The sequence below is a fragment of the Rhinolophus sinicus genome, linkage group LG01 (genome assembly GCF_036562045.2).
Source record: "Rhinolophus sinicus isolate RSC01 linkage group LG01, ASM3656204v1, whole genome shotgun sequence".
In the NCBI taxonomy this organism is placed as follows: Eukaryota; Metazoa; Chordata; class Mammalia; order Chiroptera; family Rhinolophidae; genus Rhinolophus; species Rhinolophus sinicus.
Genome location: NC_133751.1, coordinates 14,782,231 through 14,854,319, shown reverse-complemented (window position 1 = coordinate 14,854,319; position 72,089 = coordinate 14,782,231).

Genomic DNA, 72,089 nt, shown 5'->3' with positions numbered 1-72,089 from the left:
TATGTCTTAAATTTTAACAACTATCCCTCATTTGGAGACCCATCCCCTCCACCCCCCATTATCTTATAGCAAACTCAAGAACCATAGCTTAAATCAAAAGAATTCTTTGGAACTAAACTAAATATCACAAGGTCATACACAAAAATTCACAAACTTTAGCCCTAACAAGACCTTCTTAGATTCTTGCTTTTCTGTATATATTTTTACATCAATGAAAAAAAAATTGTGTAAGTTTAATCATTTGCTTGTTCAGCCCACTGCAGATTAGAAGCATGAAGTTGTAAAAATAGTGGCAGCAAAACTAGAGGAAGACAATCAATATTAGAGTTATACTTGATAGTACAAAATGTGTCTTGAATATCAAAAAAGAGCACAGAAAGTAGAACTATGCATTTAGCATCTTGGCAAATGGTCTTATGTACCTCCTTCATGTGGCGTAATTATGGTTATTGAAAAAAAGGTAAATTTACACTAAGTATCTCTGATTAAAAGACATACTTTTTTGTGTGTTTTAGATTTTTTTTCCCCCCTGAAAATGAGTTTAGTTTTAGACAGAGGGGAGATTTTACACACACACACACACACACACACACACACACACACACACTCAGATTCAACTCTGCTGTCAGGTACTGTGAGGGATTTTCACAAATATTTCATTTACCTTAATGACTAGACTGTAATTGGAACCAGGTCTGTTACTTTTTCTTTATGTGATGCAATATAGAGCAGTGGCTAAGACCACTATCGGGTCAGAGGTCCCTGTGTTTGAATCTCAGGTTTGACATTAGACATTTCGCCATAAGAAATGATGCAGTCTTTCTGAGACAGAATTTCCTCATGTGTAAAATGGAAGTAACAATGCCCAAGTCCAATAGTCATGAGGATTTGATGAGATAACATATATAAAGTTCTTAGCTAGTGCTTAGCACTTCTAATCACTCAATAAACAGCTATTTGATGTCTCTTAATTCGAGACACTTCTGTCATTGGAGGATGCAAAGTTTAAAAAATAGCTTAGTCCCTCAGAATTCAGAATAAATTCTCATTGTATTTAGATTAGATATAACACATGACAAGTGGTAATGCTGGTTTTGTTATTGTAATAGTTGACCAATGAATGTACTTCAGATATATTTGAGAGTCATCTGCTTTCCCATTCTTTAACTGTCTAATCCTTCTATCTTCAAACCTTGGAAACCATTTTTCAAGGTCTTGCTATTCAGCATCAACAGAAGTAGTTAAATGTGCATTAAGACATTAGTATAAAGCCATCTCAGATAGTTGGAAGGGAAAAATCAAATCATACATTGTAAGTAGCATCAAATAAATAACAGCTTATATGCTGATTAGAAATAATACATTCTATAATACTGGGATTCATATAAAATTTACATAATAATTTTTGTTCAAAGTAGACAACCACAAGACAAACTGACTTTCCAAACAACTGATGTGAAAACAAATTTTTAACATGCTTCTTTTGTTCCATGCTGTTTTCTAGTCTCCATAAAGACTCTAGAGTGATCTTTTAATGTCTACATCAGTTTACATGACTTCCTATTTAAAACCCTCGGATGACTTTACATTGAGTGTGCAATAAAGACAACATTTTATGGCCTACATTTTACCATATGATCTGGTTCTTGTCTCTCTATGAATTCTTCTCCTTCCTTCTTTTCTTTTCTGTGCTGATTCCATAGAAAACACAATGCTTATCTTAATGATCCTTGAATGTGCCCAGCTCATCTCACACTCAGGATCCTTTCACCGAGAGCATCCTTCCATATATTGCTGGCTTGTTCTCATTATTGGCACATTATTTAAGTTTCCATTCAAATGCCCCATAATCCTCCATGACTCTTGTTTAACTACTTTCTGTCCCATCATTTTCAGGTACAGTTTTTGTTATCTCCCATTTCTGTCTAAAAATATTCTCTGTAGTCTGTTCACCATCTTTGATAGTATCTTGAGGATGGTCTTTATCTTTTTTGGTCACTTCCAAGTGTTAGTTCCATAATTATCATTCTCAACTTCGTTTTTCACTATTCCCTTCTACTGACATTCCTATTAAGCCAATATCAACTTTTGATATATACTGTCCATAGCATTTCCAGACCACCAAATCTTGCTTCCTCTATAACCATTATTTTATTCAACCCATTTGTCAAGTTTTTCCCAATAGTTATATTTATCTCCAATATCTCTAATTAACTCTTTTTTTAATGGCAACTTGTTTTTGTTTGTTGATGCAACATTAATTACACTTTTTTTAAAAGTCTTTTTCTGATTGCTTTAGTACTACTATTTTATTACGTTTAGTATTTTGGTTTGTTATTTGATCTTATGGACCCCATGATTTTTAGACAGTTTGGGGTCTTTGATTGGTTTTCTTCATTCACAATTTCTTAACAATTGCCTGTTGCTTCTTCTTGTAATGTCCACCTAGGTGAGAGGGAAGGAAATTAAAGAGTTTGAGTTCTTTACTTTTTCAGTAAGATGAGAAAATAATGAGATGATAGGTTTGCATCTGGCCTTCTTAATCATCTCTCAGCTTTGACTGTTTTGGAGTTTTCATTGTGGTTTTTGTCAGTGGCTTCCCTCTTATTCCCCAGATTCTACCACCTCTAGGTACAGATATCCTTATGATTGTTCCTACTTTATTTGGTGTCCTCATCCACTGGTTCTCACAAGTGTCCTAAAATGTCATTTTACTCTTAGTTTGAATCTCATCTTCTTTAAGTTCTCCAAATATTTTTTAAAGTAACTTCTCTTTTTGTTTCTGAGAGAATACATGCATTCATCTTATATTTAAATAGATTTCCTGCTATTTCTGTGACATGATCAGAGAAAAGAGATTGTAGAATTTGCTCACAATATGACTGGAAAGCAGAATTAAAAGAAAATTGTTACTTTAGAATAACAATTTTCATTAAATGTAAAAGTGATTGCAGCTTTTCTTTAAAGAATCCAGAAATGTCTCGGTAAGCATTTGTGTATATGTGTTTTCTAATAGAATTCCAGAAGTATTCTTGAAAGACTCAATCTTAGCCTAGTATCTGTTTGCATCAAGGTAAATCTGCATTTGCATGGTGTTTTTATACTTTGCAAATATGTCATTGTTAGCTAGTCATGGTACTAATAGGTTTTATATCTATTATATTATTTAATACTCATATTTCATCAATATTTCTAATATACTGTGACAAACTCATAGAATGTTAAGAATCTATATTTACATTTCACGGATAAGAAAAATAAAATTGAGAAATTAAAATACTTAGCCAGAACTATACAGATGTCTGAGCTAGAAAGATGATGTTGATGCTTTTAAGACAGAAAATGTCTTGTCTGTGAAAAAGTGTGATATAGCAACATGGGTGCATGTGGGACATACTCCCTGCTTCCTAAAGTACGTATAAGTCAATCAGTGTTTATTGGAAGTCTATTTTTATCAGAATATAGTTGTACCAGGAAAGAAAAAAAATATCCCTTATCTGAAATTAACTTACAGCTTAAGAACATTGGCTATGTAAAGAACTGGTTTAAGCACGTTCCTTATGGGGGAAAAAAAGTCATCAATATTTTTAACCTACAGTGGTTAACCTCAATCCCAACTTCATATGACTGCAGGGAATAGATGATGACAAAAGTGAAAGAGGGTATTCCTTAGGTTCATCAACAACAGCTGATGAAAAAGATTTAAGTAAACAGGAAGTTATTTGACTGTTAGCATAATTGTACTTTCAATAGAACTTAGTTTTAGAGACCACTAAATAGCAAAATGTACTTTTATAATTTATAAATTCTTTGCCTTTCCTATGGAAAAATAGAAAGCTCACCTTGGTCCCTAAATTTCAGTACTTAGCATAGTTAATAAAATAATGACTTTCTCCACCCTTAATTTTGTGTTTATGAACCCAACCAGTGAAGAAGTTTCCATTGAAATTAGATTTTTTTTTTTTCAGTTCTTTGGATATGATTTTTGGCCTGGTTTTGATATTACTCATTTGTTTTTGGATCAGCTTTTACCATGTGGCTGGGATTTTTTTGTGTTGTAATATTAAGTTGCACCATTGCTGTTCTAAAAAGTGGAATTAAATGGAAGTTAAACCTCAAAAAAACACCATATTGGAGCAATGTTAAACATCTATCTTGAACTGACAAGGGTATGGCATTGCAGTACATTTCTTATTGTATCTAATTCTTTGTGTGAGAAACACTGAGTTAGGAAGTAGTGAGTTTTCCTACACATATACTCAGACTAAAAAATGTAACAGAAGCCCTGAGTCAATGTGGTCTTCAAATAAATATCAGCTCTAAAATGAAAACTTATTTTATAAATGCAGTTTATTTTAATTTATGACTAGAATTAAAAAAAATAATTAATTAAAACTTTAAGTAAATAATTAAGATTTTTAACTTTATGGGGGACATGTTAGAGTTCAGTATAATATTGAATTTTTCTGTTCAAATATTCTGTCTTTAGTTAGCCTCTGGAAAAATCGTGTTATAATTTTCCTTGAAAATACTTAACTCTATAAGGCACTCATATTTAAAAATGCAAATGACTAACTAGCATACAGTTGACACTTTGCTTTATATGAAAAGTCTGACTGAAAATTTAAGAGTATTGGCACAAAATGGGTATTAATATTGCAAAAATGGAGTTTGCCATAACATAAATATGAAATCTGTTTTCTCTCCCTTCTCCCCAAAGAGTGGAAAGTTGTTCGTTTGCTAACACTATATACATTTAATCAGTACCCTGTTAGTACTAAATGGAATTCACATAAAAAAATAACCTGATATTTTATTATAGCTTAAAAATTCTTTTCTTCACATTAAAGCAAAATGATCATTTTCAACTTAAGAGTGTATGGAAAGTGCTCTGTTATTTGTCTATAATAAAAACAATTTTCTTTTAGAATCTCTTATTGATGCCTACTAGGTAACATATAATATGGAACTAAAAAGGAAATTAAAAACAAATACCGTGCTCTAGAGAACCTCAAAACCAAAGGAAATTTTAAATTAGTAATACAGATCTCTTTTCAGTAAAAATATCAATAGTTTTATGGCCTTACAAAAAGACATAATTGCTCAGGAGGCCACAATATTTAGTGAAAATATCATTGAATTTTGAAACCAACAAAAAAATGACCTGTGAAATTAACCAAGCCAAAATTTTTTGATGTTGAAGTAGTTTTCTCATGGTTCACACCCATGAAATAGCTTTGTCATGATTTTACATTGGCAAGCATTTCATCAGGATCATAATGAAGTAAGAAGATAGACATTGCGAGAAATCCCAACCTCATTAACCAATTCTTTTGTTGTTGTTGTTGTTAGTGGTCTAGGTTCAGAAAACATTATCAGACAACAAACAAATACTCACTTTAAAATTCTTAGTAAATATTTGGCATTTACAGAATTTTACTTAGGGAAAAGACTTGAAAGTGTTTGGGTTTATTTATGTGGACATATTACTGTTTTTCAGAAAATAAAATTGAGACATGATTAAATAGCTCTCCTTAGTGCTTTGCGTGCATTATGTCATCTAGTTCTCATGACAACCCTCAGAGATAGGCAATTTTATCATCTGCATTTTACAGTTTCAGAAGCTAACACTTAGAAAAGTTGAACAACTTGCCCAAAATCATGCAGTGGTGAGGGTGAAGTGTGGATATGAACTGAGTAACCTATCTTCAGAGTCAGTCCTGTCTACTATATCTGTACTGCCTTCCTGTGACTGGGTTCTTGGCAGTGACTAGAGGTGGGGGGCAGAGATTATTGGTGCTGAGTGTGTATGGGAGGGCTGTTTTATCTAGGAACACACAAACAAGGGTTGGCATGGAGGGAGTAGAATGCCCACGGCAAGAATTTTGAATCTAATTTTGTAAGCAAGGAAAAGGAAGGCTTAGGCTATCTACGAGCAGATAGAGTGACTTTATTCTAGATTTGGGACTAAGTCTCTGGTACTTGAGAGTGAATTAACATGGGCCAGTATAGACTTTAGGCAGAAATATGCCATTATTTGTTTATTCAACAGATATTCACTGAGCACCTTTGTATGCCAGCCATTGTTCTAAGTGCTGGAGATATAGTAATGGACAAGAACATCAAAGACACTAAACACGTAGAACTCACTTTATAGTAGAAGAAAGCAACAATGAACTGTCAGATCAAGAAATAAATAATATAATTTCAGGTAGAGGTAAGGTATAAGAAAGTAAAACAGGATAAAGGAATGGAGAATAAAGGGGAGAAAGTATATTTTTACAAAAGAATATTTTACAGATTTAAAGAGAAAAAAGGCCTTTTAATAATATGACAATTGTACTGAGACCTAAATATTAAGACCGATCCATTCATGTGAAGAGATGCAGTAATAGTTTTCCAGGAAGAGAAATACACAAATATAGGGTCCTGTTTTAAACAAAGTGATGTGTTCCAGAAACAATCAGAAGCTCTGTGTGATTGAAGAAACAATTGGTGAGGGTAAGAGTGGTATTAATAGAATGCAAAATCAACTAAGTAAAAGAGTCTAGATCAGGGGTGTCCAAACTGCTGCCAACTGCAGCCCATGATACATTGTTAATTGGCCCACAGCAAATTCCAAAAATATATTTAGTTTATTTAAATAAACCAGGTGAGGCAATGCGTACTTCACCTCGAGTGAGTGGCCCGGCTGTTTGTGTATTTTACCGCATATGGCCCTTGGTGAAAAACGTTGAAAAAAGTTTGGACACCCCTGGTCTAGATCATGTAGGGTTTTGTGCATCCAAATAAAGAGTTTAAAGTTTAATTTAAGCAAAATGGAATATTTTGCAAAGATTTAAGTAGAGATGCTCTGTGGACAATGGACTGGGGTGGGGAGACAGAAGTTCACATAGGAAGTCCAGTTAATATTTGTTGAAGTTCAGCCAACAAGAGATAATGGTAGTTTGGACTGGATCTTAGAGGTTTGGAGAGAGTTTTTATTTTATTTTATTTTTTTGAGGTGAGCAAGTATTAACTCTATTGACATTTTGAACACACTGAGTTTGATAAGCCTGTTAATAGCCACGTGGAGAAGTAGAATAGACAGTTGGCTACTTGAAAGTAGAATTCAACTTGATGTTGAGGATGCTGATATATTTCTATAGATGGTAATAGACATTTACCAGGGGAGAATAGACCAGAGCCCAAGGGCAACAACGTCTAGAGGTAGAAAGAGGAGATACACATATTTAGTTACTATAGAAGCGGAAAAATAAGAATACTGAGGTGCTCTTAAAGTCAAGTGAAGTTGTAGGATGGTAAGTGCCAAGTGTATATGAGTTACATAGATGAAAACTTAGATAATGTGCACAACATTCTTTTACAGGAACTTAGACATTTAAAAAAAAAAATATACCCCCTCCCCCCAAAAAAGAAAAGATTTCAATGTATAACAGAGCTGACAAAAATAAATAAAAACCACCATCTTAGAATGGTTGGTAGTAAAGGAAGTTGAATCAGTGTAGATTGGAAATAGCTCCAAGATTTTAAAGAAATCTGAGAAATAGAGTGAAATTGTGGTAGATGGATTATTTATATAAGAATGGAACACCCTCCTCCCCCCTCCCCACGTTTTGAAATAATTTAGTTGAAACCAATGATGTAGAGAAAGAGGGACTAACCAAGGGGATTTAAAGAGGTGATCTTGATAGAAAGTGGTTGTATTGAATGGAGGAGGAACCCTTGGTACATAATGTGAGCAACGATGATAAGATGAGTACAGATATTACTAGGTTTGTAGATTCCAAGGTGGAAAAAATGAAGGGATTTCCATGTAAGGGAGATTTTATTCAAAATCTCTGCTAAATCTTTTTCCAGGCAGGTTAATCATGAGAGACAGAACTACAATTCTTCCTAGAAATCAAAGAATCTGAATTCTTTCCTAAGGGGCCATGATGCATATCAATATATATCCCAACTACAAATGGTTCCAGTGAAAATACATAAACCAATGGTTCTAAAATGGTGAGCTTTACTTCACAAAGCCATATATCCTTGAAGCCTGTATACATGTATTAATTTTTATTTAAATTTGTCAAAATTAAAGATGATATACCTAATTAAAAAATTATCAGCTGCCATTTTTGTTTCAAAATAACACATTAAAATGCAAATTAAAATTCTTTCTTGTATGCAAACCTCTCATGTAGGATACTACACAAAATAAACTTAAAACATCAAGTGAATAAAGGATTCATCAAATAGCAATTGAGGAACATATGGTATTTTAAAAATGTTCTAAAACTTATGTTGTAGGTAAAAGTGACATAAATTAGAAATTAGAAATATGAAAATATAGAAAATAGAATGGTATATAGGAAGCAAAGGAAGGACATAAGATTTTTTTTTCCTCCTACATTTATGGTTCTTTTTAAACAAACAAGTTCATTAGCCTTTGTTACTTTGGATGACTATATATTTCAAAATCTTCAATGTAAAATAGTTATATTTAATATTAGATAACACTTTTTCTCCAAAACATTTAAACTTGTTCATCTCCCAAATTGGATGTAAAATAACTTATAAAATGTAGTTTGATCAAGTAACAGCTGGAAAATAAGGGAAATGATGTAAAAATATACCTAAAGTCTTTAGTATTAATATGCGTGTTGCAGTCATACGATTGCAAGTATTTATGTGAATGTTAGAATGAGAAAACAGATGAAATTGCCTTCTTGTCCACATGCCAATATCAAGTTATTTTTTCAACTTCTTCACACTTACTAGAGTTATTAAATATGTAAAAATAAAAATATCTTCATTATATTACTATAAAATAATACACAGTCATAAACAATATTCAATAATATTAAAAAAGTACAAAATGATAGAAAAAATTACCTAACTTTTTCATACTCATAGTTGAGCACTCTTGGTATTTTGGTTAAAAAAATCCTGACATCTTTTTCTGAGTACATAAAGAGAAATGAAGACATATATATATATATATATATATATATATATATATATATATATATAATTTATATCAATGGAGTCACTCAATGTATCTTTTTAACTATTTCTTTATTCAGCATGGTTATGTCTTCATAATATCTTACTTTATTTCAACAATCTTGTGTTGATAGACATTTATTAAATTTCCATAATTTTGATAATATAAACAATGCTAAAATGAGTTTAACCATTCTTTAATGCACTAGTTCAATAATCTGTTAATATAAATACCCAAGATGTATTTGCTTGGTCAAACAGTATACACACTTTAAATTTGAATTGTGATGTATTTAACATTTATAGATGTGCAAAGTACTTATATACCAAACCGTAGGTTTTAAAAGCTGTTGCATTTGTTCATTTTTGCAATCTCAAACACAATTCAGTTAAAATAGTCTAACAAGCACTTAGAAAGGGGGTGTTTGAAATTAATGAATAATTCTGTATGTATTTTTAGAAATTATCTTTGGTTAAGTTGTAATTCACCTATTTGCCTTGCTATTTTTTCCTATTGCTTATTTTTCATTATAATTCCAGTAATAAAAGACCTAAATAACCCGTGATTATATCTATGTGCTCTCTGAGTGTGAAAACAATCCAAAATTATTTAAGAAATTCCAGAACTCTTCAAGTGAAAGTCATGTTCACAGACTGCTTAAAATTTGACAAATTTGTTTCAAAAATGAAAAGAATTTTGAGTATTCTTTGGGGTGATTTTGCCACAGATATATTTCATAATACTGTACTAAGTTCAAAATGCTAGTCATCAGATTTCAGTATTTCGAAGTCTCACTTTGCAGCTGCAAAAGATAACTTCTCAGCTGCTCTGATGAACTTAATGGGAATTTTACTTGATGAGGTGGCCTGCCAGCTGGTCTGATAAATCCCTGTTCAGTCTGGATAAAAACAAGAGCTGAACAATTCATTTGTAAGGATTCTGAAAAACAACTAAAATGGGCTAAATTCTTGATTATTCCTAATACCTCCTTTGTCTGTTCTTTTTTTCTGATTATGTCTCCCAGACCAGCCAAGTACTCCCATTTACAACATGGTGAAGGAGACAGAGCTCCAACTGTAACACACTAAACAAGATTCATCAGTCAGTAGGCGTATGTATACCCTTGAAAGGTTTATCCTAACTTACCTCAGTTTCTTCATCCACAAAAGGCAGATCTTAGCTGCTTCCTAATATTACAATAGTGTACATTTACTTACCACTTAATTGTTTGAATTTGAGCATAATGATTTTACTGGAATTAGTTATTGTCATACAAAATACTCTCCCCAAAACATTTATATTCTTTAAAATTACTGAGGACTCCATAGTGTTTTTGTTTATATGAATTCTATTTATCAATATTTGCCACCTTAGAAATTAAAAATGAGAAGTTTAAAAATGTCTATTCTTTTGCTGTGCAGAAGATTTTCAGTTGTATATAGCCCCATTTATTTATTTTAGCTTTCACCTCCCTTGCCTTTGGAGTCAAATTCATAAAATGCTCTTTGAACCCAAGGTCCATAAGTTTATACAGATAATGAATTACAAAATTGTACACCTGAAATCTATGTATCTTTACTAACAATTGTCACACCAATAAACCTTAATTAAAAATTCTATTCATTCATTTACTTAAAAATAGTAATTATAATGAACCTAATATATGTTAATTAAGTATATATTTTCATGAAAATAACTATTATTAAAAAAATGAGAAGACTGGCATTGTATTACATATTTGCAACTCTAATGTGTTTAATGGAAGAGGACTGAAATCTCCCATGTACTTTTGTACTATTTGTCATCATGTTGCTTTTATTTCTGTATATGAAGAAAATCTAGCCTCACACAGATATGTAGTTAGGAAAGGAAGCAATATTTTAATTGTATTTTCTGATAATTGTGAATGTTCTCTTGCTATTACAAAAGCTAGATAAATGGCAGTTGCATGAAGGTTACTTGCAATGTGGAATGTAAAACCACATCAGTGGACATGTATATTCTGTTAACTTAAAATCCATTGGTCCACCTTACACTTTGAATGGATCCTTTGAATGGATGCACAACTTTCTAACATCATGTATTGGTCATTTGAGGACTATCACTTCACTGAGTTAGGCAAACTTTCCACATGTTGACACATTTCACTTTACATATCAAAAACAATAATCTTTAATATCACCACTGATCTCACTTGAAAAGTCATTAAGTATTGGGAAGGTGCCAAGCTCACAGCGACAAGATACAAATTTCTCAAACTTCTAATTTTCACTTGAATTTTAGCAAATACTGTCTGTTGTTTTTATTTAAGTGACAGGTTCACTTTGTTTTTGAGAAAATATTTGCCAAATATTCCAGTTTAAAAAACCATAGTTCATCAGTCATTATTTCAAATGTAAATAGGTTATAGGAAGACAGCAGACTTCCTGCAGTCGATTCAACTAACAAATCAAATGTAATTCATTTTCCTTTAGATAACCGTGATACAGGAGTATGCGAAGTGAATTTCGTATTCTGTCACACAGAATATAAAAAGACATGTGCATGATTTAATAAAATGCATAATTACTTTACCACAGACAGTTTTAAGTGAAGAAAATATTTTACATATATACCTTGTTTCATATTTAATCTTTTATATGTATGCCCCATTATAGATTAATCATATAACATATAAGAGCAGAATCTAATCTTCCAATTTAGTCAGATTAATTCTAGCTCTCCATCTTTCTAGTTGTGTGAATTTATGTTTTTTTTTAAATTACTCAGTTTTGTCAGAGATGATTATGTATTATATGAATATAATATAAATAGCGCATAACAGTAATTAAATATATGACCTTCATCGTACAGTTACTGTGGGGATTAAATAAATATTTAAAAGTCTTAGCACAGAAAGCACTCAATATATGGTATTAAAATAATAACACTAAAAGTTATTTGCCCAGAGGCCAAACCCTTGTCTTCCCAAAGTGGTAGGCTACCTAATTCTAGATGGATGGCATCAAAAATGCAGAAAAGTGATTCCTTATTTCAGGTTGATTCATGGTTTTCTCTCTACTAGTTTTTAAAATAAATTGTAGTTCCTAATATAAGACGTTTTTGAAGTTAGAGCTCTCCTCATCAGTTTGATAATTCTGCATTTTGGATAGGAAAGATAAACACTTTTATATGTCTTTTTAAGCATAATTGAACATTATTTTGAATCCATTAGACATGACACCTGTCTGCTAAGATTTTAGCAAATAGCTCATTTAAATCACCTGTAAAATAATCTCCCAGGTGAGATACTCATTCCTGGCATTTTCCCCCTCCATATTCTCTATGAGTTGCTCCTATAGTTATTATTTTAAAGTGACAAAAAGTTAATTATCCTTTTATAATTTTTTGATACCCAAAAATCACTTCAAAGTGTATATATTTGGGAAAGTATAGACTTTTTAGATTGAGTTTTCCAACAGATCTGATTATAGTAGACAATTTTATTTTTGTTCTATATAGTATAAATGTATTTTAATTGACCTAGTACTTATCATAATAGAATTAAACTGATAATGACAACAGTAACAATAACAACAATAGTAATTTTAAAAATATTTCCCTAGATTTGTCTCTTTTGTCTGTGACTTTTCTCTTTACTTTTGCTGTGCTATTACTTAGAATGCTTAAACATAGAATTGTATAGAAAAAAGGATTCATGCACACATGTGTTATTGCCAAATTATGTTCATTTTAAATTGATGAATATGTTTAAGACAGGTATTTGAAATTGCTATCCATTTTGGCCTTTATCACTACAAACTGTGCACCAAAACATTCTTTTTTGTTTTGTTTTGTTTTGGAGGTTGTTATTGCTTTATTTATTTATTTTTTTAAAAATAGGTAATGTCAGTGTGCCATGAACTAAGGATAATAAAACTAATTTTGTGCAACTGAAGCTTCCCCCCCCACCGCGCCCCACCAAATGTTTAAGTAAGGAGTGGAATAGATTACGTTAACAAAGGTAAATGAAAAAAGACATATGGAATGGCAGAATATAAAAAATTGGGAAATAGAATTCATGACAAAAATCATTAAACTGGACAAAGAAGACAATTACATGGCAGTCATCACCACTCACCATGACAATGGAATCAAAAACACTAAACACCGTACATACGAAAAGCAAACTACGTAAGGAAAGTTATATTAGAGATTGAGAGAATTTTACTATAATATCATAGAGGAAGATGCAGAGTTTTTCTTTATGAATAAACAGATTAAAAAATGTAAGGACACTAAAGATTTACATAAATATTATAAATAGTAGTTTGTCTGTGCTGATTAATGAAGGTACAATTCAGCATAGGCCCCTTCTTATTCATCACAATAATTATATTTAATTTTCACATAGAAAATATAAAATGCATTGTGAATAATTTTTATGAATATCTGCAATGAAAGACAGGTAATAGTAGTAGTAGTTAATTTTATTCTAGTTGGAGTTTGGTACATTTTATGCATTAAATTGTAATTTTTAAGTTTTAAGAATAGTGTCTTACTTCAGTTTGAATAAAATGAAGGGTATATTTCATTTAAATTTAATTGAAACATAAATTTATTGTAATAGTGACAAGGCATTAATAAGACCTTTTAATTTCTTTTTCCATTGGTATTAACATAAAGCCTCATCATTTCCCCCACAAAACAGAAGAATTTGTTTCTCCTGACTAAAGGAACATCATACTATTACAGGCATTTCTAAGGAATTTCTAACGTGGATGGAAAATGTTTTGAAATTGTTTAAATACAATATCTCTATAATGAGTGGCAATAATTTTCTTGACCATTTCTTTAATATTCAGAAGACCATGAATGAAATAGTGAATGATGTGTTTTTTAATGAGCTTAATTTAAACCATCATTAAAACATTGATGGGAGAGCTGAAGGAGAGTCCCTGAGGTGTAATTTGATCCCCACAGAACAGGAGACCACAACTTTTCCACCCAGACTGTTTCTGGGGGAAGGTGGACTTCTGTGTGAAATGGGAATGGAATGGAGAAAAAAGGCATTTTCCTGATTATGAAGGAAATTTTTCTTCCTAAGTAATGAAAGACAATTTCTCCATGATATATTACAAGTTATTTTGTGTTGAAAAAAATTTGAAAATCTTTATATCATTAAATCAAAAAAACTTTTTTGAATCCTATTTAAAAAATGATGATGACATAGGAAAACACTTAGAATATGGGTTTCTATATTGATTGCATCCCCAGTGAAATTTACTTACACATCTGTGAAGAACACAATGAAAGCCACTACTTCAACCAGAGAATCATATCAATATTTAAATAAATAAAGGATGTTGCTAAACATAAGAAGAGCATAGAACTACCCAAATACAATGTATCAAATGTATGCAAGATTTGGTAAAAATGGAAGCTGAATTTAATATAATTACCCTGGTGTTATGAAAAATTGAACAGATTTATACTGGGATTTTCTGTTTTAGTGATGTTTATAAACATCTGGCATTACTGAAAATATAAAATATGGAAAAAAAATTGAGACATCCAGTTTCTGGTTGTATATGTAAGCAGCATGGAACTCACCACTCCACCCCAACAACAAGGAAAAAGTTGGACACACTGAAAAATTAACAATGCTTTTTGGATCCATAAGAGAAGGCAGACACAAGGCAAACCACTTCCTCCAAGACTGGAGGAACAGACAGGGGAATAGAAGGAGTCATGGCTTCCCAGAGCAGAGACTCATGATCAGAAACTACCTGGGGAAGATAATCCTGAACTGTAATTGACAAATTGTTGGAGGCTTAGTATGGACCACTTGGAAAGTTAAAAATTCCAGAGGATCCCAGTTATAGGGAAACCCCCATAATATTGCCAGGTATACCTACTGGAGCTGAACCAGGTTCCAACAGTAAATATTGGAGAAAAATTCTCTCCTGCATCTGGCAGGAAGAGGGGAAAAAGGAACAATTTTGGAATTCTCCAGAGCACCCAATTCTTCTTAACAAAGCCTGCCCTCAAAGAAAACTAGTTAACCAGAGCCTAACTGACCTGCGGAAAGGCAATATTCAACTCCAGCCCACTCTCGCCATCATGTCCCACTTATGGGGGTGGAGATTGAGAAATGCCTGTGAAGTCCCAGTGCAAGAAAGTATGTAAGTGAAGAGGAATTTGTTTGGATGCCACTCTGCCACTAAAAGTTTGAGAAATGTTGGGCATATCACTTAACCTTTCTGAGCTACATTTTCTTCATTTGTTAGGGGAGATATTTCTATTTGATATCATTGAGATCTTTCTGGCTATGAAATTTCATTTGTCATAATATGGACTCTATCTCTTAAATGCCTTCCTGTACAGGGGAAACTCAACTATTGTTAGTATCCACTTATCGTCTCTGTGTGCTGATGAAAAGTACAAATTCAAGATTAAAATGACAGACCTCACAATTTTTTAACCAATGAGGTTAAATACATTGGTATTATGGAGATGACAGTATCTACTTCACAATGTGTTGAAATATAACAAAGCTAATTCAATAAGCTTAGTTTAGTTCCTTCTGAAACCTCTTACTTTCTATTTTCACAGGAGCCTTACCATAGGACAAGGACTTCCTTCTGGATGGGAAACCAGCAGTTTGGGCTGTAAATCCAATTATTGGTTATCATATTAGGAATTCATTTATGACCATGCATCTAAGCTACCTCTTCTGATTCACCGTTTATTAGCACTAAGTGTGATGCTCACACACCTCCATGTGCCTGTTGATTCTTGTGTCTTTTTGTCTGTTTCTACAATTCAGAGGAAAATCATGAAGGCTGTTGATCAGCCACTTAACATTAAAACAGATACTCAATTGTTAATTCTTCACTTTTTCTGTTCAAGATTTTAAAAGTCATGAATAGCACACTCTATAATTACTTTATACCAAGTTTTACCGAAATTCATAAAAAATATGTAAGGAACAAGCTGAAATTTTACATTGGCTCATTTTTTCACTAACATGAAATGTGAGCATAGTATAAAAATGTTGTTCTTGTTACAGATTTATGAGTTGTTGATCATCACAAGATGAAACAGGATTAGTCATTGACATTATTTCAAGATAAAGCCAAACAGTGAGGGCTGGTTAATGGAAATTTTTTGGGATTCTTCCTTTTTGCATTATCAGGAAAGTTATTCTTCCCCTTAGGTATGATATATTGGCTTGGAAAAATGTAAGATATGATTAAAAGTGTTAAAATACAGATGATTTTGGTTTGGTGGTTTTAGAGGATACATCTAAATTCCTATAAGTACGTTTTATTACTGAAATTTTCTGAAAAACTTTAAATGGAAACAAACATCTATATAGAAAAGAAAATATCCCAAAATATATTCTATATACTTCAACAAATATATATATATATATATATATATATATATATATATATATATATATATATATATATATGGTGATGGATTCCTTGTGCTATGTCCCATTTCACCAATAGATTCAAGTAACTGCCAAGACTACATTGGTGGGCTTATGAAGAGTGATATCCACACTCCCACCCATAGTGAATCATTCCTTGGTGAGGCTCAGGAAGGATGGAGTAACTGTCAGTATCCTGAGGACTCTTAAAGGAAAACATACTGTGAAAGTGCAGGTCTGTTGTCCTAAGACACTGTTGAATTTGCAAGAATTCAGCAACATGTGGTTAGGACATCTTGAATTCATTATTGGAAGCTTAAAAAAATTAATATACTTTCTACTATGTAATGTATTTTTAATCATGATTAAATTATACAGATACAATTATCTGTCTTTGTACACCTTTTGACTTTGTTAATTTTTAAGTGGTTTAAAATAGAAATTGTATTCTATTTTATAGTAGAAATGTAAAATTCCTGAGGGTTCTATACCCTATGAATTTACAAGCAATCAAATCCCATCTAGAAAAATGGCATTTAGGAGAAATTCTCAAATATACATACCCTTTTCCCTTTTTGTTTCTTTCATCTATCTATCTATCTATCTATCTATCTATCTATCTATCTATCTATCTATCTATCTATCTATCTCCATATATATCTCCTTAAGGAAAATAGCACGAGATAGATGAATTCATTTTAACATCAAGACATTGTAAAATTTGCTCCTCAATAGTGTGGGACAGAAATGTTACTTACCTTGGAGTATAACTATACTTAGAGGTTCACCTTGATTAACTTATTGAGAACTGGAATAAAGTGCTTTAAATATCACAGGTACTGATATTACCACCATGCTGTGACATTGAAACAGTATTCTTTGTGTGATGGTGTCATATTAAGAGAAATGGGACTTCCACTCTCAAACAAGATGGAGTAACAAGAACCAGATTTATGCTCCTGCATGAAGCAATCAAAACACAGATAAATGTACAAAACAATGGTTTTGAAGACACTGGAAGTGATATAGTAAAATACAATCGCTATTGAGAGACAGGAAAAAATGAGGTGAGCCCTATAATTGCTCAGCTTCTTGCCGTGAGAGGAGTTTCATGCCACAAGGTATAGAGAGATAACACAGGCAAGTTTGGTGGACTCCCTGAGTTCAGGAAATGGGAGTATGGGGTCCCCAAAGTAAATAGTTCATAAGACTGAATATTGGAGAGGAGATTGCTGGCCATAGAGAGAACTTGGAAAGTTAGCAGGCGTTCTGCCTCAGTTACTTATCTGAATATGGGTTAGTGCATGTATGTGAGAAAATTCTCTAAGGCCAAGGAAAGAACCACATGAAGAGATTAGAGCTAATAGTGCTAATTGTTCACAAAAAAGTAAGGGTAGTGACTGTTCCTGCTAGATAGACTGGGAAAACTCATAAATAAGGGGTTATTTGGTGGAGAGCTTACAATGGAATTTCCTCAGCAATAGGGAGTATTTATTCCTATTCTGAATACTATTCCAGTTCTGCTTTAAAACATTTAAAAAGCAAAACTTAAAAAGATCAATCTGCTTCAAAATAACTTAATTTCATCCCAGAACAAAACTGAATTGATTTATCAGACTACAAACATGTTCAGAAAACAGAAGACAAAATGCACATTATCTAGAGTTTACTCAAAGGTTCTTAGTCATACAAAGAATCAGAAAATACAGCCCATGGAGAGGAGAAAAACAGATCTATTAAAACTTACCTGAATTGGCATTGATGTTAGAATTAGCAAACAAAGTCATTTAAATAATTATTTTAACTGTATTTCATGCATACTAAAATTTAAGTAGAAACCATGGCAATTTTTTAGAGATTAAAACTAAGCCTACAATGAAAATTACATTAGATCTGAAAAAAGCAAATTAGAACTTGTAGAAGAAAACATTAGTGAAGGTGAAAACTTAGCAAATGCCCAATATGAAATATATAAAGGGAATAGTAGTTTTTAAAATTGAAAAGAATATCAGTAAACATGGGACAATTTCAAGCAGTGTAATAAATATAAATGTAAATATCTATCTATCTATCTATCTATCTATCTATCTATCTATCTATCTATCTATCTATCTGGAATCCCTGAAAAGACAAGAACAAGTAGGGGAAAGATATTTGAAGAAATAATGGACAAAATATTTTTAAACTTGATAAAAACTATAAATTCACAAATCTATAAATGTCAATAAGGCATCAAAGCCAGTAAAATGAAATTATACCAAGGAATGTATAATTAGTTTTCTCAAAATCAGTGATAAAAAGAAAACATTGAAAACAGTTAGACTGAGGAAAAACAAATGAACACAAAGAACAAGAATACATGGTAGGTACAGAATAACAGACAGCAGATGTCTCATTGGAAAAAAATAAATTCACGACAATCATGGAGCAATAACTTTAAAGTATTGAATGAAAGTCTTGTTAATTCAGAGTTCTCATCCTAGCAGAAACATCTTTCAACAATAACAGCAAAACAAGGAAGTCTCCAGACCTGTAAAAGTTGAAATATTTAATCAGTAGTGTACCTGCACTATAAGAATGTTAAAAGAGTCCTTGAGGCAGAAAGAAAATAATAACAGATGCAAATTGTGTCTACACAAAGGAAGGAAGAACAACTGAAATGATACTACTAGATAAATATATAGATTTTTATTGTTATTTAAATATCTTTAAAGGATAATTGAATGTTTAAAAAGCAATATCAGTACTGTGTAGGTTTTATGAAATATGTAAAAGTAAGATGTATGACAAAAACACCCTAAAGTTTGGCAGGAGAGAAATAGAAATATACTGTTGTGAAGTTTGTGTAATATATATGAAGTGTCATAATTTTACTGAAAGTATTATATAATATATTAATGTGAACACATATTAGAAAAAAAATGGCTCAAATCAATGACCTCAACACCCACCTTAAGAAACTAGAGAAAGAAGGAAACTTTAATATAATGTAAGCAAGGAAAGAAAAGTAATATAGAAGAGGCAAGAAATCAATGAATTAAAAAAAATACGATAGAGATAATTAATGATACCAAAGCTGGGTCTTTGGGATCAATAAATTCAAAGATTTACTTAAAAAGATCAGGACATAATAAAAGAGGACACATAATACAGTTGTCAGAAATGAGAAAAGTGAAAAGTAAAATTTACACAGATTCTGGAGATAGCAAAAGGATAATCAATTATCAACAATTTTATGCCAATACAGTTTAAAAGTGAGATAAAATGGACAAATTCATTGAAAGGCATAAACTACTGAATCTCATTCAAGATGAAATAGCTAAACTAAATGGGTTATGTCTATTTAAAAAATTAAATTTGTATTTAAAATTTCCTCACAAAGAAAATCCATACCCAAATAGCTTTACTGATTAATTATACCGAATGTTTAAGGAAGAAATAAAAATAATTCAATACTAACACTTGCAGAATTTTGAAAAGGATGGAATACTTCTTAACTCATTCTATTAAGCTGGCATTCTACCTCACACCAGACTCAGACATCTCAAGAAAATAAAACTATAGATGAATATCTCTCACTAAGAGGCAAATATTCTAAAAAACACAAAACTAGCAAGTTGAATCCAATGATATGTTAGCTTATATCATGGCCCAGTGGACTTTACTTCAAAAATGCGAAGTTGGCTTGACATACAAAAATCAACCTATGTAATCTATAGTATTAACAAATTTAAATGATAAAACCATATGATTTTCTTAATAAATGTAGAAAAGATTTTTGACAAAATACAGCATCCATTCCTTAGCAAACTAGGAATAGAAAGGAACTTCCTCCAAGCTATAAAAGACATACCCACAAACCCTACAGCAACCATCATGCTTAATGATTAGGTTGGGTCTCTTGCCACATTTATAAAAGATTATAATGGAGATGCTACCCAGTACACAAAGATAAAAAAAGGAAACAAAAATAATCCAGATGGAAAGGAAACGTTAAAACTGCCTTATTTTCAGATGACAAGATTTTCTGTTTAAAAAATAAAAATAAACCTATAAAAAAGCTACTGTAACTAAGTGAATTTAGTAATATTGCAGCATATAAGTTCAATATTTATAAAATTGCATAGGATCTCTATATATAAATGTGTTTCTATATGTTAGTGACAATCAAAATGAAATTTTAAAATACCATTAAAATATAATAAAAATATAAACTACTTAGGGACAAATGAAACAAAAATGTGAAAGACCCGTATACTAAAATTCTGCAAAATGTTGTTTAGCTTAGCTTAAGAAGATCTAAATAAATTGGGAGATATACTTGTTTTTCATGTAGCAGAAGACTCAATATTGTTAAGATGTCAATTTTTCCTAAAATGGTCTACAGATACAATACAATCCCAATCAAATCCCAGAAGAAAATTTTAGAGAATTTGACAGCCTGACTAAAATTCATATGGAAATGGGAAGGACCTAGAATAGTCAAAACGACTTTGAAGAACAAAAATGAAGATTAACACTATCTGATTTCAAGACAATATGAAACTACATTAATCAAGATAATTTGGTACAATAGTCCTCTTTCATCTGCAGAGGATACTTTGCAAGACCCCCAGTGAACACATTACACCATGGATAGCATCGAAGCCCTATATATTTTTCCTGTACAAACATACCTACAATAGTTTAATTTGTGAATTAGGGCACAGTAAGAGGTTAACAATAATAGCTAATAATAAAAGAGAACATTTATGATAATATATTATGATAAAAGTTATGTGAATGGCTTTGAGGCCATTATTAAATAAAATAATGATTACTTGAACACAAGCACTGTGATACTGTGACAAGAGACTAACAGGAGGAACATATGCAGCGTGAATACACTGGACAAAGTGATGATTCATGACCAAGATGAGATAGAATGGACAGCCTGAGATTTCATCACGCTACTCAGAACCACCATTTAAAACTTATGAATAATTTATTTCGGGAATTTTTAACCTTTTTGGACCCTGGTTGACCATGGGTAACTGAGACCATTGGAAAAAAAACAAACCAACAACAACAACAACAAAAAAAACTGTGCATAAGGGAGAACTAGTGTATTGGCTTAAAGATAAATGACTAGATCAATAGAACAGAATAGAGAATCCAAAATAAACCCACATAAATATGGACAACAATACACACATATACCCAGCCCTTGGCTTGCAGATGGCTATCTTCTTCCAGTGTCTTCACATGGTCTTACCTCTGCATCTGTGTATGTATCTGTGTCCTAATTTCTTTTTCTTAGAAGGATACTAATCATTGTGGATTAGGGCTTACTCTAATGGTCCCATTTAACCCTAATTACCTCTTTAAACACACTACCTCCAAATGAAATCACATTCTGATGTACTGTGGATTAGGATTTCAACATATAAATTTTGGGGGGACAAAATTCAGCCCATAAGAATATCTATATGCAAACAAATGAACTTCAGTCCATATCTCAACATTTGTCCTCAGAAAGATTTGCATGTGAATGTTCATAGAAGCATCATTCATAATTTCCAAAAGCTGGAAACAAACTAAATGTTCCTCAACAGATGAATGGATACATAAAATTCGTTGTAGTCATAAAGATGAAAAACTATTCAGCAATAAAAAGGAATAAACTGCTGATATATGAGATGTTGTGGCTGACCCACAAAACCATTATGACAAGTGAGAGAAACCAGACACAAAATATCACATATTTTATGATTCCATTTATACTAAATGACCATAAAAAGCAAACTTATATAACAGAACTAGATGATTGGTTGCCTTGGCCTGAGGATGGAAACAAAGAATGAACTAAATAAGTATAAGAGATCTGGGGGTGGGAAGATAGAAACGCTCTAAAACTGACTTACGATGATAATTGGATCACTTTGTAATGTTCATAAAAATCATTGAAACATACATCTAAAATGGGTGAACTTTATGATATGTGAAAATACATCTCAATAAATTTGTTTAAAACACATTCAGAAAAATAGCTAGTGTTTCAGAATTCAGATAAAAAATAGTTGTAGCCTAGGACAAGATAATAAACATAATATGATATTGTCTATTCAAAGACCTATATGCCTACAATTTTAACATGAGTATTTTAAAGCTGTTATATATCTATTCTGATTTACACTTTCAAGCAATGTTATTTTTTTCTGATATACTTTATATGCTATTACTATGCATGTTAGAAAACTTAACTTTGGGATGAGCGGATATAAAATATATTTGAATATAAGTTCCATGAGTTTGAGGATTGCTTGCCTCTATATTCTCAGCATAAAGCACAGGGCTTCACACATAGTATATACTCAATCTTTTTGACTGAATGAATGAACAAATGAAGGAATCAAAGTATTATACAATAACAAACATGTTATTTGAAAATGTCAATCAGTTGCTCAATTTATTGAGAATTATTTAATAGTGAAATTCCTTTATGATAATATAATACCAGGAATATTTCAATTCAATTTGGTTTTCCAGCTACTAATTCCCTACTCTGTAAAATGCAATCTAAATCATGCCTGTATGCTTTATTCTTCAAATATGAATAATGTTTTCAAACATTATTTGGAGATGACCTAATGGGTAAGCATTCGGAATTACTTTAGATAGGACTAATTTAAAGAAATGTACATATTAAACTTAGATAGCACATTTCCTCCTTTATTTTGTGCTGTCACCCCATGGGCTGTTGCCTGGCAGGATCCCAAAGCAATTCCAAATTCCAGCATCCAGAATTTCATGTGAAACGTACCTAGGACAAAGGCTGCTTGTATTTTTTTCAATGGTCACTTTCTTTCATGGGCTGGCACATAAAAGATGGAGATTTTTTTCCCCTCTTTTCCTGAATAATGGATTATAAAAACATATTAGACATCTCCAACATAATATAAACCTAGGGAGTATGTGGTGGAATATCTTAGGAATGCCATGCCAATAAACACAAAGAATTAATCAGCCCATGCTTTTGTTTTATTAGCCTACCCCACTCCCATGAGATACCGCAATAGTAAAATTGATTCATCCAACATTCTTTAATATTTGCCAGATAAGATGGGCTCCTCACCCTCACTTCAGTGACAGGTTGATAGCTGTATTTTGGAAATGTTTGTCCAGATCCAAGAAATTGGGTTCAGTGCAATTTATTTACTTGGGAGATATTTGGCAGGAAGTGCTATACCCTTACCTGGCAGAAGGAGACGGGGTGGGGTTTTCCTTCATTTTAAGTTGTGCTTAATTCAGTCTGAAGAAAAATAACTACAGAGCATAAATAAGAAGAAATATATACAGAGTCTACAAACTGGGGTTAAAGTCAGCTTCACCCCAGCATCTGAGTTGGAATCTCATTATCCTGTATATCTTAAGGACATATTTCCCCCACTTTTCAGCTATTTCCTAGGGACTCGCCACTTATATTTGACCTTTTTGTAAGCCAGGTAAAGACTTGCAATTCCAGCTCTGGCTGTTTTCTTTTTTCCTTCTTATTTTTATTTATTTGTGTTTTTTTTTGATGCTGTGAATCTTACATTCATATTTCAGGCCCACAGAGCTCCAAAATCACATCAGAGGCATTCTCTAGGCATGCAGGGAGAAGACATACCTGCACCCTTCCTGCACTGGAGTATATTTCTCTCTCTTAGGACCCTGACTTCCAATTTAAGGACATTTACCATCAACGGAACATCTGACAAAAGCGGATGTTTCTTTCTGCCCCTTGCTTTGTATTGTCTACTTTGGTCTCACATGATTGTACCATACTATTCTACAGTCATAGCCAGACTGGTAATAAGGCAGTCACTCAGACTGACCGGCATACATCATACAAAGCAAGTCAATCAACCTGCATGGAATACTAGATCTACAGAAAATCTGAACAGTACAGGCCAAGATGCTTTTATAGGTCACGCTCTGAGGTTCTTCTAAAAAAGTACTTAATAGGATGTACAGAAGCAAACATTGAAAAAGCGTAGGTGTTTTTTATCTTTTTTTAAGATTGAAATATCTCTGAACACTAGAATACTTCAAGATTATAATAATGTTAGCGTAAAACTAAATGTAAAATGCCATAACAAAAAGGCCTGACGTATCTTTGGAGATCAGAACTGGTAGAGAAAGATTCAGAAAAGATCTGAATCTATGGGCCTGTGGGGATCTGGGTACAAAAGCAGGCAGAGCCAGTTAAATAAGTACATTCTTTCTGATTTGCTCTTTCATTTAAGCTTCACGTTCATTTGGTAAAAGGTGGCTGCAGTGGCTCCTGGCATCACATCTGATAATCACGTAGGCCAACATTTAGAAAAATGAACAACAAAAAAAAACAAACAAATAAAAAAATGTTTTTTAGGTCCCTTTCTCAGAGAAAGAAAATCTTCCTGAAAAGCCTCCAAGAGAACTTCCTGTATATCTTACTGGCCAGATTTCTGACACACTCCCATTCCTTACTAGATCACTGTCAAGGAAGAGGGAATCACCATGGCTGGACTAGAACAATCCTCTGGTGTAACGTGGATTTTTAGGAGGAGTCTACCCAAAATACCCATCACATATATGATGTCAAAAATGGTGATGTCAATATGAATCAAAGTCATTCCACCTCAAATAAAACAACTCAAAATCTCATCATGTTCAAATTCAGCATTTTAGTTGATGAGTAATCCCCACAAGATCCCTGCTTAATTTTTCATGTTCTGTATCAAAAGTCAGCAAAATATTGCCCGCAGGCCAGGCCTACCTTGTGGAAGTTTTTGTATGGTGCCTGGGCTAATTATGTTTTTTTATTTATATATAATTTTAAATAGTTACATTTTAACTATTATGCATATGTTAAATATATATTTAAACATTATATATTTTCAATAAAATATGTTTGCATATATATGTGTGTGTGTGTGTATGTATATCTATGAGTAGGTACATACTCTGTGCGTGTGTATTCACACATACACACATTATATATGTATACTCTGGTTTTTCTCTTGATCTAGAAAGAAAATATTTATTATGTAGTTCTTTGCAGAAAATGTTTGCCCATTCTTTTTCTATGTGACTTTGGACTAAAAGACAAGTTATCCATTTCAACACAGCTACTATACAATGACAGACTATTTTAAAAATGTGGTTCTATACAGGGTTTGATTGGTGGTTCTCTAAGGTAACAATCTTGCATGAATTTTGTTCCTTTATTGATATCTATGAGATTGCTGGCCCATGCTCCTTGGAACATCTTGCCTGTTCTTTCTTTCCCTATGTCACCTTACAAGAAATCCACATAAATTGAGGTCACCAGAGCATGTCTCCATCCATTAAATTGAAAAAAAGCCTAACATGACTTCCAATCCTTTCTGAAGGGATTCCAAGAGCTAATCCCTTCAGAACAACAAAGCTTGCTGTCCTGATGGCTTCTCTACTTCTCTGTGTCTGAGAGAAATGAAGAGAAAAAAGATGTGCTTCTTTTTCAAGGAATCAGCACTTCATTGCTGAGAAAACTGTCAAGATTAAAGGCAAGACCCTTAGGAGACATTATTGCCTATTATTTATTTACTCATGCGTGAATCTCAGTTTCCTAATGAGGAAACTAGGAATTACAATATTTACTCCTCAGGTTTATGTATTTTTTCCTTTTATTGATTATAGGAGAAATGTACTTATTTTTACTTTAGTTATTTTCCATGGGAAGTTTGGTATACATTCACATAAACCAGTGATTTCTTATAAAGCAATCTGATTCTAATGATTTACAAGTTTGATGAAAAAACCACACACAAAAAAACACAGAACTTACTCTTTGATTCCTCTATGTACTTATTCCGTAAGTGAGTTTGTGGAAAACCTACTATTTTAAAGTAAGGACACCATTTCTCACTAAACCCCCTTACTCCCTCCCTATCACGTCTAAGACAGCTGTAACCTTCTAGAGCTAGAAATTTCATTTTGTTGTTGTTGTTGTTGTTGTTGTTGTTTTTGTTGTTGCTTCTGAGTGCCTGAAGAGATGTGAAGAGCTAGATCACTAATCCTTTTTTTCAATCATATCATTTTAGAATATTTTAAACACATGTGGGACACTTTCAAAGATATTCTCTATTTGCAATCTTGAACAAACTTTTGCTGATATCTGTGGGGTGGCTTTAAGTCATCTGCATGAATAATTAGTTAAGTCATCCACTTTCAAGGAGCTTATTTCTTATAGTCACAAAACAAAATAAACTTGCTGCACATAGATACATACTAATAATGAGAGGAGGTATTTTTAAAGATTTGCTCTGACAAATACAAGAAATACAATCAAGTGCCATCAATTACTTTAAAATATAATTATGATAGAGCTTGCCATTTACTGCTTTTCTACTAATTTCATCCAATTTATTTTCTATTTCATGTCATTATGATGATCTCATTTTCGGTCTTATGAGACAAATCGTATTTTACATATCGTCATTGATTTTTACAAATCATGCATGAGAAGAAGGCGTCAAGGAAAAGTGGAGAGAGATATGAATTTTAATTCAGGAAATCTATGAGTTGAATGTTACTGGATAATTTCAAATAAGTGTTAGGTTGATACTTGTTTTCACAATCCAAGGGAAGATGCATCTTTCTTATTCTACTTACTATTCTTATTTATTATATAGTAATCATGATGATAATTTTCTCTTTTGAAAAACTAATACCAATAATTATATCTAGTAATCCTTCAATTATAGGACAAATTTCCTTGCCTGAAATTACTGCCTGAAAAAATGTTATTGTTACATCTCGTTGTTGATAATCTATCTAGTACATTTACACTGATATCCCTATGTGAGATTGGCCTCTTTTCTTTTGAAGAGCTGTTAAGTCAATGGGGGTTTTATAGAGCATCCAACCAGGAGACCCACATTCATATGCAAGCACACCCAGCAAAATTCAGTTCAGAGGTCAGGCAAGAAGAAGAAATCAAACAAAGGTAAGGTTTTTTTTTTGTCAGAGTCCCAGCCTCTTTCCAGTCCTTCCAGGTGCTCGGATTGTAAACCTTTTGCCCCTAGTTAGGGGACCCTACTTTTCTTCCTGCGCTGTCAGTTATTGACTACGGAGCTACTTCGAAGGGAGTCAGGGAAGGTAAACTTCAAGGCATTTCTGGCCCTAAGAGACCCAGTACCTCAGGAGAAGTCTTCTGAAGAACGTTGTGGGAGCCCAGCCCACTGTTAGATGCGAAGCACACAAAGGTTGGCATAAGCATCTCAGGACATCTAGGTGGAATAACAACAGTGCCCAATTCAGGGATTAATCCTGAAAGACAGGTTTACATGTATTTTCAGATTGGCCAGTATAAAACATGTTTCTAAAACCACAAGAATTAAATTTGTCCCAGGACAAGTATATTTGATCACCAAATAGCTTGGGTCCACTTTCAGAAGTTAACTCCTAAGATCAAATGTATTGTTTCTGCATTTAGCAAAACTATTTTATGTTAACAGAATTGTTTTAGGACATTCCAAACATGAAAGAGATGCTATAATAAGGGTGTACAAAGCTAGGGTTTCACATGTGAAAATAAGAGTTTGAGAAGTAATTTAAAAATAATACTAATTACCTCAGATTTTTTTGTCTGTTTGTTTGTTCATTATTAGCTCAAATATTTTTGGCACAAATGCAATATGTGATCTCTGTGATGTCTTACAGAAGGAACTACATTTATTTGGGCACGGGCATTTTAAAGTCTCTAAAATTAGGAGGAGGAAGACATTTTTTAAAAACTATGCAAGTGTGATCAAATGTGAATGTATAATAAATACATATGGTTTCCATTTTACAATTTAATATCGTGTTCAAAGGCTTAGAATTAACTGTGCAACTTTTTTTAAAGATGATGCCAAGCAGCAGGCATGAAAGAAAGGTGAATATTTAATATGTATTTAGTTTGGGATTGTTAAATGCATTTACGTAGGCAAAAGACTTAGCAGAATATTGACCAGAGTTTAGTCCCACTTCATATGACTTTCCTTTGTCTTCCTACTTGATATTAGCATTATTAATTAATGGCTACTTTGTTAGGAATATCTATCAGCACTGTTCAATTAGAAGAAGTCTTTCCCCTTTCACTCTGTCTCAAGTATATTTCTGTATTTTATGTACAATAACATACATTACCTAAAATGTTCTGATGCATAAAACAATGTCATAAATTTGGCAATTACTTGATCACTTTTAATCGGAGAGCTGTAATTCTTAAAGTGACTATATAATTCAAAGAAGGTGTCTTCATTTGTTACTTAGAGTTATCCTTCTCTTAAAATTTCCGACCACTGTCCCCGAGCTGCTCTGGACTGATACCAGCAGCTTCTGGAGGACTGCATCCCTTGGGTCACTTCCACATCATCTTCCCTGTTCAACATTCCTGTGTCAAGCCACGTCCTCTACCGGGCACCTGTTCTCCACAGGTAGTGATGCAAGGAGAACTCACCTGTTTCTGCTGCTGGTTCTGTGTTCCTCTCTCATTCTTCTTACCCCCCTCTCTTGTTTCACACCCTTATAGGATTATGTTAACTGTTACCATTCTAACATTCAGATAGAGTTAACTCTCTATTGGTATGTTTGGTAATAACAACAATAAAAATAATTGATGTATCCTCTTTAGACCATGAGTTTCCTTCTGTCCAAACATCAGGGAATCTCCCATGAAACCTGTGATCCAGCCTCTGTTTAGGAGAAAAGGTGGGGTGTGTTATTTCTTAGATGGGTCGACATTCTTCTGACATACACTTTCCAGACTATTTCAGATCAAAGAGATTTTCATTTTGATCTCTATCAGGCAATGAGAACCTATCCCTTAGGACTATCTTTTGCGTAGAATCAATTATCTGGCATTCTCCAAAATTCTCAAATCATGGGGCACTGACAATGGTCCCCATAGAGACTTACTTTTCATACACAGGCAAAAATAGTGGAATGGCCCATGCTGAAGAGACAATGGGAGTGGCTGAAAGCACTGACCTCAGGTTTGTTAAAAGACCCTTTATTTTATATGTTGGTAAACTGCTAAATTGATGTGTGAGGAGTGTGGGGGACAAAATAAAATCCTGCTGGATAGAGATTTATTTTCTGTTTTTCATTTAAAGAGAAAACAATACTCTTGGTCAGTTACTAATAATCCAGAACACTATTCATCTTTAAAAAGTACGTGTGTGTGTGTGTGTGTATGTGTGTGTGTGTTTAAATTTACTGTATGTGTTAGCCACACTAAGAACAGTTGCTTCTGCTTAGTTTCATTCTTTAGTCAAATTCAATTGTAGATTTTCTGAGTGGTTTAAAATGAGTTCTAGAACAGCCCAAGGATAGTGCTAAACACACACTCAAGAGTTCCATTAATGCAGCTGATTGGGTGAGGCTTTGTAAAGCTTGGTAGAAGGTTTTAAAACTTCCTGGATTATCATCTTTGCTTTAAATTAGTGTCAAGGCCTTTGGTTCAGCTGTCACTTATTCTATCTAAATAGCAAGCATGATACAACTTTCTCACACATGTAAGTGTCTGTGTTTTGGGAACAGCATTTAAAAAAAATTAAAGTGTATTAATAAGATCAGATTTCATTTTTTTTAACTGTATGCAGTTTGTTGTTCACATGAGCAAATCACAGCTTGTTTGCTATAGACTTATTGGCTTGAGCATGTTTTCTTCTGAAAAATCACTTAAAATGTACAGAATTCATCTCCATGTGAATAGATGATCAAATTTTTTTAAAAATGCCTAACAATGAACTGTCACAACAAAGACAAGCATAAAGAGACATGACAACCAAATGTAATGTGTTTTCCTGGGTGGGATCCTAGAACAGAAAAATGATATTAGGTAAAAATCTAAGGAAATCTGAATAAAGCATGAACTTTGGTTAATAACAATATTGGTTGACTTATTGTTTCATGTGCCATACTAATATAAGAAGCTAAATGGGGAAGGTGAGTATATTTGGGAATTCTCTATACTGTCTTTGTAATTTTTCTATAAATCTTAAACTATTCAAAAATTTTAAAAAAATGGTTATTTAAAAACAACATCTCACAAACAAAGTTACTTTGCAATATCTTAGTAGGAAGTGCCATTTGTGGCAGACTGATTACAAAAAGACCCTAATTCTTTATCCCCATCTGCATCTGTGTACTTTGTAATGCATTTTACAGTTCTTCTTATCATGAGGAGGAGAATCTTTTTCCACTTCTTAAATCTGCATTAACCTTTGACTTCTTTTGTATAGTAGAATGTGACAGTTTCTAACCTAGGTCTGTGTGCTTCCATTCTCTCTTAGACCTTTGTTTTCGCTATGTGGGAGGATGAGAGATCATGTGAAGCAGAGTTGGGTCAGCTCAGTTGGCCCAGCCAAGGCCTTGGGCATGCGTTGGAGTCCAGCCAGGATAAGCAAAGCCATGTAGCTGACTTGCAGTTCACCACAGATAAACTGAGTGACTGCTGAGGGGAGGTGAAACCAGAACCTCCACCTGACCCAGAGCCTCATAAACAATCATAAGCATGTTTTAAATGACTAAGTTTTAGGGTATTTTTATTGCAGCATTACTTACATGCCACTGATATTGTACAAATAATGAATGAAGTTAATGCCACATCTACCTTACACATATTAAAAGACTTAAGTCAAACAAACTTGTTTCATGTGTTCACATGATAAACTTGAAATAATGATGATTTTCCTATTATAGCCTACCTTAGCTATCTCTAATCAGTCTTTCATTAATAAAAAAATTACATGCCATGATAATCAACAACATTGTAAAGATTATGTAAGGTACCAGATGGGCACTGGACTTATCAGGGAAATCACTTCATAGACTGTATAGATGTATGGCCAATGTGCTGTACAACTGAAGCTGAGGTAGAATAATATTGTATGAGTATGTCAACTGTAATTAAATATATATGTGTGTATATAAATATACAGATATTTATATACACACATATATGTACATATATATACATATGTACACATATATACACATATATATATATATATATGGTCATGGGATGTGGAGTAGAGCATAAAGAAGATAGTCAATGATATTGTAATGGCTATGTAAGATATCAGAAGGATAGTAGCTTGGGGGAGGGGTGTTATCATATTGTGAGGGTTGTAAATATCTAACTATTATTTTGCTTTGTACATGTGAAAATAATAAAATAAATTTTAAAACTGTGTCATGGAATTGAATTTCTTACAAAATGCTTTTCTGCATTGTAGTTTTTGCTCTTAAGATAAAAGTTTATGCCAATGTGGCAACTTTTTCCTTTTTTTTGATACAAGAAAGGGTGTCATAATCCCCATTGCCATTAATGGTCATCTCTTCTGAGCCTCCTTTTTTTGACATAATTCTCCGCAGTAATAAGAACAGTTTTTTTGGAGGTACCTACTAATGACCTAAACCTTCCTTATCAAATGCTCCACTGGAGAATATAGTCGTGAAAATGGCAGTTAGATATTCAAGGTCCAAATCCTGTCTTTCTCAGAATGAGCACTATATGCATTAGGTATAGTATTATACTATCTCCATGAGCCTTTATAGTCCGCAGCTCTACAATGACACTATAGTAACTACTACTTAATAAATATTTCGTAAGGATTAAATGGCATGACATTTAGAGCTTAGCAGTATGCATAAATCATGACAATCACTCAACAAAGATTGTTACTCTTTCTCTCCTGTGGCAGAATTTAGAAAATTTTTGCAATGATCTCTGTTAATATTTCACTTTAGTATGTTTTGCTACAAAATTTATCAAAAATGGGCATATTGTCTCATTTGAAAAGTTAAATTTTTACTAGCTGTCATAAAATCAGTTAAAGTATTGATAAGCAGGGTACACAAATAATAAAGGCCAACAGAGAAAGGGAATAAAAAATGTTAAGAAGAAGAAAAGAAAGAATAAAAACATACCAAAGATCGAAGAAGTTTATAGAGTGGTCACCACTATTTGCATGTGAAGGGACTAAATGCTTTACCTAAATCATAGTCTGTACTCTCCCCAGAACCATTATGAGATAGGTATGGTTAATAATTTTCTAAAAGTTCCAAAACATATGACTAGAAAAGTTTCAATAACTTGACGTGGGACCAAAGATAATGGTTGGTGGAGAAAGAATGCAAACCCAACTGTGCCCAACAGAAAGCTAAGCTCACTAGCAACTTGACTCACTAACTATATTCATCCTAGAGTCTTCCCTGCAAGACTACTGTATTCAGTGTACATGTCAGGCCACAAGTAATATCACAGATTTTTTTTCTGTGCCAGTGAAAATAGGCCCTTATCTTTCACACCTACCTTCAAATAACATACTCATTTCACTCAGATATATCATGATGATCCATAACTAGAGTGATTTTCTTATATTCAAATGCACTTTTTAAACAGATCAAATAAACATTTAGGATGCTAGTGTTGCCTCCCAGATTTTCAGCTGTTCACTGAATTCTAGCCTTGTAGTTCTTTCTGAATTATATAAAGAATCTTTGCTCTTTTACTTTCCTTTTTGCTACTGGATTTGAAAACAAAAGTTAGTGAAAATTTATTAAGAATATTTTAATACATTTTTGGTGGGCAAGAAATAGGATTGTTAACATATTTTATAGCTTTGACTCCACTCTTTTAAAATGTGTAGTTTGAAAACAAGCTAAAGGATTTTGTAACAAAATTCCCTAATGTACCCATGTTGCTTTTTTTTTTTACCGATGACACAAATAGATCTTAATGTGTCTTGAACTTTCCAATTCTCCACTATTTTCTCCCTGAAAAAGAGAGTGAAGACTTCCTGAACAACCATTTCAGATGGTGAATGTGGATGTTAATAAGCAGTGTATCTGTTTCATGAATTCAAGAATTTCTATCAGGCCTACAAATAAGATTTTCACCAGTTTCATTAAATTCTGAACTATGAATGAGTCTCTTTATATGAAGCATGAAGGAAATAGAATTTCCATGGGTGTGGTAAAGAATGTTGATACAGTCTTGGAGCAGAAATCGCTACTAGGTTTCCTATCTGTGCCATTGGCTCTGATTTTTAAAATTTGGTACAAAACTTTGAAGCCAAAAGTTAGATTCTCTTTTCTTCCTTGAAATTCTTTTTATAACAGGATGGAAGTAGTTATCGGCAATTTTTGTTTAATATGAGTGTGTGGGGGTTCAGAACGAGTCTCCCCAAGATGTGTCACTCTGGCATGCAGATTATTTTGAGCTGAAAACAATCAAGTCTCGGGAGGCTCAGGAAGAAACTTTGGCCTTCCTCTTTACTGCTGAAAATAATTTAAGATAGAGGACCTGCTCCAGGAAGGGAGATGTCATCATAAATAATTATAGTGTAATCTGAACTAGGTTCAGTAGACAGGGAGAAACCCAGCAAAGCCCATTTCATCAAAGTTCTCCCTGTGCCCCACTGTTTGAAGATGGCCCAGCAAACATTTGTTTATGAAACATTAACTCTTTTCATCCCCTTCGAAATTTGTCTTACTTCCGCTTGAAGTCCCATACCAATACTTCCCCTCCTTGGTCCAGAATGACATATATATCTCATTTTGCCTTCCTGTTTTTGGAATTTTCATATTTATGTGAATTTCCCATATGCACGTATTAAAACTTGATTTTCTCCTGCTAATCTGCTATATGTGGTGTGAAATATTCAACCAGACAGAAGAACTAAAGGGGTAAGGAGAAAGTTTCCCCATCCCCAACAATTGTGTACATGTGTATGTGTGTGTAAGTATATGTGTTTCATTGTAAAACTATCTTATGTCTAAAGCTTTAATGACCTAATAAGGTTAGGGACTATCACAAAATTCTTTTTAGGCATAGAAAGCTTACCAAACTAGATATTTTATTCTTTAAATATTTCTAAATGGTTTTTTGCCTGTAAGGTTTAGAAATATCTCTGAAAAATAATTCCCAAAATAGGACAAAACACATGAAATTAGTTCACAAATATTCATTAACGTCTCTGTATTTTCATCTCTTTATTTCTCTATATTTTGTTTTTCTATATTTTAATGTATTTAATGTATTAATGGTAAAAAAGACAGTATTCAAAACACATTGTCCTTGATTTATGTTTTATTGATTAGAATAGTAAAATGTTCATCCTAATCCCTGAATGAGTAAATAGAAACAAATTCAAAATATAAACTTGGAGACTATTATTAGGATTTGGATAACATTTCCGGCATTGCTGACATAATAAGCATATTTGTGTGAGAATGTTCAGAACTGATCAGATCCACTAAAGATAAAGACATATTTAGATTTTCATCATGTGTCAACAAAAAGTCGCAATCTCTTCCTAATAAATCCAGAGTATCTATTATTTATTATTACTAGTTTCATGTTTTAACAATGAGAAACATTGATCTGAATTCCCATGTCCCCAGACATAGCTTTGGAAGGAAACTGTTTCTTTAGTTTATTGTTACGTAGGCCACTGGAGCTTTCTCCCTCTTTGAGCCCCAAGAGGTGATAGATGGAGCTGTAGACTCCATAGAAGGCATACAATGACCATGAATGCCTAAGTGCTTCTTAAATAGTGAGGAACGCAGTTTTTTTTCCTCCCAATAAAATAAAATGTATTTATTTCACACTTACCCTTCACTATTTATGTGATTAACAACTTAACATTATTTTACATAAAAATAAAAATACATCGTTCTATTGATTGGAGGGATTTTTCTACCCTCTGCCCTATACAGGTTTCTGAAACATTTGGAACTACATGGGATCTAATAAAAGCTTTATTTTAATACCATTTAAGCTTCAAAAAAGAATATTTCCTGGTGATTCAAATCATAGAATGTTCAACCTGATATATTTTAATTCCATGGTTATATATAAGAATATCGAAACATTGCTTTTATTGAATATATATGGCCTATTCTTTCTTATGTAATAGTTAATGCTTTCATTATGAAATAACACACCTGCAATTGATAATCTCACAAAACACTTAGTGATTAAACATGACTACCAGTTTAAATAATTATGAATATTTGGAAGACATAGGGGGAAAAAAATGAAGCCACATGCTAGAAACAAATATATCCATTTGTCACAGTGAATACCATGGGTTTGCACTGAATTTGTTAATTCCAAAAAGAAAAGGCAAATCTCCAGTTCTTTTATTGAAGTTGAGTTATATTTAAGTCAATTATTAGTTAATAATGAGGACTCCAGTCAAAACTATGTAAAGGGTATGAAACAATTAGGAGAAATATTAGGATTTATAGAAAGTGTCTATGTTCCATGAAATGTCACTCCCTTAAATAGCTCTGGGAGGTCAGGCACATAATTCCCTTCACATATGGTGCATTTTTTCTGTGTTAAATTTTTAGTGCACTAGCTACAAATGGAGTTAGCTTGCATTAACATAGCTCCTTAAATATTATTACTCAACATTACCATATGATAAAACTAATCTCCCTTTTTACTGAGCATATGGGCATTATTCTATGAAAAACAGCTGTGACTAATTCGGTCATATCTAAGAGTAACTCCCACCTGTCAAATGTATTTGGTTCCATTTATTCCTCCATAATTAGAACATTCTATTGGCTGTTTTTGTTTTTTTCCCCCTTTCTTTCTTTCTTTCTTTCTTTCTTTCTTTCTTTCTTTCTTTCTTTCTTTCTTTCTTTCTTTCTTTCTTTCTTTCTTTCTTTTTTTTGGCTATTTAAAGCAAGCAATTATTCAGCCTTTATAAAAACTAGATTATTAAAATTATAGTTTTAAAAGGTTATTATAATAATTTTGTACTCACCAGATGCTTTCTTCAAAAAAAAATAATTACTACCTATTTTACACAGATGTGAATGTGTAAATGTATGTGTGTGCAGGCATGCTTGTTCATATTTTTTAATTAACATGCAAATACATTATTTAAAAATTACTAACCCATGGTAACCAATTTGTTACCATTAGTAGCATACATTCAGAAACAAAAAGAAATACATTCAGAGCAATTAGAAAAGAAAAAAGAAATGTAAATCAGAAAGTAAGAATTTAAACTATCTCTATTTTCAGATGACATGATTTTATGTGTAGTTACTATCCTAGAAATATTAGAAGAAACTATTATAACAAATAAATTAGTTTAGAGAATTTTCAGTACACAAAATCAACATTAAAAACTCCATTGTGTTTCTATACATTAATAATGAATAATCCAAAAATAAAATTAAGAAATAATTCCAATTGCATAGCATCACAAGGAATAAAATACTTAGGAATACACTTAAAGAGGTAAAAAGTGTACACTGAAAACTACAAAACATTGGTGAAAGAAATTAGTCACAAATAAGTGGAAAGATATATTGTATTCATGGATTGGAAGACTTAGCATTGTTAAAATGTCCATATAACCCAAAGCTATCTACAGATACAGTACAATGACTATTAAAATCCTAATAGCACTTTTTACAGAAAGAGAAAAAAAATTCAAAAATTCATATGGAACCACAAAAGACCTAGAATAGCCAAAATAATATTGAAAAAGAAAGAAAGCTGAAGACAACGAACTTCCTGATATCAAAATATACTTCAAAGCCACAGTAATTAAAACAGTATGATACTGGCATAAAACAGACATGTAGACCAATGGAACAAAATACAGAGCTCAAAAATAAACCCACACATATGTGGCCAACTCACCTTTGATAAAGGCACCAAAAATAAAAATTGGGAAAAAGATAGTCTCTTCAACAAATAGTGCTGAGAAAACTGAAGATCCACATTCAAAAACATAAAATTGAACCCCTACTTTATAACATATACAAAACTCAACTTAAAATAGATTAAAGACTTAAATGTAAGACCTAAAACTATAAAACTGCTAGAAGAAAACATAGGGAACCACTTTTTGACATTGGTCTTGGCAATGATTTCCTTGATATCAGACCACAAAAGATCAGACCACAAAAACAAAAATAGACATTTGGAACTACATCAAATTAAAACAAGTTCTGTACAGGAAAGAAACAATCAAAAGAATACAAAGTCAACTTATGAAATGGAAAATACATTTGCAAACCATGTATCTGATATACATATGGAATCAATTTCCCAAATATAAAAAACTCCTACAATTAAACTGCAATAAATAAATAAATAACCAATTAAAAATATGCAAAGCACTTGAATAGACATTTATGTAAAAAGGACATACAAATTATTAACAGGTCATGAAAAGATGTTCAACATCTTCTATTAGTAATCAGGGAAATTCAAATTAAAACTCCCAGGGAAATACCACCTCACCCCTGTTAGGACGGTTATTATCTAAACAAACAGACAAACAAACAAACAAATAATAGGAAGTTTTGTTAAGGATGTGGAAAAATTGGAACCATAAAATGGTGCAGTGGTTATAGAAAACAGTGTGGAGGTTCCTTAAAAAATTAAAACTAGAATTACCATATGATTCAGTGATCTTACTTCTAGTTATATGTCCAAAAATAATTGAAATCTGTATCTAGAAGAGATATTTGCACTCCTATGATCATTACAGCATGGTTTACCATAGCCACAATATGAAAAACAACAACAACAACAACAAAACACAAGTGTCTATTGGCAGATATATGGATTAAAAAATGTAGTTTAAAAATATAATAGAATATTTTACAGCCTCAACAAGAAAGGAAATCCTACAATTTGTAACAACCTGGAAAACATGCTAAGTGAAATAAATCTGTCACCAAAAGACAAATACATGATTCCACTTATATGAGGCACCAAGAAGAGTCAAACTCAGATTGTGGTCAAGATAGTGGAATAGGTACACTGGGTGCTTACCTTCTCTAACGATCAAACAAAATTACAACTAAACTACAAAACAACCATCACTGAGAATCACCTGGCATCTTGATGAACCAAAGCCTTACAACTAAGGATATACAGAAGAAGCCACCTCGAGACTGGTAGGAATAGCAGAGATAGGGCTGGTCCTATACCTGTGTGTGACCATTAAAAATTGGGAGAGTTATCTCAGAGGAGGTACCCGCTCCCCCCTTGAGGAGCAAGGAGTTCCAGCACCACACCAGGCTCCCCAGCCCAGGGTTTCAGTGCCAGGGAGAGAAGTACCCATAACTTCTGGTTGTGAAAACCAGCAGAGATTGTAGTTGAGATTGTAGTTGAGTGAGCTGGAGGGCAGCTGCACTCCCCGGGTCTCCTCTTAAAGCATCTGCACATGGAATTACTCACTGCTGGACTCACTCACTATGAGCTCCAGCACTAGGACAGTAGCTCAAAGGATGGCAGGGATATACAAGGAGGAACTGAGTTGTCTGGCTTCAGGGTGGGGGATAGAGGAGAATATTTCTCCTGGAAGGAGGAGCTGGCAGAAGCCATTGTTTCTTTGTTGAGCCTTCCTCCTTCCCTGCCTGCAGATGCAGGCAGCTACCATATCAGAATCGCCATCAGCCTGCCTAATACTATTGGCTCTGCCCTGGTGATTCTGAGACCATGCCCCACCTAAATTTGGGGCACACCCAAACTGCTTCTAGTGGCTTTTTTGTATAAACTGGGCTCATGCTGCAGACTTTCCTAAAGTCTCTCAAAGGTTCACAAAACCTGAACAAGCAGCATCTGGCTTCAGCATGTCCTGTACAACTGATTGAGTAGCACTAAGGCTGGCACTAGTGATAACCAGCCTTGGTTAGCAGCTTGGCCTCTCAAAACACCTCCTAATACAGCATGGGTGGCAGCCAGTTGTGGATTGCTTTGTGGCTCATGCCAGGGGACCCTGGACAGGGCATAGGCTGCTGCTGAACTTGGCCTGCAGGGCGTCTCCTCCCAGGTGGCCCTGGAGCTAGCATGCTCAGTGGCCAGCTTTGAACTGAGCTGAAACATCACCCGGCCACCTCTAAGGATGACACATACAAAGGGCACACTGGACAGGCACCAGAGCCCTGCTAAACTGAATCCCGCTCCATAGGGTCGGCTCCTACACAACACTCCTTCACTGTAGTAATGGCCAGTCCTCATAAACAATGAGCCCAAGGGTCAATCCCTCCTACTGACATGCAAACAGCAACCAAGGCTCAACTACAATAGGAGGACACACACAACTCACACAAGGGACATATCTGGAACACCCAGATCTGGAGACCAGGGAGACTGTGTCACTGGGCCACACAGGACACCTACTCTATAAAACTACTCTACTAAGATGGGAGAGATAGCAGCCCTACCTATTATATGGAAACAAACACAGGGGACATCCAAGTGGGGAGACAAAGAAACATGTCCCAAATAAAAGAACAGAACAGCTCCAGAAAAAGAACTACACAAAACGGAGATGAGCAATCTTTCAGATGCAGAGTTCCAAACACTGGTTACAAGGATGCTCAGTGATCTCAGGGAGAACTTCATCAAAGAGATAGGAAACATAAAAAAATGGAGATAAAACAACATAAGAAAGAATCAGTCAAAAATAAAGAATACAATAATGGAAATGAAGAATACATTATAGGGAATCAACAGTAAATTAGATGGAGGATGGAATTAGAGAATTGAATCAGCAATTTTGAAGATAAGGTAGTGGAAAACACCCAATCAGAAAGAAAAAAAAAAATCAGGACAGTTTAAGGGGCCTCTGGGACGATATCAAGCATACCAAAATTTGCACCATAGGGGTACCAGAAGGAGAAGAGAGATAGCAAGGAATTGAAATCCTATTTGAAGAAATAATGACCAAAAAACTTCCCTAACTGGGCAAAGGAAATGGATATTCAAGCCCAGGAAGCTCAGAGAATCGTAAACAAGATTAACCCAAAGAGGCCCACACTAAGACACAGCCTAATTATTTTTAATTATGAAAGGAATTAGGGAAAACAGTCTTTCCTAAACTGTCTTTAGCAAGAGAAAAGCAGTTTTTTTTACATACAAGGGAGTTCTCATAAGACTGTCAGATGATTTCTCAACAGAAACTTTGCAGGCCAGAAGGGACTGGCAGAAGATATTCAAATGATGAACATCAAGGACCTACAACCAACATTACTCTATCCAGTAAAAATATTCTTTAGAATCAAAGGACAGATAAAGAGCTTTCCTGACAAGAAAAATCTAAAGGAGTCCATCACCACCAAACCAGTATTACGAGGATCAAGGATTCTTAGAGGGACCTCTTTTTAAGACCAAAAAATAATAAATAAATAAATAAATAAACAAACAAACAAACAAACAAATAAATAATATGAATCATAAAATGGCAATAAGGACATATCTATCAACAATTACTTTAAATGTAAATGGAGTAAATAATCCAATCAAAATACATAGGGTGGCTAAATGGATAAGAAAACAAGACCCTTAGATATGTTCCCTACAAGAGATTTACTTCAGATCAAAAGACATACAGATATGGAAAGTAAAGGGATGGGAAAATTATTTCATGGAACAAAACAAAACAAAAACAAATAGCTGGAGTAGCAATACTTATACCAGACAAAATAGACTTTAAAACAAAGGCTGTAAAAAAACAGACAAAGAAGGACCTTAATCACACTTCTGGATATTTAGCTGAAGAAACCCAAAACACTACTTCAAGGGGACGTGTTCATCCATGTGTTCATTGCAGCACTGTTTACAATAGCCAAGATGTGGAGGCAGCCTGGGTGACCCTGAATGGATGAATGGATAGAGAAGAGGATATATATATATATATATATATATAGATATATATATATATATAGATATATAAATGTTATATATTATATGTATATTTAATATGTATATGTATATTATTATATATAATAGTCATATATAATATATGCATATTTATATATATTATATAAAATATATTATATATATGACTATTACTCAGCCATTAAAAAGAATGAAATCTTGTCATCTGCAAAAACATGGATGGGCCTAGAGGGTACTGTGCTGAGTGTAAGTCAGGCAGCAATAGACAAATATCATACAATTTCATTTACAAATGGATTCTAAGGAACAAAATAAACAAAACAAATGAAACAGAAACAAATGAAACAGAAATTCATAGATGCAGAGAACACTTTGATGGTTGAAAAATGGGAGGGCAGTTGGGGTGAGTGAAAAATGGGAAGAGATTGAGACGTACATATTGATTGTTACACAGTAGTCATGGGGATGTAGGGTATAGCATAAGGAATATAGCCAATAATATTGTAATAACTGTGTATGGTGTCAGATGGGTATTACATCTATGGGAGTGATAGATGTGAGGGGGTTGGGGGCAGGGTGAAAAAGGTGAAGGGATTAAAAAATACAAATTGGAAGCTACAAAATAGTCAATGTGATGTAAAGTAAAGCATAAGGAATATAAACAATAATGTGGTAATAACTATGTATCGTGCCAGGTGGGTACTAGACTAGTTAGGGTGTCACTTCATAAATTGTATAAATGTCTAACCACTATGCTGTACACCTGAAATTAATATTAAATAATATTGAATGTCAACTATAATTGAAAAACAAATTTAAAAGGTGGGGAAAGGTGAAGGGGAATAAGAGGTTCAAATTTCCAGGTATAAAACAAATAAATCACGGGGCTGTAATGTACAGCATAGGAAATATGGTCAATAATGCTGTGATAGCATGATACGGTGTCAGATGGTTGCTGGACTTATGGTGATCACTTCTTTAGGTATATAAATGTTGAATAACTACGGTGTACACCTGAAACTAATATACATTGTATGTTAGCTATATTTTAATAAAAATATGTAGAAAAAGAATAGTCAAATTTATAGGGGCAGGAAACATAACAGTGATTATCAGCCAGGACCTGTGGGGATGGAGGTAGAAAAGTGGAAAATTGTATTGTGAGTATGATGTTTTAATTATGCTAGCTGCATAAGTTATAGAGATCTGCTGTACGACATAATGTCTATAGCTAGAAATAAAGTATTGTACAATTGAAAATGTGTCGAGAGAGTATATATCATATGTTCTACCCTCTCATATGTTTTAAGTGTTCTTATCACAAAAACCGCAAAACACAAGAAAACTTTGGGAGGTGTTAATATGTTTATATGTTTATTACCTTGATTGTTGGTGATGATATCATAAGTGTTTGCATATGTCCAAACTCATCAAATTGTACATATTAAATGTGTATAGGTTTTTGTATGTCCCTTATACGTCAATAAAGCTGTTAAAATACACTTAGTCAAATACTCTTATAGTATAAGAAATTACTACTTTCACATGGTAAAGTTGAACATTATCAGGAATAAAAATTGTGATTGGAGAACTGCTTTTCATAGCAGATTGACTGGATGCTGTACCTTTTTAAAGTGTGTATTAGTTTTATTTTTTAATATGTAATTCATAGGGTTAGATACATCTTTTATTTATCTAATCTATAATCTAATTTGTTTGATTGCTCTCTTATCCTATCCAACTTCTCCTTATTTTTATTTTATTGAATTTACTTGATAACTAGAAGTCCATTTTAACTCCAATATTTGACCAGAGGTATATACCTAGTTTGGTATCTGATGAATTAATGCTCTGAATCTTTTATGAGGGGTTTTCTGATTCAAGATATCACACACACACACACACACACACACACACACACACACACACTTTATACATTTTTTTGTTTATAGTTTTATGAAGCACTGCCTCCAATGAACAATGCAAAATGAGAGAAATGAAAATGGCACAATTCTGTAGCCAGAGAAGTGGCTTTTGTCAGGTCAGGTACTCTTAGGATTCAGGAAGTTTGTGCAAATAGACTCACTTCCCATGAGCCAGTGCCTCTTGCACAGTCATATCACTGGTCCCAGGGTGGAGGTTGCAAAATTCTCCATCTTTATATATAGGAACCTAGATTCTTTGTGTCTCCAGGAATAGTGGATATGGAAATACAAATACACACATATAAAATCCCCTATCTTTCTAACTCATACCCATCTCAGGCAGTGATTACCCTTTGATGAGCCTTCTCAGCCAGCCCTCTCAGTTCTCTGTAGCTTTTCCTCCTCCTGAGAGCTTAGGTGGGGTATGGAAGAAATGAGCAAATGGTAAAACAATACGGGACTCTAGAAGCATGCTTGGGGTAGGTGAAGGGATATATTTTGAGGGGTTCACCTATAAGTGAACAAACTTCAGATTCTCCCTGGCTGACCAATGGGAGCTCAATAGGTTCTGGCCACTACCTTATACACCACTGCTGCCTTGGGACTTCTCATTACAGCTTGTCATGTGATAATGTATGGCCAAAGTCTCCATTACAAATGTCATTCAAGGGTGGGGGCTATGAAAAGCTAAGTACTATCTGCATTGCGGTCTGCATTTGGTTTTCCAAACCCTTCACCAGAGGAAGTCATTAGTGTAAGTGATTAACTTCTGTGACCAGCAGAGACAATTCATTGATACTTAATGGCCATGTTGGATGACCAATTCACTCACATACTAATTCGTTGTTTAAAATTATTGTAAGCCCTATAGAGGACATACATGACATAGTATGTTCTTGAGTATCCTCATGGAACTTGACTCACAATTTTTTTTTATTAGTTTTAGGTGTACAAAACGACATAATGATTAGACACTTACACATTTCATAAAGTGATAACCCGCACAAGTCTACTCCATCTGACACCATACATAGGTATTACAATACCATTGACTATGTTCCCTATGTTTCACTTTACATTCATGACTATATGTTTTTAATTACAGTTGATATTCAATATTACTTTATATTAGTTTCAGGTGTGCCAGGTAGGGGTTAGGCATTTATGTAATTTATGTAGTGATCCCCCTAATAAGCCTAGTATCCATTTGACACTATACATGGTTTTTACAATATTATTGACTGCATTCCCCATACTGTATTTCACATCCCTGTGACTATTTTGTAACTACCAATTTGTACTTCCTAATCCCTTCACCTTTCTCACCTTTCTCCCCAACCCCCTCCCATCTAGCAACTATTAGGTTTTTCTCTGTATCTATGAGTCCGTTTCTGTTTTGTTTGTTCATTTATTTTGTTCTTTAGATTCCACATGTAAGTGAGATCATATACATGGATCTCACATATGATATCTTTCTCAGTCTGACTTATTTAAGTTAGCATAATACCCTCTAGGTCCATCAATGTCATTGCAAATGACTTAATACAGTCTCTACAATCCTCAGTGAGGTAAAAATACCTGTGGTAATCCTATTTTCATTTTTCTTTTGGACAGAGAACTCATGACTAAGAAATACAGGGTAGCAATTTTGAAAAGGGTAACAATAAACCAGTTCCTAATAGGTATATGAATGATTATTTTTAATAAGAAAACATAAGTTTAAGCAGCAAAATTTTCATCTTACATTAGAGATTTGTGAATTTAAGAGTAGCCAGTGATTTGTTTACATGCCTTTATAATACACCACAAGTTGCCTACTCCACATTCATGGATAACTCATCAATGACAACGTGGCATCATATATGAATTTAGGAACATTAACTGTGTATCATCTTTAACAGTATGGATGAAGCTGATTCGATTTTGATCCGTAATTCAAACATATTTTTAAGTGTACATATTTGAAATTTATGGGTCAAAAATTAGGTTGACACAAATGTATAGTATTATACAGTATAGATTTTAAGGTTGACACACAGCAAGCAAAATTGATGCTATTGAAAACAAACTCTTTATGATCTACAAAACAAGTGAAAATTATTGCAATTGATAATCACAATCAACTGAAGAAACAGTAAGGATGTACTGACAACAAATGGTCCTTCTAAAATGGAGAATCCCGACTAATTTTTTCCTACACATAAACTGTGTTCATCAGAAAGTTTGAGTAGACTGCGAATAAGTAGTTAGTAACCCCTAGTAATGTATTAATTTAGTAACACTTATTGGATGGATATAATTAGCTTTTAGTCACACATACAACCAAGAGCCCATTGAGCTATTAATAATATAACAATTGGAATTTAGGGTAGGATTCTTGTTCATTGGAAGGGCTTTCTGATCCCACTGCTACTTCTGTGTAAACAGCCTTATGAAGATGACAGACTAATAATTAGCATTCAGTGATGTGGTTTATATGTTGATATTTTACATGACAGTAACAACACATGGAATTTTTTAAAAGAAATTTCAGAGCAGTAGCTATAAAAGACTGGAAGTAGATATTTAGAGTTGAAGGAAATTAATAAGATGTTTTATTACTGGTACTATTGCAGAGCAAAACCATCGCTCCTTGATGGTGAGCCATCAAAACGCAGTATATTCCTTCTAGCCATCTGTTTAGAAATCATAATGATGACCATAATGGAGCTAAAAAAAGGAAAGGAAAGGACATTCAGACTCTCTTTTTGGCCAATCATGGTGAAGCTACAAAAAGGCACCTCCCTGGGTGGAGAAAATGATGGAGGTCAATTACCAGCTCACAGTGGGACACGACAGCCATCAGGGATTGGCTGAGGAACAAATGAGGACTTAGGACTTTTGGCAAAGCATATGCCACAATCTGGAAAGGAAACAAAGGTCTCTACTTATAAGGAAACAAAAAGCGATGAGTGATCTGAGGCCTAAAGTTCGAAGTGCTATCCTTGGACAGTTCTCTAAGGAAAATTAGGCAATCTCTGAATAAGACAACTCGTTTATTTCTGTCTCCTGTATTAGTGATTGTCAAACTTCAGTGCGTTTAAATATCATTTGAAGTAGCTTATAAAAATGAAGATGCTGGTATTTCATTAAGTTCTGCAGAGCTCGCATACTTGCATCCTGACTCTGTCATAAGTGTGGATAAACCGCACTTTGAGAAGTATTACTACCTCTTTCTACCCTCCCTCCTTTTCAGGAGATGACCTCCACACATCACAGAAAAAACTGAAGCCATCAGAGTACTGTTACTCTCAATTAAAATGATTGCATCTCCAGCCATGTGTTCTTCATCACTTTGGGTCTTAATGTGGATATTTTACCTTTTGGTCTATCCAAGGCTAAGCCCCTCTTCTTTCTCCCATTTTGTCTCATTTCACAAGGTCATTATAACATGTCTTTAAGCCTGCTCCATTTCTCTTTAGCATCTACCGAGTTTCCATCAGTGTTTAAATACCTAACATCTTCCACCTTAACATTTCATCCCTTGATTCTTCTTCCATTATTTAACCACCACTTCTCCCACTTTTTATTTGTCCCTTTTAAAAACATGTCTCTAGGGTCATTGCATCCACTTCTTTGTCATGATCCACCCCTTATCCTTCTCTGTCTGGCTTATGCTAATGTACCTCCTCTGAAACTCTGCTAGCTCCATGAGATCTGCTAGCTCCTTGTCCATAATGAATTGGAAATGTTTTAGATCCAGCTCATTGGATGTCTTATTTATCTCTTCCATTTCCTTGAAACATTATCTTCCCTTGGTTTTTCCTGCATTTTTAAAAAATGGATTTGCTCCTGTCGCAGGCAAAGAGTCTTTCACTGTTTCTTAATCTCTTATATGTACTTACCTTCCTGTCACACAATTATTCAATGTTGTATATCTTTTTAAAACTTTTTTTCTTTTCTTATTTAAACTTATTTCTATATTCTGTTCTCTTACATAAATATGACTATCATGTGTATGCCAACAAATCCCAAACATATATCCATCAACCTGACTTCTTTCCGTAGCTCTGGGCCTATACGTCTAAATGCCTACTTGACAATTCCTCCGCAACTATCTCAGAGACACTTGAAACTTAATATATATAAACTAGACTCATGATCTCTTCTTTGCTTCATAATTGCTATTATTTAATTTTTGTTTCTCATTATGTGATCGGCAGGTACCAGTTGTTCAGGCCAGAATTCTGGAAGTCATCCTTTACTTATGTATTCATATCATGCTTCACATACAATTAAAAAATACTGCTAACCTAACTGCATCAATATCTTTATAATTCACCCATTTGTCTTTATCCACACTCATGGCATTTTCAGTCTGGGCCAACTTTATTCATTTCCTGGACTATTGAAATATTTTCACAACTGGTTACCTTATATCAATCAATTCTTGTTACCTTTCAACTTATTCTCTATAGTATTGGCCAATGATCTTATAAACATGATTTGCTTGTATCATTCTCTTGCTTTAAAAAGAAGTTATGAACCCAAGTGTAGCAAGACCCAGACTGATGCAGGAAAGTGTTCAGAACCATTGAACTACAGATCACATTCTACACTCTCGAAAGAGGCAGCCACTACTGAGCTCTGGCTGATCGCTACATAGGACAATAGAGATTCAGTGCTTCCTAGCCATCCATTTTTTACTAGAAAAAGCTGTACATATTTGTCTTTTTCTAAGAATAACATGAACATAATCATTTCTTTAACACTTGCATTCCCCAATTGAGTCTAAGCACTCATCAAGGCTAGGGCCTCAACTATCTCTTTTATTGCCTAGTGCACAGCAGATGACCAGAAAAAAACATACTTTTAATAAATGTATTTATTGTTTATGGATTAAAACAAGAGAAAAACAGAGGAGAAAGTCAATCATTCTCCTTACAAAGGGCAAGGAATAAGAGAGCAAGAGTTAGAGAGAGAGTGAGAGGGAGATAGATAGATGATAAATAGATAGATAGATGATAGATAGATAGACAGATGATAGATAGATAGCTCATAGATACCACAATATTAAATAACAGCTTAATCTTGAAGAACGAACAGGATGATCCCAGTTGCCCACTTTCAAGAAGTGTATCTCAGGCTGAAAAAGAGCATGCACAAATATACAGTGTGAAATTATGGGACTTATTAAGAAAATCCTAAATCATTTGGCACTACTATGATGGGGTCCAGAGGAATTATGTAGATTATGACCATGAAACTCCAGAGTGCTCCAGTGAAGAATTAGACCATGGAGTATGCTAATTCCTCAGCATTTGAACTTTACTTAATGTAAGTTCAAGAGCCAAGGATTTGTGTTTTAGAAAATTAATTCAGTGACACTACTAAGAATGAACTCTAGGAAAGAAATGTTGGGCGAAGGAACGCCAGGTAAGTAGCTATTACAATAACACTGGTAGAAGATGATAAAGGCATACATTGAACAAACAGCACAGGGTACATGGAAATGGATTTAAAGGACAGTTAGGATTAGAATCAACAATTTTACATCTACCCCATAAGCACAACAGCATACTAGTCATTTTCTGTTCCTAAATAAATACCACATTTTGTTTCCTCTGTATTTTCTCAAACTGCTCTCTACATTTGGACCACATTTATTTTACTCAGGAAAGGTAATTCACAGAACTTTATTTGTCCTTAAAGTCTTGCTTCTCAAAGTGTGATCTCACAACCAACAACAATGGCCTCACCTGGGAGCTTGTTAGAAATGCAGAATCTTAGGTCCCATTTAGACCCCATAAACTAGAATCTGCGTATTAACAAGATCCTCAGGGGATTCATAAGCACACCAGAGTTTAACAGCCCTATTTAAATTCCAGTCCAAACTCCTTATCCAAAACTTTTCTGGATGTTCCCAGTCTCTCCAGTCCATGACAATACATAAAGGTTATTTCTATTAGGTTTGTAAGTTTCCATGTATCAGCTTACTTGTACCATAGTTATTTATATGGGTGTCTTTTGCCCCTCCCTAATTTGTCAGTTATAGGAGTCAGGAGGCAGGGACAAATCCCCATCATCTTAGCATAGCCCTGCCCTTAGGTCCTGTGTAGAAAGTTTACTCGAGGTTTTCCCAAGAGACAGTGGTAGTAACTTCTCTTGCTTCCACTTTGGCCAAGTTGTATCTCCATGTCTTATGGTAACTTACACATGTTGATTTCAGAACTCTCTTTGTCCATCTCATAATAATGATCACTTGTCACCAGTAAAGGATTATCCATGTTTAAAGTGTTAAATTCCTCTATTTATGCTTGCTAGTGTTAAACATGTAACATCTATTCATTTAAAAAACAAATAATCTAGATGATCTCATGATGTACTTCTTAGCAGTATCCTTTCAAATGTAACCTTTGCCTGAATTCTGGTAATATCAACTTGAAAATTATCTTCTTCAGAGTGCATCATTGAAAGCATAGAACTACTGAATTTCTTGTGATCTATTTTGTTATGTTATGTATTCGTAAAATAATGCCTTTTTCATTTTTGCCTATTCACTTGATGCTTAGAATTTTAGGGAAAGAAAAGAAAATTCTACATCAGACTCATTGTATATAAGTCCATGGAAGTTTTCCTTTTTTGGAGAACAAATTGAGTTAAGGTTCTTTAAAAAATGGGTCACTCAAACCATCATTCTCTCTTAAGCTGCAGAATGTACTTGATTGGTTTGCACTAAGTGTTTTAGATAAAGAAAACACTCTTTCTAAAATAGCATGCAGTTAACAGCTGGGAAAGAAGTAGTGAGGCGTTAAACTGTCCATTATGCTTAAAGAACAACTTGGCTAAACTCCTTCCTTCCCATTAAAAACTCTGAATGTTCTTTTGAATTTATATTCCTGTACTTAGGGTGTTTGTTAAACCCTTTATTGTTACTTCATTTATAACTCAGACTAAATAATTAATTCATACCAACTTTTTTTAAAAAAAAAGCAGGTTATTTTTAGTTTGTCTATGAAGTAATATTAATGATATTTCAGACATTAAAAATAATAAGACTTTCTGAAGGAAACCGTCAGGTATTTTACAGGTTAGTAAGCTGTGTTTGCAGGTTTAAATTACTCTCCTGGCTTTGTTGTGATGTTTTATAGTTTTTAAAAAATTCAGATACAACTTTAGGTGACATTTGCAGTTGAGGAGGAGGTGGAAAGAGAAAAGGAGGGAGGTTTGAGTGCAAGGTAAGTTCTATCGCTATCCCCTTCTGACCTGAAGACCAAAAGCCAAGACCAAGGCCTCCAGGCACTTAGCTGAGTACATGCCAGTCTGTTTGGGGAAGCTTGACATTCTTCCTTCCTTCCCTTTTTTGCCTGCTTTATATACAGGGAAGAATATTAGCATTTTTTTAATGTTTTTGATGTGTCAGACATTTTGGTAGGTGCTATAATAACTTCTATGTGATTCTCACGATAAGGGGGACCTGGTGCAATGAAGAAACTTATGCTCAGCAAGTAAAATTAATCTGCTCTAAATTACAGTGATAGCTTCAGAGTAGGACTTAAATTTAGATGTAGCCTACAAGAATCACCCTTGTCAATAGTATCCATCATTTCTGTTCATCAATAACTTGTCATCTTATTTTTGCTCTTTGAAGATTATGTGCATTTTTCCTATGCATTCTATTTTCTGTTTTCTCTACCCACCCCCCACACCCACCTTTTTTTTTTTTTTTTTCCTTTTACTTGCTTTAGATACCCTGAATTTCTGCCATCTGGAATTTAGGAAACTAGGGGTCATTATTTAGTTGAATATTGTTTCTCTGTCACCTCTAATTCTAACACTCCAATTATGTGTATGTTAGATATTTACAGCAGATATTTTATGTTCTGTTATATTTCTTCCCAATTTATTCTTCTACATGTACTTCTGTTTAACTACTTATATTGAGATGTATTTGAGTTCAAACATCATGTTCTACTAAATCAAGTCTATTACTAAAACTATTCATTGCGTTTTTAGTTTTAGGTATTCCAGTCTTAGTTCTAGAATGTCTGTTTGAATCTTTTAATGGCTTTTAAAATTTGGTAAAAAACGTTCATTCTTTTATCTATTTTGTTCATTATTTTTTTCTAAATTTTGTTGTCCATGTTATTTTCATAGTTATTGTCCCTAGTTTTTTCTTCAAGCAAAATTAATGTTTTATTGTTCTAACTGGCTCTTCCATTTCTATACAATATGTTTAGTCTTATATCTATTCTTATTTTGCCTGGTTATTTTAATATAATGAAATATATTGTATATAAAAATTTTATAGTCTCTGGACAGTGTTATCTTCTTTCACAGAATAGAAGGTTGGCCTTAAATTCTGGCAGGAAGCTTGAGTGAAACCAAGACACCTTAATCCAATTAAGGACTTAGCTAGGTCAAGGACTATTTGCAGTTTTGGTAAAGCTCATTCTAGTCTTGTTTCAAACCTTTTTTAAAGATTTAGATCTCCAGGGGTCCCAACTGAGATCTTGGAGTGTTTGTTAAAACCCTTCTTCCTTGGTCAGATCTGAACTCCAATTCTGGCTTCTTAGTACCACAAACTACCAAACATTCACTTCAAAATTCAGTGGTTTTGGCTGAGCTTCTTAACTTTCTCTCCATGAATCTTAACAATTTGGCAAATATCTCAAGTGACAAATCTCCAACTGTCACACCCATTTCTGTCCATCTTTTTTCTGTACATTTTCTAGGCACATCAATTCCTGATTGTCTGGGCAGCTCCAAACCCTAATGTTATCTTTCCAGATCTATGCTATTACTTAAAGTTCTTCTGGCTTCTTAGGCTTGGACCATGGATAATTTTTCCACCCTTCTCTTGAGGGAAAAAAATCGCCAAAGCCCTGGGGAAAGAAACAGATTGCAGATGTAGGAAAATAAAACGTTGACTTGCTTATCTGTATTTCTCAAGCATCTTGGCTTTTCAAATCCTAGTTGCTTCAGAAACTCTCTAGGGCATATATATATATATATATATATATATATATATATATATACACACACACACACACACACACACACACGTACACACACACAAACACACACACACACCAGGCATGCCAAAAAATTATACACATGACTTGTATTCATCTTTTGTTACCAGTATATATTGAGTATTAAAATTTTAACAAAGCTCTCTCCTTTCTTAAAATGCATACACATTTTATTATATATATATAATTTTATCAAGTTGTGATAAAAGCATTTATGTGCTTTAAGCTAACCCATCATTGTCAAAATCATAAGAGTAAATAAATATAAAAAAAATTTAGTAGTTTTGCATATTTTATTTATGTAAGCATAGCATACTAAAGTAAGAGAATTTATTATGCATATAAAGTTCTAAGAATTATTTTTGAAAAATATTAATAATTAAGTTCGAATGGCAAACATTTTCTGATGAAGTAACCTGGAATGATGATTCATTTCAGACTTTGAAAGATGTGTAAATATGATGGATTTGAATATTCTGCACCATTTCAATACTGTGAGAATTTAATGTAGCACAAGACATGATAAAGTGTTTTGAACAGTTCTGCAGTTTCAAAATTTCAAGTCATGTACATTTCATGTACTTTTCATAAAGACTCAGAAGTTGGTAAAAATTTTATAATAACAGTCATTAATATATAACTGGAAAAAAGTAATAGAAAATATTCACTCAAATTTTATCCATTTGCATTTGTCTTAATTGTGTACATTGAACAGTAAAAGAATAAAGGTAACACAATCAAAGATAGTACAATAAATACCATCAAGTTTAATTTAACCATTGTTTTAAAACTTAACAATATAAATACAAATATATGATCACATACTTTTTGGAAATGAAACAAATATAAATTTTTAACTAATGTAATTATTCTGAAGTAGAAGAAGTGAAATGCAAAGACTGGAAGTTGATTTAACTTTTGTTGATGTGCATAAATATATTGCAAGACTGAAAAAATAAATTTTAAATGTCAATATATTCTCAGGATATGATGCTATTAGAATTATGATAGGATGATTTAACATTCCTATATACCTACTTCAAAGACATTATTGTTATTAATTTTTTTGGCTTGAATTATTACTACCAAATTCTAAAAATCCAATAACACATGGAATTTGTTACTCAACTTAGAGTTTTATAGTAGGATACGCTTGAAGAACAATATTATTTTTAACGAATAGTTACTTTTTTTGTCAATTAGATGTTATTCCAAATAATGAAAAGTAGTATAACATAAAAGGAACTATAATAAAATAAACAAGAAATCAAACGCATACAATTTTAAATGATTAAAACCTTTAGAGTATATGAAGTGCTCAATGTTTCATTTGGAAATTTTTGAGTAAAGTTTAATAGTACTACCTAGGGAATAAATTGTTCAGGCCTAATTTACTTTAATGCCTTCTGAAAGGGACTTTGAAAAACACAGACATTAAAAATCATATGAAAGGAGCATATAGTAGTAGTTTTATGACATACTATTGCATAGCTTTTGAAATTATATAGTTATTTTCCAGTTTAAACAGCTTTAGAGAGCAAATTTGTTAAGCTAAAAATGGTAGAATCACATTAGTCAAGAAAGAATATGTACATTTGTGGATAGATAAATTAATATAAAAATGAAAGTGTTTGCCTCACCTTTGTAAAGTAAGTTAGGTAAATTCATAGCTTGGATAATAATTCAGTTTTGACATACTATACCCATTTCAGCCGAGTTAAGTCATTACTTGATAATGTATTTTTATCACTTGCTCCTATTTATCACTTTTGCACAATATACACAATAAAATAATTGAAATTTCCATTTTTTTGTGCTGTTTACATTTTAGACTTTACAAATTATCAGAGTTTTGAACTACAGAGTTATATGTTGATGAATTTTATTGGTATTTGGTTTAGCTTTTGTTGTTGTTTTGATTTTAATATATTAAATGAATAAATTTGCTTTTCTAAGTTCTGCTTTGACTTTATAGGGCTCATAGCTATGATGTGAGTAATTCAACAGTATTCAACCTCACACATTATTTTCACTGAAATGTCTTTCTTTAAGTCTCCAACCAGAGGAAAACTTAACTAAGCATAGGACTTTTTGTTTTGTTTATATTTGAGAAATATGTGAACACAATAAATATACTTTTGACATCTTTTTCTTTGTATCTCTAAATCCAAATGTTTCATGCCTCTTATTTTTACTTGTTTCAATAAAAATTATTTAACCTCACACAGATAATTTTGTTGTTGTTGTTTTGCAATTATTCCCTACTTTTGGGAGAAAGTCTAATTCCTAGTGGAATTTTTCTTATGATGTTGATTTCACAGTAGATCATGTATTTTCTCAAGTTTTATTCTGCCTTCATAATAAAATATACTAACATGAAGGGTGCTGAGAGATAATTTACTTCTAATACTTATGCTAAAACTAATAGTAAGCTAAAGTGATGATCATATTTACTTAGCAGTTGAGTGATACAAATAGAGGGAGAAGGAAGGAGATGAAAATTTGGACCGCCTTCCATGTATTCAGCCCCATGCTGGTACCTTAGCAGTATTACTTCTTTAAATTTCCTAATATCTCTGTAACTGGACTCTTTCCATTTCAGAGGTAAGAAAACTGGATCTTGGGGAGAATATGATAAGTACAAAAATATATTTTGTTTTCCCAGTATGAAATGTGTAAAGGAGTTTCAAAACCCATGGGAAGACAGAGAATAAACTTCAGTGCAGATAACTAATTGCCTACACTACCCATCTTAATGATTCTGTATTTATTAGTGGTAGAAGAGCACTGCCACTATGGCGTATTAGCAAAGAGAGCTTTCTAGATTAATCTGCAAGAGAAGCTTTATTCAGTTTGGGGGTTCCGTATTCCTTTAACCTTCAAAGATCAATGATCCAGCCTCATTTTCTACCTCCTTCTAGTGAGCCCAAATTTTCAATAGATCCTCCTTCTACAGTTTGTAGAAATCCCAGACAGTGCTTCCAGATGCCTTATATCTCTCTGCCCTCTTGGCTATCTCTTTAGCTCCAGGCGACTCTTCCTCTTTGGTTTAGTTCGTCACTTTTGGTCTGGAGACCAGCATTATTAAGGTATTGCTGTTTTTTCCACTATACTATTTTATCCAAATTATAGATACAATGCTTCAATTTCTCACAATGAAAGCAGAAGTCAGGTCATAAAATTTAATAAGACTTTATTGCAACAAAGGGAATTTGAAATTAGTTACTGAGCATACCCTATCCCCTGCAGATGGAGACCATCTCTGAATTTCAAGGAGGGTTGCCAGGTAAAACACAGGACACCCAGCTCAATTTGAATTTTAGAAAACAACAAATAATATTTTAATATAAAAATGACCAAAATATCTGGACATGCTTATACTAAAACCTAGACATAATTATACCAAACACTGGAACATACTTATACTGAAAATAAAAAGAAAAAAAGTTGTTTATCTGAAGTTTCAATTGAACTGGGTGTCTGTATTTTTATTTGCTAAGTCTGGCAAGCCTAGTTTCAGGTGCCAGGTTTCCTTAACCACATGAGAGGTCTTCCCAGTGTCCAGCCTTCTAATTTCTCAAGTTCCTCCTTTTTATTCTTAGATCTATTGCTTAAACATCAAGATTTTTTTAAAACTACATTAAATATGTAACTTGTGTTTTTCTTGAATAACGAGCATTAGAAGCCTTGAATTTTGGTTCTTAACTCCATTTACAGGCTTCGGACCCCAGGGTGATTGCTGAATCTTTCTGAAACTCCTTTGATCTGTTGCCATAGACTAAATGTTTGTCTGCTCCGAAGACTCATGTTAAATCCTGATGACCAAGGTGATAATATTTGGAGGTGGGGCCTTTGGGAGGTGATTAGTCATGAAACGGAAGCCCTCATGAATGAGGTTAGTGCTCTTATAACAGGGACTCTCTGCTCTGTATTCCAGGTAAGGACACAGTGAGAAGATGGTTGTCTATGAACCAGAACTACTTGGGCTCTCACCACATACCAAGTCTTCCTGCACTTTGATCTTGGACTTCCCAGCCTCAATGTATGAGAAATCAGTGGTTGTTGCTTAAGCCACTCAATCTATGGTATTTTATTATGGCAGCCCCAACTGACAAGACATCCAAATTAGGGTTCAGTTCAAGCTCTAAGCCCTGCCTTGCATGGTGGCTGTGAGAATCAGGTGAGATAACAAAAGAGAAGGCATCTAGAAAGCAGAAGTTCTGACCCCACTATAAGGAAACATGTATGTCTCGTGTTGTCTTTTAGGCTGTGTTTTACATTGTTTCATTTAATTGGAATATAATGGGGAGAATCTATAATTATAGCCAGATGGTTGAAGAGAAACCAACAAAGAGGGCGGAACAATTGTCTTTGACCTCCTTTCTCTGGATGTTTTCTTTTGCCAATCTGTCAGCTGGACTGTGGTATCTATCCTGATTTGCGTCTCTAATGTTCTCCAACTTGCCTCTGCCCTTTTATGTTTTTGACCTACTCTGTAAAACTCATGTTTGATTGAAATTGGTGTCTTCAGGCCCCTAGTCCTTAATCTCACTGTTTGGTGTGACCGTACCTTAATACCTGGTGTTTAGTTGCATGGTTATTTGGTTTTATTTGTTTGTTTTTGTCTATTTCTGGGTGTGTATATGAGTGCTCTCTTTTAACCTATATTGTTTTCAGATTTCAAAGTTCCCATTCTCAGTGGTGTTAAAAGAAGTGTCCTACCTCCACTCTAATATTTAGAAAAGTCTTTTCAAATCATTTCTCCAAATTTTGCTTTCTCCAAATATTTTGAGTGCTTTTTCTCTTTCTGACATGTTGGTGTATTCCTGGAGCTAACTGATATCAACTGCTATACAAAGTCTATAAGGATTACCTTTAGAAGGCAGAATTTATAAAGTCTGTGTAAATGTAAGGTTTAAGTTGATATCATAGTCCTTTGTGTCCTTTCAACTTCCACAGTTGCCATGCGACATGTTTTTGAAATCCAAGAATCAGTCAGCTTTTATTCCAAACCCAACCATTCATTTGGGTTCTAGAAATGAGTTTATTTTATTTTATTTTATTTTATTTTATTTTAATCAGTTTGGAGGTTGTGGGGGAAAAACGAGTAAAACATTTAAGTGCTGCTATTAGGATGCAACGAAGATATATGGCAATTATATTTTCCCATTTTCTTAGGAGGGTAATATCCTTCAAGACTTATTAACTCCCACTTTTGCCTTCCAAAGTATTTATCTGGTGATGAACATATTTTCTGTTTGTAACTTTGAATGTTAATAAATATGTTAATAAATTATTTGAATAATTTATTTGTGTGCCTTAAGATCTATGGAGATAATTCCTCTGTGCTGTTGCTTAGGATGCATAAGCTTCCAAAATGGAGCTTTCTTTTTCTTTCTTTCTTTTTTTAAGGAAAACAATTCAAATACTCAAGTACTATGAGAAATGTTACTTCTTTGGCAGGACTGCCTCCCTGTTGTTGAACGCTTGGCACACACATTGTGCTATCAATTTCTATCATTCTCCCATGGTAAAAATCACTCAGACATCAAATAAAATAATTTGGCAAACTCAACTAATGTATTCTGTGAAAATCAAATCAGTTTCTACAACCAATTATTTGAAAGGTCACTTTAAAATGTTTTGTTTTCATTAACATCTTAATATTTTTTTTAAGGGAAGGGGGAAGAATGCCATACTTTGTAGGTTTAAATAAATAAATAGAGTTTCACTGTATATGATTGAGTCATTTCTACCCAATTAAGTGTTTCTTATGTAACATTTAACTTTATGTCTAGAATTTTCTATGTATTTTTCAATCCCAATTTTTAAAACTAATATGTACCAAATTCCAAATCATTCTTCTTTCAGATAATTAGAAAAAGGAGGGAAGTAGTTTGCCAAATAAAATAGAGGGTATGCATTTAAATTTGAGTTTCAAATACACATTTTTTTTTAAAAGTATAAATATGTTCTATGAGATATTCAGGACATACTTATATGGAAAAAAAATCGTTGTTTATCTAAAGTTCAAATTTAATTGAGTATCCTGTCTCTATATGGTAACCTTAGAAGAGAGATAAAACAGATGATACAGAAAAAAATTAAGGTATTATCAATGAATTTTAGGGAAGAATACTTGGAACTTGGATTAGAACTCTAATTTTTGTAGTTGTAAAGTGAAGAAGAGAGTTAGTTATTATGCCTTTTTAGAGGAAGTCACTACATTCCATGGGTAGGGCTAATACCCTGCTTGAATTTTATAGATAAAAGAGACACATAGAGATTGATGAACTTGCCTAACGTAGCAGGTGGCACAACTAAGACTACTCTTGGTGACCACAGTTGGTTGGTCTCCAAAGACCACCAACCCACCATCCATCATTCTAAATGCTTTATCTTGGAGGAAAGCACTGCTACATGCCTGCCTGTTATTCATCTGCAAAGTTCTTCACTTGCCAATGGTGTATAATAAGGCCGATCTTGCAGTGTTGTTGTGAAAGCTTGCTAAAACATATTTATAGCATAATATAAATATAAAAGATGGGCACTTAACACAAATGTTTACTTTCTTTCATAAGCATTTAACTTTCTTTGAATTCCTGGGATCATGACAGGATTCAAAAATCAGGAGCTGGGATTATGAAACTGAGAGGCTGAGGACATTATTTTGAATCATTTGTTAGAGAGGCATTGAGGAAAGAAACAGGGAGAAATGTCTCCTTACATCAGTGTATTCTCAACAGCCAAATTTTCAAATAGTGCATGGAAAGTTGTAGAGCTAGATCCTGAAATATATTTAGTGTGGAAGGAAGATAGAGAACTTATGCTAATAGGCTTAATGTTACTGATTTTGGATGTGTATATCAATATTAGTATTGATGTTACTTACATTTACTGTGCTGTAGTAATTATTGCATTTTATGTATTTATTAGGGCTCTCAAATTTTTATCCCTAAATTTGTTTTCTAAGTCTCTTTAATCCCTTGTAATAATGAAAAGAGAAGCTAACACTATATGAGAGATTCTATGCCAGCACTTGAGCTGTGCTAGTTCACGAAATCCTCAAGATATCTCTACGGTGGTACATTGTGTGTGTTTTTATTTTTCTTATTTTAGATGTGAGTAAACTGAAGGTAAGCAGGTTCATTAAAATGTACATGGTCACACAGCTGGCAAGGGGAGGAGCCAAGTTAGAACCCAAGAACCCTCTTTTTTAGTATGTTTTGCTATTCTACTTCTAATAATGTCTTAAATTCACTAATCCTTCTGATTGACCTGTACTTGTGTCAAATTAATGGTGAAAAACTTCATCTGTGGACTAAGGAGCAATTATTTTCTATGTAGCTTCAAACCCATAGTCTTTCCCATTTTAGAGTTTCACTGGGTTTCTGCTTTACTTTTCTAAAGAGTTATTTTAATGGATTTTCTGGAAATAGGTCATTTGGCTTCTTATCGTCATATAGTTTCACAAGCAGTCTCTAAAATAATTCTATCATAGTCTATGTAACTTATAATTTTATTCAATTTTACTGGAACTAACCCAGTTAAAAAAACAAACAAACAAACAAACAAACAAAAAGACTTCACATCCTAATGATAATTTTTAAAACAGTCAGATTATTACTATCATGGATTATTACTTTGTATCTTTACTCAGAAATGTGCAACTTTCCAAATGCCATTAGATATTAGAGTTTTCAACACATGGCCTATGTTTTCTACTGTGCTTTCCTGACAAGCCATCTAGAGTATGCTACGTTTGCTATCTTAGTGCAAGTTCAACAATTACTCATTGGTGGAATGAATATAGTAGTTTTCCAGGGTAAGATTATCCTTTTAAATAATTTGCTTTTGGTATTGGTTTAGTTATTATTTCCTTTATGAACTCTCGCTACCCAAGTCTGTGTTGAACTTGACTTCTTTTGTAGACCTACAGCAGCAGGTACTTACCTCTCTCTTGTGTCCTCAGGCCCAACAGCCACTGGAGTTCTTTACAGATTGCCAAAAACCTTGACCTTTGCATAGTAACTGATTCCTATTACCCCTACTAGTTTTTAAATCTATACTTTGGGGTACTAGAAATGGCTGAAATGTCAGTTAAGTCTTTTTCATAAACCTATTTAGAGTACCAACTTAATCGAGTCATAGAACTGTGAGTGAGTTTAGTTCTAGATAATATCAAGACATCCATGTCAGGAGTTCCATTCTTTGTTTATTGGTAGGGACAGACAGCTTTGATTTTGTTTAGTTAACAGTAAAACAATAAGATAGTATTTAGACTCATAATTCAGTGTAAAAGTATGCATCAAAAGTGTGCTAGATATGGTAGATTCCCACTCAGTATCTACTACCAGGGGCTGGAAAATGAACATTTACAGTCTCCAGATACCTTTGCAGCTAGGGTTCTAGAAGTGAAAACGTTCACCTAGATTTGGGGCATTTTTCTAATTCGAGCTCCCAGAGACCTGGATGCTACAATGATACAGGTTATTGAACAACCTGAACATGCTGCTTGATGGTAGCCAGACTGTGCCTGAGAGGTTACTCCATGGAGGGTGAGTGCTGACTTCTGACAGTCTCCTCGGAGCTCTGATCAGGGTACTTCGCTTCAAACCTGCCAATGATTTCTAAGGACTTAATTCACTTTATTACTTATATGTGCTTAAAACCTATAGGGTGCCTATTTTTCACAACTAAGCCCTAAATAATTCAAATGAACTGTTTTTGCACTCATTTGTGTGTGTGTATGATTTGCAAAACAATGATAAATAGGTAAATAGCATTGTTACAGCTAAAACCTTAGAAAATGAGAGGTTACTCATTAATATTTATTATACCTGTGTGTACAAGTATAATCCAGTTTGTGTTTTGCACTATAAATCCCAAAATGTGTTATATTATTTCTGTCAACTCAGGTTGCCAACATAAAGCCAATATAAACTGGTTTTACAGGAGTTTACATATAATCTTTAACAGCTGGGCTTGAAAATGATTCAGGTTTTAAAGTTGGAAATGTCTTCCATTTTACTAGGTAAAGAAATAAAAATCTGAGAGGAAGGATTAGGTGATGTAATTTCTTCTGTTTGATACTAAAATTCCATAAGAATCTATATTGAGAAATATAAAAATATTGCTGAATTGCACTTTTCTAGGACTGAGAAGTGTGGGTGACAGAATGCATTTTATGAACATTTTTTGCCTTGTAAAAGTAGCATTACATCTATATGTTTAATTCCATGTAACAATGAACTTACTTTCTGTCTGCTTTTTATATTCCTTTATGGTTTACTACTTCAGGCATTAAATAAAAAATCTAATATGTTGAGGGAAAAAGGTTTTCATATCAAAAGCTTCTTTCTTCAAGCAAATATTTGGTGGATTCCCACATGTCTAGTAAAATAAAAACGAGTGAATACTATGTATGAGTATCACAATATTCTTTTCAAGACTTGGCAGCAGAATTATTTAAGTAGGTCATTCTATCTTGAAAGCTAACTAAGGATTTATGAGGAGGAGGGGGAATCTATCTATAAATTACTTCTTGCAAGGTTAAGATGCTTTTGGATTTAAGATCCAGTAGTACTAATTAAAATATTGTGGTTTTTCAACAAAATGGTAAATTGTATGTGACTTAGTTTGTGTTGAACTAAATGGAACATCATCACTCTTCTTGTCTAATGCTTACCATTGAAGTCAGCCATTTTGAGATAGGTTCCATGTTTTTAAGAATGCACAGTTCATTGCAATGGACACATATTCTGCAAGTGCATTGTGCAATGGACCTGTAGATATGGGATGGGGTGAACAAGGGTAAGCTTAACTTTTAAACATGTGGATTCTGCAGACCTAATATCTGGATTCAAATTTTGACTCCATCAAATACAAACTGCATGATTTGGGGCATATCACTGAACTTCCAGCTTCGTTTTTTGTTATTGTAAAATGAAGATTACAATTGTGTCTACTTTATGCAATTGATGTGAGAAACAAGTGAAATGATTCATGATATGAGTGCAAATTCTCTCAAAAGAATTTTACACTGTTAATTGATTCTAAAGGCAGAAAACATGAATCATTCTCTCAGTACATAGATTGACTCAAATGACAATTTGCTGAAAAATACAAGATATATAATACTAAAATATGTTTACATTTAAAGAAGATATGAAGCAGCCCTTTAAAATGCTGCTTCTTCTCAGGGTAGCTTTGCTAATGGGCAGTTAGCCTGGCTGTTAGGTGCACACTAGCCCCCTCCCATCTGCACTGGGTGGAACAATACACAACAAGCAGCATGCACATACCTTGTCACCTCCACACTGTGCCTTCCATGTGGGGTGACCATGTTAGGTTTATAGTCAGGCTATACCTGCAGGGATGCAAGTGAAGGGATTTCTGTGGGTGCTAGGATCAAGGTCAACAAGGAGTCTTGCACACTCCTTTGTGCCTGTGGGCTCCCTCAACTGTGTGCATGGCTGGGTGTGTGCCAATGAAGAGGTTATGATGGAGGGTTCTGCCTTACTAACCTGGGACTTAGCCAGCAGGCTTGGAATCTCTCCTCTGACCTTACATTTTCAGAGTAAGACTAAGTCTTCAGTGTAAATGGTAACCCCTTAGATGCGATACTTTTGTGCAGAAGATTATCCAAGAAACTGTATCTGATATTGCTCACCAGAGTCTCATTATTTACTCAAAAAACTAGTTAGGCTGTTTGAAATAGAAGGACCAGTTGATGGTCCAATTGTTTTAGGTTAATACAACTGAACTGTAGTGACTGTGAATTTATACCTGCATCCAGAATGTGCATTTACATTAACAAAAGTTGATGACAAAGACAAAGAATTTCATTGTACAAAGAACTGACATCACACATCAACCTCCAGAGCTTTTTCCATGTTAAGTGATGATATTAGCATCACTTCTCCATCTTTTTCTTAGTGGCTTAGTCTGCTATCAACTTGAGAGGCTTCAAGATCCATTATTACTATTATTATTATTATTATTTTTTAATTTCAAAACTTTTTAACCATCTGCCATCATTTACATTCCTCTACAGGCATAACTATAGACTATATTCTGTCATCTCTTAGAACTCTTCCATTCAATTATTTGAATAATGAATTCTGTCATGAATTTAAATAAACATGCTAATTCCTACTTTCTTTAGATTTTTGCTCTAATGTCACCTTAATATTCTTTGACCACACTACATGATATAATAGTTTCCCATCCACAGGATTCCCTATTCCTTATACTCACTCACATATATTTTTTGATGCTTATTGCCCTGTGCCATAGTATACTTTGGCACTAAAGGTATACTAAAAATACAAGCTCATTAAAAATACAAGCTCATTAAAGACAGAGACTTACTGTTTGTTTATTTTTTTAAAGAGGTGTATCCACAAGTGACAAGTTCCAAGCACACAGTGGATGCTCAATCAATATTTTCAAGTCATTAATGACATTACTTTTGCCACACAGCATACTCAGATATCCAGGGAATGAGGAGGGAAAAGTAGCTAATATAAAATATAAAACAGGGAAAATAAACCAGAGAGGAGACAAACTCCTTAAATCTTCCCCCAGGGAAGAGCTTTATGTAAAAAGGAATAAGTCTAGAGGAAATTGATATAATCCCTTTATATTTGATTGTTAATATCAAAAGAATCTGATGTAAAGTTTTGCAGCAAAGCATGATAATATATATCAAAGGTAGACATGGTGAAATCTGTGCTTTGGATGGTAATCAGGAAGGTACAGCCACCTTGATGGGAAGGGAGCTGAAGCAGGTCTTCCCTTGAAAGGGGGCTGGGAGAAAAGTAGGTGGTAGTTCAGGGCTCAGATCTGTCAGAGAACACACAGACACATGCACACACATACACATATACATACACATACACACACATATATATATATATATATATATATATATATATATATATATATATATACAGAGATGTATATATGTGCATTTCTATGTTTCTCAATTTACATATCTATTTCTAATAGTATTCATAAACACAATTAGAGAAGTTCTACCCATTTTCTGAAGTATTTGATAAAATTTCTTATCGACCCCAGCAGAATCTTCTTGTGACCGATTTACATTTTAAACCAAATTCTTAACTATAAGACTATGCAGATATAGGCTAAAAAACAGACAAACACTATTACAGTCCATCTTTGGTTTCACTACCTTGACATTTGTGTGGTAGAACTTACCAGACTGAACTTTCTCCTTTCAAATATTTTTTTTTCCCCATCAGTGATTGTATTCTCTATCTGAAACTTTTCTTCCATGTCTATTGTTTGTTACTGAGGCTTGACTCTTTTAAAGGGAAGAGTTCATTTATTCTGTCACTTATACTGAATGTCCCCCACCCACCTAGGTGACTAGCAGAGTGAGAGTCTACCTTATTTACTTACACTTTGGTTTATAGCTGACACTTATACTGAGTGGTCCTTTTAAGCTCAGCAGTAGTAGAGCAGCCAAATCATAAACACATTATGTATGTGTAGAACATCAGAATATAACAGCAGGACCCAACTGCCATAATGTATTATGCCTCTGCATTATATAAGAGTTTTACTCTGATACAGATGGGGGAGGAGATAAAACTTCCTACAATGTGCTATAAAATTACTTCCGATTCTTGACAAATTTGATAAGAATCTCATCAAATTTGTGTGGCCTGCTTTTCATAGCATGGCCAAGTGTTGGTATATGACACACGCAGGCATAGCCATGTAGGTTGAGATAGTGATCAAAGTGTCAACAAGCTTCTTGGCATCTCAGCACCTCGTCCTTGTTTTATAAGATGATGTGGGAATCTTTTCCACTCTCATTCTTTTTGTATATATGGACATTATGAAAGATTAGAAGGGCAGTCAGTTGTTACTCTAAAACAGTGATGGCATGATTATTACTTCTCTATAGAGACACTTTTCTCTGTGTATCTACTACTATCTATGGTCTTTTGCTGTTGCCACTGTGTTTACACTTTTCTTAGTCTGGGAAGGATTTTAGTTACATGTAGAGAACACACACTGTCATGATTAAGAAGACAGACACAGGGCTGGGTAGCTTGGGTGTGAATCCTCAAAAGCTTCTGATCCTATTAAGTGTGTCATCTTGGGAAATTATTTTACTACTTTCTATCTTAGTTGTATAACCCTCTTAGGGGTTTAAAGATTCACTGTGATGGTTTTTGTAAAGACCTTAGAATATTGACTGCTATAATAAGTGCTATCTGAGGATTTGTGATTATTAATCTGTTGTAAGAAGTATAAAATGGAGCAGGTGGGAAAATCACACTGAGAGGATATAGGAGACGGGCTGTGGAGATGGTACACTGCACACCTTCAAAATGGCCTCACTGTCATGGACCAAACGTGAATAGCAAACTGAGAGTTGTACACATACGACTTCTGAGTCCTGCAGTTTACAAGTTTCCTACTCAGAAGTTGCTTTTGAAAGTGTTTTGGGTCATTACTTACATATGTTCATGGGAACAAAAAGAAAAATTGTACAATGAAATGTGACAAAAACGGTAAAAGAGAATGTTTCCATTGTTGTGAAAAAAAAAATACAACAGAAACTATACAAATATAATCCATATTGTCAGTTGTTACAATCCCCTTTGTTTTCCGGGAATTAAAGAAAAAGAAAAAAATATCTGATGGCACAGCTGTGATAGTGGAAGTTTTGTGAGAAAAGGCATCAGTGTTTTTCAATAGTTCATCTCTTTCTTAATCTCTGTACATGATTTATGTAAAAGATAAAGCCTAAATCAGTTAGGGGAATTCAAATTGCACTAGAAATTTCTGCCAAGAAAAGCAGTAAGAAAATTCCATAACTTCTCCATGTTCTGGCTTAATTTCATTTAAATATATTGAAAAATAACAGACAGACTTCACTGTTAGGAGATGGTGACTTGGACATAGGTTTCCTTAATTGTTTAGGATAGCAGTACCTTTAGTGAGCTTAGTTTTTTTCTTTAGAATTTTTACTGAAATTACATAAATCAACAAATCTTAAATTTGTTCAGTTTTTTACTACTATATGTATAATGTTGGAAAAGTAATCATATTTCTTTCCCCTTTGGTTACTATGAGTCACTGTCCTACTACCATGTTTTAAGAAATCCCTTATTGGCTTCTCTTTACCTGCATTTGCTCCATCCTACTGCCCCTAAGAAGAGCCTGAAATAAGGACTTGAAGGCAGGTAGCTTATTTGGGCCTCTGACTGGGGAAAGTGAGAGGAGGGGTGGAGTGGAGGCCATGCCAGGTGACATTCTTGAGTTGAATTGATACCACTGTGTGCAATTGGGCTTGGCTCCTGACAGGTACTTCTGAGGTGCTCTTTAGAATGTGCCTGAGCATTGTCCATTTGAGGAACTGTCCACTCAATTGCCCATTGGTTTAAGGCTGCATTAGCCCATAGACACCTATGTCCATTTATCAAAGATTGTTGTACAGGGTTCAACTCTAAACCCAAGTAGCACACGGCAAAAGGTGAAAGGCACGCGACATAGCTGAGATAAAGTGCTGCTAGATTACACTTGTGCACATCTGGTGGTGGAAGCTATAACTGGAAGAAGAGATGACCCGTGTGGATATGGGCAAGGCAAAGAGATGTCTGAGAAAGCCTGCTCTATGGGGAGAACACAGCAAGAGGATCATGATCTTCAAGGCATTTCGTTTCAACCTCATGCTGAACAAACATGCTGACTAAATACAATGAATGGAAACCCAGCTATGCTGTGTATACCATTCTAATATTTCCGTGGTTCTTCTTCAAGGGGATGGAAGATTCACATTCATGGACTCTTCCATGGCATGATGAGAACTTAATAAATATTGTTTTATTACGTTTTAAAATCTTTACAGAAATTCCTCTGGGATAGTTGTTGTTTACCCCTTTCCTAAAAATTTCTTAAAAGTAGGAAAATGAGATTCAATGACTTTAAGCAACTTGTTCAAAGTCCCTTTGTCACTTTGCTCTTAAGTGGTGGTGTACACCCTCCTTTTTGATATTGTCGTCACACCAAACCACTTCCTACACAGCAATGTTTCAGATGGAGAAGGCTATGTTACAATACCTCTTACAGAAGAAAAATATATATTATAATAAAAGGATTGTAATGATCATGAGCATCTCTCTGAAATGTATTCCTTTTTATTCCTCGTGTGCTTTAGGTCCCTGATCTGTTCCTATCTATGGTGAAATATTCAAATCTCTTAGATTTAAACATCATAATTTTACTTCAATTATTTTAAAACATCTAATCTCTTAATTACCTTTTATTTGATAAATATAATTAGCTATAAGAAAAGCAAACTTTTAAAATATTCATCACATAGAATATAATTTGCAAATCAAAATTTCAGGGGAAAGCCTTTTTATGATCCTATTAAAGCTTCAAAATTAAATGTAAGTGTACTTATTTTCAGCCAAATGTTTTCCTCTTTTACACTTTCTACAACTGTTGATTAAAAAAAAAAAAAAGTTATCTTTTTCCAGCTGGCTATTTTATTTAAACCTTAAGTTAAGACAGCTATACTTTTCATATAATTGTAAAAATAACTTATTACCTTATGTTTGTTAAAAACAAAGGGCAGTTATGTTTTAAAGTAACTTAATTATCTTAAATTCCCATGTTTTTATGAACTCATCAAGTTTTCTGGCTGTTTAGGTTACCTAAGAAATATTTTCCAAATGATATTTTAGTTTTTTGCTGAAAATGAAACAAAACAAAGATACTTTAAGCATGGCCACACCCCCAATCATAATATTGCATGAGTATATATATCTGATAACCCAAGCCATAAAAAAAAATTATTGTAGTAACAGCCTCTACATGTGTTTTATAACTAAGGTTTTAGGTTATCACACTCTACTGTTATTTTAATTCTGTTACTTGGTACTGTTATGACAAAAGATATTAAAGTTACTGAAAAAGTACGGTCACCCAAATGAAAGTATAATTTAACTGAAATAGGATTATACTGAGGATGGTATTTCCTGTTCCTCCTAAGAATTCTTTTTTCTTCTTTTTTTAAATTTTTCATTATAGCTCACTGTTATTCTGGATTCACAGAAATAAGAGCCTGAGGGATAAATTTATGTGCTATTGTTTTATTAGAGGGTGCAATCATTCCAAGGGAACTGGAGTGAGGGGAAAGGAAAGAAAGGTAATGAAGGAAGCACATGAACTAGTGTGCTACCGGCTGGCCACTGCACAGATTAGGGATGCTTTCTTGATCGCTCAGAACTCCCTGACGAGGAACCATATGTCATGTCTCTCACGAGATTCTATGCTAAGATGAGGGACTTTATGGTCTGAATGTATACCCCCAAATGTTATAGTTGAAATGTACCCCCAATGTAATGTTATAGGAGGTGAGGTATTGGGAGGTAATTAGAATTAGATGAGCTCATTAAGGTGAAGTCCTCTATATTCACCTATAATTTTGACTCCCCCCCCCAAATTTAACTACTTAATAGTCTACAATTGACCTGAAGCCTTACTGATAACATAAAGTCAATTAACATATATTTTGTATGCTACATGTGCTATATACTGTATTATAAAAATAAACTAAGATAGACAAAAAATGTTATTAAGAAAATCATAAAGAATAGAAAATATATTTATAGTACTGTGTGTATTTACTGAAAAAAATCTGCATATAAATGGAGCCATACAGTTCAAATCTGTGCTGTTCATCGGTCAACTGTAATTAATTTCTCCTACTCTCTGCCTGCAACACTCTCACAAAGTCATTACTTTCAGAATAAATTCTGTACTCTTCACTCCAGGCTCATCTCTCTCCACTTATTCATGTCCTGATTCTCTTAACTCCATTCATAGTGGACACTGTTCTTCCTCGGAACACATTGCACTTCTTATACCTCTGTATCTCTGAAAATAGTCTTCCTTCTGCTTTCTTCTTCTTGAATCACTTCTAAATATAATTTAAGGCTCAGCTCCAGGATGAATGCATTTTATTCCTCTAGCACATAACCTTCCACCCAGCCTTGGTCAGTTCTCTCTCCTACCTGCCATATTGTTATATGCTCTCAGTTGTAGATTGCACATCACATTGGAGATTGCACCAATTAGTTCATATTGTCTTTCTGCTGGTGTCTCTGATGGAACAAAGTAGCTGGCATACTGTAGGAATTCAATAAATGCTTGCTGACTGAATGAACAAGTAAATCTAGCTTAAGTTTAATACGGAGTTTAATTAAATTTGAAGAGGAGGCCACTCATAAAAGCAAGATTAAAGATTGTTACTTTAAAAATTCCACTTTTATGCTGGCATCATTAAGACTGGACACTTTTATTAGTTATGCTACTATGTCGTCTGTCACTTTGGCATGAAAATATATTTTTGTCGTTGTATGTTGTCCTTGAACAGTCCACACTGGATTACCGATTGTGAAATAATTCCATGCATGAGAAAATGTTGTCTATATTCCAAGCTCATTATTTATATTTTCCTTGCAAAAACACAGCTGCTCCAAAATAAGGTTTGTTGAATGGAATTATGATATATTTGAATAATGGCAAACTAAGAAAGAGAAGTATTCATTTTCATAGGTTGTTCTCTGTGTTTATAACTGCTGATAAGAGTCACACTCAAAAAAATTCACAACTTATTATTAGGAACAAAAGAAAAACTGTCTTTATTTTAACAAAGTGTTTACCTAAATTCATTTCTGAGACTAAACAAGTGTTTAATTACATGTTAATAGCCATTCACTTGATTGCTATGTATGTAAGTGATTGATCTTTTGGATTATTTTATTTTTATTGTCCTTCTGACTCATTGCCCAGTTCAGGTGCTGCCTTTTCTCACCTGAATTACTGAAGAAATGTTTAGTATCTTTCATCCTCTCCAATCCTCCTCCACCTCCTTTCACATATATATCCATTCCTCATAGAATTATTGCTCTGGACTTTTTATGATACATCTTACCCCCACCAGATCATAAAGCCTATGATAATGTTTTCTTGTTCAACCTCTTCAATAGAGTCCAAGTTCAACACTCTGGACAGTCTCTTCCAAAATCCAAGCCCAACCTTTATAGCTGTGTCTCTGTTCATTCCTCTCACATATCTTTCGCTCAGGGCCTGGATCATCAGTTCCATCAATACTTTGTTATTTTCTTTATATTGTTTTTTTAATATTAATATTATACTTTTACTCCAAGGTTTAATTCAAATGCTACTTTGTCTATGAAATATTTCTATGTTTCACAAATCAAAATTATTCTTTGTGTGTGTTTCTGTTGCTGAATCTCTTCTAAATTATTTTGTAAATTGTTACTTAGTTTTCCCCAACCCAGAGTTTGTAATTGTTGGAAAACAGGTTTTACACAGTTTCATTTATTTCATCTAAGTTCCGTAACATTTAATACATGTGAGCATATTGCGTGTGTGTGTATTCAATAAATAAACATTTACTGACTGTATAAAATTATCTTCATAAATGTTCAGGACACTGTGTCTGCATCCTGTCCTGAAGCAATAGAAGTCTTCAAATTGAGGGTGTGGAACAATCCACTTCCCAGTACAATGGAACCTAGTTTCTTCAGGTAGTAGCTACACTGGAGACATTTCCCAGTGTTTCCCCCCAGTTAAAAACCATCTATCCTGAAGCTTTTCTCTCCAATTCTTCTACTCTTTTTCATAAAGCAATTTGTAAAATATTAAAAGTAATGTATTCTGGATGGTGATCTGAAGTAATACATCTTGTAGTATCTTAAATAGAGGGGACACTGAAAAACACCAAACACTTAACAAAGATGAAAAAAGAAAAACAGAAAAAGAAAAAAAGAAAAGGAAAAGAAAAAAAAAAGGAAGAAAAAGGAAGGGGAGGAAAAGGAAAGGAAATAAAAGGAAGGGAAAGGAAGGGGAGGGAAGGGAAGGGAAGGGAAGAAAAGTGATCATATGACATTTATTTTCAGGCTTTTTTTTTTTGCATATGGAGGAATTCACTTAGGCCAATAAGAGTCAAATCACTCTTACTTTTATTTAATGTTTTTCATTCTTATCTTGTTGCCTATTTATTTTTTTAAGAAAAGGATGCAGAAGGCATAAATACATAAATATTCACAGAGATAAGGTGAACTTTCAACATGTTTGAAAGTCCTAGAAACAGGGCTATAACCCAGATTACCTTAACTACCATTATTCAGATGCAGTTGGTAAATCTCAAAACCAAGATGGAAAAACTGGACAAATCTTCACTTTTGGGAAATCTCAAGGTACATTTAAACTTCAGAAAACAATGATATTCCCAGAACAGCTTGTCAATATTAAGAAAGCTAATTCATTTCATAAGGATAAAAAATTAGAGAAAAAAACATATCCAGTTAATACAATCATTTCTTTTTTAATCTGCATGATACCAAAACTCCTTCTTCTCCCAATCAGTATCAATTATTTGTTAAATCAATCAAGAGTTTTAAGCACTTGGGAGACCTCTGAAGAAATAAATGTAATGAAAACACTGTTTTTTATATTTTATGCTTAGTAAAGGGTTTGTTTGGTTAAAAAAAAGTGAACTCAATATCTCTATCAAAACATAAGCTAATTTTGCTAATTTGATTACATTTTACTAAAATAGCAGTTGATGCTAGAATATACTAATCTTGAAAGAAGAATGGATGGGAAACATTAGCCAGATAAACTACTAAATCTGCAGCTGTTGTCAGGGTACTTACTCTACTACTTTAACTTCCAAGACAAGATGTTATTTCTCATTGAATGTAGTTGAAAATGCATGGTATTCTCTGTTTGGCTATTTACTTCACTCATCCAACTCATTAAAGTAACTATCATATAAATTAATGCATTTATTTTTCCCTAATCTATTTTTATATTTGTTGCTATTGTTTAACTTCAAAACCGTTTGAATGTTTACATATGTTTATATGTGCATTTAGGAAAGGTATGTTTGCTACGTTGGATACTTTCATTTGCTCTCTTTTAATCATGTTAACTTGTAAAATTCTAT